The sequence below is a fragment of the Rhineura floridana genome, chromosome 8 (assembly GCF_030035675.1).
Source record: "Rhineura floridana isolate rRhiFlo1 chromosome 8, rRhiFlo1.hap2, whole genome shotgun sequence".
In the NCBI taxonomy this organism is placed as follows: Eukaryota; Metazoa; Chordata; class Lepidosauria; order Squamata; family Rhineuridae; genus Rhineura; species Rhineura floridana.
Genome location: NC_084487.1, coordinates 54590174 through 54662262, shown reverse-complemented (window position 1 = coordinate 54662262; position 72089 = coordinate 54590174). Strand labels below are relative to the sequence as shown.

The 72089-nt window shown below is 43.1% G+C and overlaps 1 long non-coding RNA gene across 2 annotated transcripts; it reads left to right on the top strand.

Moving 5' to 3' along the window:
• Positions 1-25031: 25031 nt before the first annotated feature.
• Positions 25032-40275, top strand: LOC133389941 (uncharacterized). Of its 2 annotated transcripts, XR_009764227.1 has the most exons (6): positions 25032-25140; positions 27950-28005; positions 29613-29703; positions 30629-30730; positions 38805-38863; positions 39187-40275. It is a non-coding gene; the product is annotated as an uncharacterized LOC133389941 (long non-coding RNA). The 2 variants fall into 2 exon arrangements; XR_009764226.1 differs by having other exon boundaries at positions 38805-40275.
• The last annotated feature ends 31814 nt before the right edge of the window (positions 40276-72089 follow it).

The window sequence follows — 72089 nt, the reverse complement described above, 5'->3', positions numbered from 1 at the left end:
AAGCAGAAACTAGGAAGCATATTTCACTGTGCAATTCTTCCTGCAGGTTAGCAGATCCCTCCAGGGGACCACAATGAAGCCTGCACAGGTTATACATCCTACTACTTTCAAGTTGAGGTGGGCTGCCCAGGTTGAAGCATCCTGCATGTTAGTACTTACAGCTCAATAGCAGAACACATGCTTTGCCTGCAAAAAGCCCCAGGTTCAATTCATGACATCTAGAGTTTAAAAGGATCAGGCAGCAGATAATAAGAAAATCCTTTGCCCAAGAAGCTGGAGAACTGCTGCCAAAGGAGAGACAATACTGGAATAATCTGACCTGGTGTAAGGCAACTTTCTATGTTCCTTTCACATAAATCAAATTCATCTAGAAGTGGCCTGAGGCATCTGCAGGATTTTTTCTAGGGGACGGGGGAGGAGCAGGCTAATTTCTCGCCAAAAAAATTATGAATAGTGTCTATATATTTCATCTCCTATTTCATCAACAAATGCTAGAAATTTATCCTTTCTTAAAATGAAAGCTGGGAAACTGAGGATTATGGTTCATTGGGAGCAACTGTCCCCCGCCCCCTTGTTCCCACTGTGGAAGGCCATGGTCTGAGCAAGTCTCAGTTTAAACCAGAGATCTGCTTTAGAATATATTGAATGCTAGCATTTAATGCTGCAGTATATAAAGCTGTGACAGAGATCTGCTGACATACTATTCAGTATTTCACTGATAAAGCTAGGGATACTATTTTTACCCCAAGAAGCACTGCCACTCCATTTCATTCCACCCCTTCACCACCACACAATTGCCTTTCTCTGTGGGTGCCATAACCACTTTCTTTAAAACGACAACAACAAAACTTTAGACCAGGGGTGGCTAACCTTTGGCTGACTATCCAGAATCTGCATGCAAATAGTATGCATGGCCAAAAGTGAGTCGGCAATTGCAAGCATGCCCAGAAGACACACAAACAGATCTCCTCAGCTAATCCATACAGATTAGTCAAGTAGGGTGTTACTGCACCTTCTCTGCACATCAAGTGATCTATTTGATGACCAAAGAAAGGATGATTTGAGTCCCCACCCACCCACCACAGCGCTGTCTACGTGAATTGTTTTTTCCCACTACCACCCAAACTGGTAGGGTCTAGGTGGGAGGGGGCAAAAACTGCTTGTTGGCCCCTGAACATAAGAACATAAGAAGAGCCTGCTGGATCAGGCCAGTGGCCCATCTAGTCCAGCATCCTGTTCTCACAGTGGCCCACCAGGCACCTGGGGGAAGCCCGCAAGCAGGACCTGAGTGCAAGAACACTCTCCCCTCCTGAGGCTTCCGGCAACTGGTTTTCAGAAACATACTGCCTCTGACTAGGGTGGCAGAGCACAGCCATCATGGCTAGTAGCCATTGATAGCCCTGTCCTCCATGAATTTGTCTAATCTTCTTTTAAAGCCATCCAAGCTGCGTCTTGTGGGAGCAAATTCCATAGTTTAACTATGCGCTGAGTAAAGTACTTCCTTTTGTCTGTTCTGAATCTTCCAACATTCAGCTTCTTTGAATGTCCACGAGTTCTAGTATTATGAGAGAGGGAGAAGAACTTTTCTCTATCCACTTTCTCAATGCCATGCATAATTTTATACACTTCTATCATGTCTCCTCTGACCCGCCTTTTCTCTAAACTAAAAAGCCCCAAATGCTGCAACCTTTCCTCGTAAGGGAGTCGCTCCATCCCCTTGATCATTCTGGTTGCCCTCTTCTGAACCTTTTCCAAGTCTATAATATCCTTTTTGAAATGAGGCGACCAAAACTGTACACAGTATTCCAAATGCTGCCGCACCATAGATTTATACAATGGCATTATGATATCGGCTGTTTTATTTTCAATACCTTTCCTAATTATCCCTAGCATGGAATTTGCCTTTTTCACAGCTGCCGCACTAATACCAACTAATGGGTTTGCCACGGTGCGCCCCTTCGGCTGCACTTAGGCTAGAAGCTGGCCTACCATCTTTAACATGCCAAGCATGGCAGCTGGCCCTAAATTACTGGGCCAAAATATCATACAATCCTCCAACTAGCTATTTAATCCACATGTGGGGAGATTCTTATCCCTCATCCTGGAATAATAAAATTAGGAGACACCTTTTGCCAGAGCTTGGAAAAGTTACTTTTTTGAACTACAACTCCCATCAGCCCTAGGCAACATGGCCACTGGATTAGGCTGATGGGAGCTGTAGTTCAAAAAAGTAACTTTTCCAAGCTCTGCTTTTGACAATTGGCCTATCTTCTGATTATCTAGCAACCCCAAACTTTGTCTTCGGCTAGATTAGCTATTCATACACGGCTCAATGATATTGACTTCCAAATGGCAATCATGAAGGCTACAACAGTTTGTTCGCCCACATATTTCAAATTTCAATTTAAGCCTTTAATTCAGGCCCCTTATTTAGATTATCTTGTTAACCCTAATTTACGTTTGACTTTTACTAGGGCAAGATTTAACTCATTACAATCTGCCTTATTGTTGGGTAGGTATAAGGCAATCCCCTACGAACAACGTTTTTGCCCTTGTGGAAGTGGAAAAATTGAAACTCTTGCGCATACTATTCTCGACTGTTCTCTCTATGACTTTCTACGATCTAAATTCATAGCCAATATAATAGAAAACTGCTCTCTGATGCCGACTGATAAATTGATCTACCATCTTATCTCAGGTTCTAACAGAGAAATAACTATGAATGTGGCCAAATTCTTATACGCTGCTCAACGTTTACGCTCAAATGCCTTTGATATGTAATTTTCCGATCTTCTCCTGATCAGATGTATATGTTGTTCTTATTTGATAATTTCTGTACATATTTATTTTACTATACTCTCAGTATACGGGTCTCCGACCGCAAATAAATAAATGAATGAAGCTGCCGCACACTGGGTTGACATTTTCATCGTGTTGTCCACTACAAACCCGAGGTCTCTCTCCTGGTCGGTCACTGCCAGTTCAGACCCTATGAGCGTATATGTGAAATTCAGATTTTTTGTTCCAATATGCATACTTTTACACTTGTTTATATTGAATTGCATTTGCCATTTTTCTGCCCATTCACTCAGCTTGGAGAGGTCTTTTTGGAGCTCTTCACAATCCCTTTTTGTTTTAACAACCCTGAACAATTTAGTATGGTCAGCAAACTTGGCCACTTGACTGCTCACTCCTAATTCTAGGTCATTAATGAACAAGTTGAAAAGTACAGGTCCCAATACCGATCCTTGAGGGACTCTACTTTCTACAGCCCTCCACTGGGAGAACTGTCCATTTATTCCTACTCTCTGCTTTCTGCTTCTTAACCTTCAATTCCTTATCCACAAGAGGACCTCTCCTCTTATTCCATGACTGCTAAGCTTCCTCAGAAGTCTTTGGTGAGGTACCTTGTCAAACGCTTTTTGAAAGTCTAAGTACACTATGTCCACTGGATCACCTCTATCTATATGCTTGTTGACACTCTCAAAGAATTCTAATAGGTTACTGAGACAGGACTTTCCCTTGCAGAAGCCATGCTGGCTCTGCTTCAGCAAGGCTTGTTCTTCTATGTGCTTAGTTAATCTAGCTTTAATCATACTTTCTACCAGTTTTCCAGGGACAGAAGTTAAGCTAACTGGCCTGTAATTTCCGGGATCCCCCCTGGATCCCTTTTTGAAGATTGGCGTTATATTTGCCACTTTCCAGTCCTCAGGCACAGAGGAGGACCTGAGGGACAAGTTGCATATTTTAGTTAGCAGATCAGCAATCCCCTCATCTTTGTGAAGTTTCCTCTTTTGAAGTTGAATGTGACCATGTTGGATTTTCTTGGCAATTGGCCATTTACATGTATGTTTAATTTAATAGCACTATGGTCACTGCTCCCAATCGGTTCGACAACACTTACATCTCGCACCCGGTCCTGGTCCCCACTGAGGATTAAGTCCAGGATTGCCATCCCTCTCGTCGGTTCCATGACCAACTGGTCTAGGGCACAGTCATTTAGAATATCTAGAAATTTTGGTTCTTTGTTGTGACTGGAACACATATGATGCGGCCAGTCTATGTCTGGGTAGTTGAAGTCACCCATTACTACCACATTTCCTAGTTTGGATGCTTCCTCAATTTCATATCTCATCTCAAGGTCTCCCTGAGCATTTTGATCAGGGGAACGATAGATCGTTCACAGTATTAAATCCCTCCTGGGGCATGGTATCACCACCCACAACGATTCTGTGGAGGAGTCCGCCTCTTTTGGGGTTTCGAGCTTGCTGGATTCAATGCCTTCTTTCACATATAGAGCGACACCGCCACCAATATGTCCTTCCCTGTCCTTCCGATATAGTTTATATACAGGGATAACTGTATCCCATTGGTTTTCTCAATTCCACCAGGTCTCTGTTACGCTCACTATATCAATGCTCTCCTCTAAGACCAAGCACTCCAGTTCTCCCATCTTGGTTCAGAGGCTCCTAGCATTAGCGTAGACCCTTGTAAGCAGTGTCTCTCTTCAAGTGTCTTTGGCACTTGTGGTTAGGCCTGTGGTAATTTTGCCCTTCTGAATTGATATCCTGTGCCCCTGCCAGAGCTTGGAAAAGTTACTTTTTTGAACTACAACTCCCATCAGCCCCAGCCACCATGGCCACTGGATTGGGCTGATGGGAGTTGTAGTTCAAAAAAGTAACTTTTCCAAGCTCTGGCCCCTGCCTACTTCTAGGCCTACCCCTTTTAAAATTTCATCATTTCCTTGGTCTTTATCCCAGGGGGGAGGTTTGTTCCGAACCGGACCTTCCTCAGCTCTTGTCGGGTTTTCCCCCTCAGTCAGTTTAAAAGCTGCTCTGCCACCTTTTTAATTTTAAGTGCCAGCAGTCTGGTTCCATTCTGGTTCAAGTGGAGCCCGTCCCTTGGTTCAAGTGGAGCCCGGCTTGTCCCAGAATGTTCCCCAGTGCCTAACAAATCCAAACCCTACCTCCCGACACCATTGTCTTATCCAAGCATTGAGACTGCAAAGCTGTGCCTGTCTGGCTGGTCCTGCGTGTGGAACTGGTAGCATTTCAGAGAAAGCCACCTTGGAGGTCATGGCTTTGAGCTTCCTACCTAGCAACCTAAATTTTGCTTCCAGGACCTCAAGGCTGCATTTCCCCATGTCATTGGTGCCAACGTGCACCACGACCACTGACTCCTTCCCAACACTGTCTACCAAACTATCTAAACGACGGGCGATATCCACAATCTTCGCACCAGGCAGGCAAATCACCTTGCGGTCTACACACCCATCACACACCCCACTGTCTATGTTCCTAATGATCAAATCGCCCACTACAAGGATCCCTCCACCCCCCGGAGATATATCCTCAGCACGAGAGGATAGCTGCTCATCCCCCAAGGAATGGGTCCCTTCTAAGGGATCGTTTCCCTCTTCCTCGGCTGGATGCACTCCTTCCCCGAGACCATCGTTGTCCATGATAGCAGGAGAGCTATCATCCTTGGAGTGGGACACAGCTATAATGTCCCTGAAGGCCTCATCCACACACCTCTCTGCCTCTCTCAGCTTTTCCAGGTCAGCCACCTTGGCCTCAAGGAAATGAAGTCGTTCCCAGAGCTCATTGCTCTGAGAGCACACCCACGACTTCTGTCCAAGAGGCAGATAGTTGTACATGATGCAGGCAGTGCAAAACACTGGAAAGCCCCCACACTCCTGCTGGCTTCTTACCTGCATAGTTTTGTTTAAGGTTTATTATGTTAATGGACTGAGGACTGTGGTTTAGTTGAGGTCAGGGAACAGATGGGCAGATTGGGGGGCCCTGGCCTCCTTGCCCTGCTGCCAAACTCGCTCTGCTGCTTGACTCGCCTTGACGCTTTGTCAGCTGGGGGCTCCCTCTAGCTCGTGGAGCAGGCTCCCTTGCTAGGGTGCTCTGAATTTATATGTGTGGCTGGTCCCTCCCAGCTACTGCTGCAGGCAATGATGTGTTAATTGAGGCTGATGGCTCAACTGTCAACTGGGGCTTAACTCTTTAGGATTATCTCAGGCTTCCTTCCTTTGAAGGCAGGAAGGCAGGCTTCCTTCCTTAGAGAGGGGGGGGCTGTTTAAAGACTTTGACTAGTGGTACTAAGAAAGGTTAACTAGCTTGTACTCTATTTTTATTTTATTTGCTGACAACAACCACTTTTATCAGTGCAAGTTCCCCTGTAGTTTTAAGTGGTGCTTTGCACTCTGGCCTGGACAAACTAGACTAGCTTTTGGCTGCTTTTAATCTAAGTGGGGGGCTGGGACTTCCAGGTGAGTCTTTTTTAGTTATAAGTATGAATGGTTTTAATATTGGAATTGGTTTAATTTTATTTTAATCTAGACTCTGTATGTTTTAATTATATGTGTTTTTATCTGGAAGCTGCCGCGAGTTCCAGTTTTGGAAGAATGGTGGGGTATAAATAAAGACAATAATAATAATAATTTTTGTTTTTGTTTTCCCACCTAGAACAGCCTGACCTTTTTTTAACCTAGGGAAACAGAGCTTGTGGTTGTGTTTAAGGAAGGCTAAAGCTGCCCTTTTTAGCAAAAACTGAGCTGACTCTCTCCCTGTATGTATTGGTGGAGTTTCCTTTTTCCCCTTCTCTCAAACTGGAATTTAGCCTTGTTTAGCTTTCCTGCTAGGGTGGTGTTGAAAACTAGCTTTCTATAGGCTTCCTACCCCTAGGATCTGTCTCCTAAGATATAGGTTCTTTTGGGATTTGGCTCCCAGCTCACGGTGACCCTAGGCTGCCCTTATTAGTTATTACTCTGAGCTGTTTTAATTCCATTAAATAATGAAATAAATGGGTGCTACTTACCCTCTTCTCACTCTGCTGCTTAACTCGCCTTGACGCTTCGTCAGCTGGGGGCTCCCTCTAGCTCGTGGAGCAGCTCTTGAACCGTGTGTGTGTGTAGCAATCCTTCCCTCTAGCATGTGAACCGGGTGTGTGTGTAGCAATCCTTCCAATAGGCTGTTTAATTGCCAATGGATTTGGTTGTGGTTACCACATAATAACTTCAAAACTGGTTCAGACACATTTATCCCCCACTTCAATGAATTTACCCACTGGCGATTAATTAATGGAAGGTCTGGAGCTAAGTGGTAGAGCCCATGCACTACATGTAGAAGGTCCTAGGTTCAGTTTCTCGCGTCTACAGGTAGGACTGAGAAAGACTCCCATCTGAGACCCTGGGGATCTGCTGCCAGTCAGTGTAGAGCAGATAGAGCCAATGTCTGGCCTGCCAGATGTTGGACTACAACTCCAATCATCCCTGAACATTGATCATGCTGGCAGGGTGCCCTATTGGCTATCACTAATATAGACAATGCTGAGATAGGTTGGCCAATGGCCTGACTCTGCATAAGGCAGTTATGGGTGAGAGGGCTAAAATCTTCCGAATGACAAGTCTAATATACATACAAGAGTAGCTTTAAAAAAAAATCATCACACAGAATCTGCTCAAAAAGCAAATCAGGTTTACCAGGATCAGGAGCCAGAAAATAGGAACTAAATTTGAGCATAAGCTCTGAGCTCATAAACAATGCTGTCCCATTCCTACCTTTCTGCTGTGTAGTCACGGTGAAAATACATACACTTATGGATTACTAGAGCTGTGCACCAATACCTTCTCCCTCCTTATTTGTGGGCAGACAAATTGTGGGAACCATTTCACCCAATTTCTCTGAGGGGAGAAGAGGTTCTCCAATAGTTTCTTGGGAGTGAAGCTACCAATTTGCCATTGTCATTAGCAATGGCAGTAACATAGCTTCTTTCTTTTTTTTCTGAATGGTGGTTTATTTTTTTGTGTTCACTCTTTGTAAGCAGCAGCAGCAGCAACAACAACAACTTTACTGCCTCCTGACCACAATTTTGCATCCCCCACAGTGCCATGGGCCTAGCATTGCTCAGGGAGATTGTAAGGGGAAAATGCTGGCACTGCCACAAAAAAAAATGGTGGACAAAATTCTACAAAGGGACCTTCTTTTTGGAGGGGGATCTCAAAAAATTTCTCAGAGAAATGACTTCTGAGAAATGTCGGTTCAGTACCAAGGATAAGAGCATTCAGGCCACAGGGTATGACTCCTGGCATCTCTCTTTTTCAGAAGTTAAGCACTAACCTTGCAGAGGGAAAGGCAGCACAGTTGTGTCCATGCTGATGGATGCCTTATTTATGTGTGACATTGTCTTATGTAAATCTAGTTACAACCCTTAATGGTATGGTGCCAGTTTGATTTACACTGCGAAAGGGAATATGTGGGAGTATGGCAGTGTTAAAAACTTTCTGGTAACGAACAGCAGGCTGCCTTATGTTACCAGCATTAGCATTTGAGTTCACTGCGGCTGAACTCAATTTGTATCAGTGGAGATTTATATCAAGCAGTGGGAAGGCAGGTCATATCCTACTGCTGTCTAGCAGAATTAGCATCAAGAATCTAGACCATTACAGCAACAAATAAAAGGCAGTTAGAGGAATAATTCATGTTCTATCAACCTTTGTAATGGTCATTCTAATGCTATGGTGTCTCCTAGATCTATTACTTTAGTTTTCAGAGAAAAATCAATCTCTCCAGATTATTTCATTATAACTTTTCTTTCTTTCTTTTCTTCTTTTTCTTTAAAGAGTTTGAGTCAAGAAACTTCTTCACAGCTTATAGAAAGATACCCTTAGGTTTAATAATCATGAATGAAGAGCATCTTTCTTATACTTTATTTTATACTAGTAGGAGTTACTGTTTAATATTCCTTTTCTATGTTGGGCAGCTAATCAGCTGAGGGTTTATTCACAAAACATCTCATGATTCCATACTATATTGTATATGTATTTGTTACATTTGCATCCTACCTTTCATCCACGATGTTCAGAGTACCATACATGAAAAAAAGACTAAATAAATCTCAATTTTTAGTTTCAGATATAGAACCACATCAACCACCTACAGAGTATTTTCTGGTCACCCAGTATAGTTACTCTGGATAGTAGTGCCTAGCCACAAGTTCATACACCCTATTTACCAGTTATAAATGTGAATAAATAAATAAGTAAGTTTAGCAGTACAATCCTATATATGTTTACTCAAAAGTACCCCATTGAGTGGGATTTGTTCCCACGGGTAATTGTATACAGGATCACAGTTTTACAGTGCAAGCCTATGCATGTCTCGAGACTTATCAGAGACGTACAACTTAAAATTTCACATCAGGCATTCTTCAGAATACAATATCCACTCAATGAAGCGAAGAAACAGATCAGCAAGCCAAAGTGGCACCCAGGAATAATCTTCTACAGGGCAGACCTAGAGGAGAAAATGAAGATCACCACTTGTCACTTACAGCTTTCAGTTAAAACAACTCAAAAATATCATTAATATTCCTGCAGTGCCTGCAGGAAGAAGGGGACTACCCTCACCCAGGGAAGAGGGAGAGCCATCTGCTGCGGCTGCCTGCCTGCCTGCCTGCCTGCTTGCTGCTGCTGCTGCTTGGTTACCACCACCGCCCTCTCCCTATAGGACTTCTGCTCTGCAGGTTGTCATGCCTTGCAGGACCAGGCCCCCAGGCACTCAGCCAGCTGTTGCTGATTTTGTCCATCTGTCCCTTCCCTGGAGGGGATACATAAGCTGGCTGGCTGAGGTGGCTCCTGCTTTGTAGATTTCCTGGCTTTTTGTGGGACTTGCAGGTCTTGAGTTATGTGCCTGGGAGAGAGGACTCAGAGCCAAGCGGGGAAACTTGAGGGGGTCCCAATTAGTGTAGTGATGGGTAGGGGGTGATATGGCATTGTGAGGAGGACTTGCCAGGTAAGGGGAACACGGCCCAGGCAGTTAACGACTGTGCCTTGTTCCGGTCTTCCCCACACCCACAGGTTTGTTGGTTGCCCCATCAGCCAGCTCTCAGACTTCTGGATGCTGCTCCTAAACATCAGATCGGTGCATAAGAAGATCTCCCTCATTCATGATTTCATTTTGGATGAGGCAGCCCATCTGGCATGTATAACCAAGACCTGGGTGGATGAGCAGGGAGGAGTCAGTCTCTCCCAGCTATGTCTGCCAGGGTACCTGGTTCAGCATCAGGGTAGGCCTGAGGGTCGAGGAGGGGGGGTTGCTGTCATCTATAGGAGCTCCATCTCCCTCTGCAAGCACCCTGTCCATGTGACTACTGGTCTGGAGTGTTTGCACCTTGTGTTGGGTCAGCGGGACAGACCATGGATTCTGTTGGTGTACCGCCCACCTCACTGCCCAACAGACTCCCTAGCTGAGCTGACGGAGGTGGTCTCGGGTGTACTGTTGAGATCCCCCTAGACTGTTGGTTCTAGGGGATGTCAACATCCATGCTGAGGCTACCTTATCCGTGGTGGCTCAGAATTTCATGGTCTCCATGACAACCATGGGACTGTCCCAACATGCCATTGGCCTAACAAGGAGTAGGGCACACTCTAGACTTGGTTTTTGCAACTGGACATGGAGATGGTGATCTGAAGGGATGGCTTACATCAGTCCATCATGGACAGATCACTGCTTGCTGAAGTTTAGACTTACAGCAGCTTTTCCCCTCTGCAAGGGTGGGGGACCTATTAAGCTGGTCCGCCCCCAGAGACTAATGGATCCAGATGGTTTCCAAAGGGCTTTGGGGAGTTTTCCGGCTAACAGGGCTGGTGCTCCTGTCAAAACCCTGGTTGAACTGTGGAATACAGAAATGACCCGGGCGGTTGACATGATTGCTCCTGAGCGCCCTCTCCTGTGTAGAGCTCGTACAGCTCCATGGTATACCCCAGAGCTGACAGCAATGAAACAATATAGGAGATGGCTTGAGTGCAGATGGAGACAAACTCCTGGTGGATGCAGTTACACACTGGTAAGTGCCTATGGTAAGCTGTATTTAGGGGTAGTGAGGGCAGCAAAAAATAATAATTTGCTGCCACTATCAAATCATCAATCTGCCGCCCAGCGGAACTCTTCAGAATTGTCTGGGGGCTATTACACTCTGGCCCCAGGGACATGGTAGAACCATCTGAGGCCCACTGTAATGAATTTGCTAGGCACTTCCAGGATAAAATCTTTAGCATCCGCCAGGACCAGACTCCAGTGTTATAGCAGGTGAATCTAGTGGGGTATTCAGAGCACAGCCTTGTCCTGATTTCTTGGATGAGTTTCAGTTTGTACAGCTTGAGGACATTGACAAGGTGCTTGGACAGGTTCATGCAACCACTTCTGTGCTGGATCCTTGCCCTTCCTGGGTAATAAAAGCTAGCAGGGATGGAACAGCCGGCTGGGCCAGGGAAGTGATTAATGCCTCTCTGCGAGAGGGGGTGGTCCCTGGCTGCCTGAAAGAGGCAGTAGTGAGACCACTCATGAAGAGACACTCCCTGGACCCAGAAAATCTTAATAACTATAGGCTGGTGGCAAATGTTCCATTCCTGGGCAACGTCCTTGAACGAGTGGTGGCAGGCCAGCTCTAGACACTCTTGGATGTGACCAATTATCTGGATCCATTTCAGTTGGGTTTCAGGCCTGGTTTTGGCAGGAAACAGCCTTGGTCACCCTGTATGATGACCTCTGTCGGGAGAGAGACGGGGAATGTGACTCCGTTGATTCTCCTTGATCTTTAAGTGGCTTTCGACACCATTGACCATGGTATTCTTCTGGGAAGACTGGCTGAGTTGGAAGTGGGAGGGACTGCATGGTGGTGGTTCCACTCCTAGTTGGCGGATCAGCTCCAGAAGATGGTGCTTGGGGAACATTGCTCGGTACCCTGGACTCTCCAGTATGGGGTTCCGCAGGGGTCAGTTCTGTCCCCCATGCTGTTCAACATCTACATGAAACCGTTGGGTGCAGTCATCCGGAGGGTTGGAGTGTGTTGCCATCAGTATGCTGATGACATGCAGCTCTATTTCTCCTTTTCATCTTCTTCAGGTGAGGCTGTCAATGTGCTGAACCAGTGCCTGGCTGCGACAATGGACTGGATGAGGGCTAATAAACTGAGGCTCAATCCAGACAAGACTGAGATGCTGCTTGTGGATAATTCTGACTGGATGGTGGATGTCCAACCTGTCTTGGATGGGGTTGCACTCCCCTGAAGGAGCAGGTTTGTAGCTTGGGGGGTTCTCCTGGAACCATCTCTGTCACTTGAGACTTCTGTTGGTGGCCCAGCTACGCCCCTATCTGGACATGGCTTCAGTTGCCCATGCTCTGGTAATCTCCAGGTTAGATTACTGCAATGCACTCTACGTGGGGCTGCCTTTGAAGATGGTTCGGAAGCTGCAGCTTGTGCAAAATGCAGTGGCCAGATTGGTAACAGGGACCAGACGGTTCGAACATATAAAACCAATTCTGGCCCACTTGCATTGGCTGCCTGTATGTTTCTGGGCTCGATTCAAGGTGCTGGTTTTAACCTATAAAGCCTGACATGGCTTAGGACCACAATACCTGATGGAACGCTTCTCCCGGCATGAACCCACCCATATACTACGCTCAACATCTAAGGCACTGCTCTGGGTGCCTACTGTGAGGGAAGCTGGGAGTCTGGCAACAATGGAGAGGGCCTTCTCAGTGGTGGCCCCCAAATTATGGAATTATCTGTTTGACGAGGTGTGCCTGGCACCAATACTGTTATCTTTACGGCATCAGGTCAAGACTTTCCTCTTCTCCCAGGCATTTTTAGCATGCATTTTTAAACTGTTTTTAATTTTTTTAATTGTGTTTTTAAATTGTTTTTTGTGTTTTAAAATTTGTATATTTGTTTTTAATTGCTGTAAACCGCCCAGAGAGCTTCGGCTTTGGGGCGGTATATAAATGTAATAAATAATAATAATAATTAATGACCTACAGCTCATCATGGACAATGACATTTCTCTCACACAGGCTTGGCGTAGCAGGTCAGTACACACTTTCACACAGATCCCCAACCCAAAATAGCAACTCACCAGTAAAAACAGGCAGTGTAACAGAGATAAGGACACACAGACTGGGCCCTGCAACAGATCCAGATGCTGACTCTGTCCCTATGTTCTACTCTGGCAACACTAGTACAGAATCTAATAATGTCACCTACAACACCTAGGGTTCATTCACCTACTCGTCTTCTGTGCCTTTATTTGCCAACAAAGCTCTTCAGCATTCTACATAGCACAAAGAAGCCAGTATCTACACAAAAGAATAAATGGAAACTAATCTGGCATCAGAAATGGCAATCCATTTGAAGGAGTATTGAATGAACTGGTTCAAGAACTCTCAGAACCAATGTCTTTGCAAAATCGTGGAGTGAAAGCACTGTGGGGGATGCAAAATTGTGGTCAGGAGGCAGTAAAGTTGTTGCTGCTGCTTCTGCTGCTGCTTGCAAAGAATGTAAAGTGAAGTGTTGGATGATTGGAAGAGGGTTAATGTTGTCCCTATTTCAAAAAGAGCAGTCAGCCTGACATCAATCCCTGGGAAAATTCTGGATCAGATTTAAAGTAGTCAGTCTGTAAGCACCTTGAAAACAATGCAGTGATTACTAGAAGTCAACATGGATTTAGCAAGAACAAATCCTGCCAGATTAATTATACAGCCACGAGAATGGCTGTATACTATAGCCAACGTGGATTTTTCACATTCCGCAATACTAAATTGAAAATACCCCCCATGCCATTCTGATGCTTCCCATAAGCTCATTTCAAAACAAAACCTTACAAAACTTATAGTCCTGAACTCAGAACCGATTGCTTAACAACCCTCTCAATTTTCATGGCGATACACAAAACATCAGAGAGAATCGAGAGTTCAAAGTCTAAAAAGAGAGGGGGAAAACCCAGAGCCCTTTTGGACTTTTTTCTGTCAGAGTTCTCATAATCTGTTGAAATTTATTAAAAATCAGCCATGCTCACAGAGTACTTGTAATCCTATTACTGACCTTGCCCCATACTCTGAAATTTAAAAAATGCCTGGCTGATTTTTAATTAATTTAAGAAATTTTGGCTTGAACTGAATGATAGTGTCGGGCATGCTCAGTAAGAACCAACTGTCAGTGTTCTAAAAGCCAGACTCCCCCTCTTTGTCCCCTCCCTGCCTCTCTCCCAGGTCAATGTTGGACTATGACGTGGGAGACCAGTGTTCGAACCCCCACACAGCCATGAAGCTCACTGGGTGACCTTGGGCCAGTCACTGCCTCTCAGCCTCAGAGGAAGGCAATGGTAAAACCACCTCTGAATACCATTTACCATGAAAACCCTATTCATAGGGTTGCCATAAGTCGGGATCAACCTGAAGGCAATCCATTTCCGTTTTTGAACATGATTGCACAGAAATAAATCCCATTGAACTCAAAAAGTGTGCAAATGATCAAACCCACCGTCCCTTCTCCCCCTCCTATCCCCTTCCTTTGACCCTCCCTCCCCATTCGCATCCCCTCCCCCTCCCCTTCCTCCTCCAGATGGTCAGTTTTACCTATCTTAAGCATGAATGCATGGGAGTAAATACCACTGAACTCTGTAAGCATGCAAATGATGAAACCTTCCCTCCCCTCCCCTTCCCCTTCCTTTGCCCCATCCAATCCGCTCCTTCCCCTTCCCCTTCCCCTTCCCCCTCCCACTCTTCCTCCCCCATGATTGAATAAGAGTAAATCCCATTGAACTCAAGCATGCAAATGATCAGACCTGCCTTTCCCTCCTTCCCCTCTCCATTTTCTTCCTCCTCCCCTCCCCTCTTCCTTCTTCCTCCTCCCCTGCCCACTCCAGCCCTCCCTCCCTCTCCCCGGTCAGTTTTACCTATTCTAAGCATGATTGCATGGGAGTAAATCCCACTGAACTCAATAAACATGCAAATTACCAAACCTGTCGTCCTTCCCTTCTCCTCCTGCCTGCTCCCATCGCCCTCCTCCCCTCTGCCCTTCCTCCCCTCCCTCCTCCTCCTCCTCCTCCCCTCTCCATCCCCTGTGGTCAATTTCACCTATCCTAAGAATGATTGCAGGGGAGTAAATCCCACTGAACTCAATAACCTTGCCCACCTTGCCTTAAACGAAGTGGTTTAAACAGCAGGCTGAAAACATGCATCCTCTTTTCCCCCCCTGGTGCATTCACTATAGCTGCCCATTTTCCCTGCTTTTTAAAATTTGATAAAAATATCTGTGGGCTATAGGTACATTCTTAAACTGTAAGGGTTGTTTGCCTATTAGTCAATCTTATCTCATTTTTTGATCGGCTAATCTCTCTGGCAGACTATGAGAATGCTGTGGACATAATATATCTCGACTTCAGCAAAGCTTTTGACAAAGTGCCCCACGATATTCTGATTAGCAAGATAGCTAAATGTGGGCTGAATGCAACAACTATCAGGTGGATCCACAGTTGGCTACAGAATTGTACTCAAAGAGTGCTTACTAATGGTTCCTTTTCAAACTGGGGGGAGGTAACGAGCGGGGTACCACAGGGCTCAGTCCTGGGCCCAGTGCTCATCAAAAGTTTTATTAATGACTTGGATGGGGAGGTGCAGGAAATGCTTATCAGATTTGCAGATGATACAAAATTGGGAGGGATAGCTAGTACCCTGGAATACAGAAAAAAAATCAAAGGGATCTTGATAGGCTGGAGCATTGGGATGAAAACAACAGAATGAAATTTAACAGGGATAAATGCAAAGTTCTATACCTAGGAAAAATAAACCAAGTGCACAGTTATAAGATGATGATGATGATGAAATTTATTTATACCCCGCCTTTTGGCCAGAGGCCCTCAAGGCGGCTTACAAAGAAAAATAAACACAAGTATAAAAATACATCAATAAAAGCAATACAATTTACAAAAATTGAACTAAATAACAAATAACATTATTAAGAAAAGCAAATGTCCAAAAATGTTTTGAACAAGTGAATTTAAAATGGATCACTCTCTGTCTTTGCCAGCTCACAATATTCCATGCTTAGAGTCTCTCTCAGACACAATATACCTCCCTCATTGAACCCTGTACCCACCTCAAAGCCCAGCCTTTCCAATCCCCAAAGTCCTTTGAACCCCAATAACCAATAAGATGGAGGATACTTGGCTCAGCAATACTAAAAGTGAGAAGGAACTTCAATTTGTTGTTGTTCTCGAGCTGAATATGATCCAACAGTGCTGGCAGTGTGGCTGCAAAAAGGGCAAATGTGATTTTAGGCTGCATTAACAGAAGTATAGTTTCCAAATTGTGAGAAATATTGGTTCCCCTCTATGTGGCACTGGTCAGGTATCATCTTGAGTACTGTGTTCAGTTCTGGACACCACACTTTAAGAAGGATGCAGACCAACTCGAACAGGTTCAGAAGAGGGCAACAAGGATGATCAGGGGACTAGAAACAAAGCCTATGAAAAGAGACTGAAAGAACTGGGCATGGTGAGCCTTGAGAAGAGAAGACTGAGGGGACATATGATAACACTCTTCAAGTACTTGAAAAGTTGCCACAGAGAGGAGGGTCAGGATCTCTTCCCGATCATCCCAGAATACAGGACACAGAATAAGAAGCTCAAGTTGCAGGAAGCCAGATTTCAACTGAACATCAGCAAAAAGTTCCTAACGTTAGAGCTGTATAACAATAGAACCAATTACCCAGGGCAGCCTTTTCCAACCAGTGTGCCTCCAGATGTTGTTGGACCACAATTCCCATCTTTCCTGACTATTGGCAATGCTGGCTGAGGCTGATGGGAGTTGTGGTCCAACAACATCTGGAGGCACACTGGTTGGGAAAGGCTGACCTAGGGTGGTGGCATTCAAACACTGGAGGCATTCAAGAGGCAGCTGGACAGCCACCTGTCAGGTATGCTTTAATTTGGATTCCTGCATTGAGCAGGGGATTGGACCTGTTGGCCTTGTAGGCCCCTTCCAACTCTATGATTGTATGTTTCAATGAATCCCCCCAAACTGGTGGGGGAACATTTCAGCCTTCCAGGACAATCTGTAATTGACCTTAAGGTAGCCATACTGGAACAAAGGAACTTTAAAAGGAGATTGCAATGTGAACCTCCTAAATTACAGTTCATCAAGGGGTTCATTGCTATCACTTCTAGATTGACGTGTGTTAATTGACTTACCAATGCCAAGATGTCTGTGTTAGCAGCAGCAACAGGCTTTTTTTTGTAAGTGGCCACTGTTAATTATCACCATTTGTGCTTTTATGCATTTCATTTCCTTATGACTTCTCACTTATAATCTCACACCACCACCATGTCTACCCACTGCTCAGGGTAATGGTTCATGCACCTGATGAAATAGACTGCAGTCCATGAAAGCGTATGCCATAATAAATTGTTTTATCTTTCGACTTCCGGGAAGGGTGACTTCGCTTGTGCCTGCTTTTGAGACGGGCTCCCGCCGCAGAAGAAACTTATTCAGATATAAATCAGTCAGAACATTTTTTTTTTGACTGATGAAATTTCTCCCGGGCAGGGAGAAACGTAGAGATCAACCTCAAAAGCCTGTTTTTGTTGGGAGGACTGGATTTCATTAATTTATGAGAAAAGGTCCAGCCAGCAATGCCGGACGGACTTCCGAACAAGCTCTATCTGATTAATGCGATACGTTTATCTTTTCTTCAAAGAGAAAACGGACTAACAGGCAAGCACCCTTCTTTCTATTATTTTTTTTACTTGGTTTAAATTGTTGCAGCAAAAAGAGATTTGTCAAATGAATCAGCTTTAAAGAACTTCTGGGTGAGCTATAACTCTTCTCTGTTATTCACGAAATTAACAGCTTATCTCTGTTTCTATTGCAAAAAGCTGTCCTGGAAGTGCATTCTAAAGATATAAACAGAAGAGGGATTTCTATTCCGAGGAACATTATATTGTCTGGGACTATTCTCTTTTTGGTCTATTTTATTTTGACGAATCTGCTTCTTCACGACGCCACTAACTGTTTTGATGCTGGGAACTAAATTTGTTTTGTGTTCTTGAACATAGAGAGATAAGGCAGGCTGCTCTGTTTATACTGTGATGTCATCAAGCCTGGAATATTAACCCAATTGTTGCTGAAATAAGAAGTGGTTCTTCTTTATTTTTGTTTTGTTTTGTTTTCGTGGTTTTAAAAATGGCAATCAAGAAAGTGGCTGAGAATCTGGAAGTAATTATGTTTCAGAAAATAATGGATGAGATTGAGATAACGAAACAAACCCTGCGACAGGGTAGTAAGGAGCTGAAAATTGAACTGAGCAAAATGACGCAGGAGCTTAAAGAAATAGGGGATCCTGTGAGAGAGGAGAATGAGATCAGAGATGAGAAAAGAAAAAATGAAGGGAAGATACAAGCCCTGGAGATTGGAACAAATGTGGAATTGGAAAAAGATCTGGAGTTTATGGATATTAGAAATAAAATCTACTGTTTGGAATTTAACGTTATCTCTGAAGAAATTAATGAAGATATTAGAGATAAAGTTATCAATGGCTTGGATAATCTTCTGGACTGGAATGATGTGATGGAGCTTGATATAGAGAAAATCTATGGAATTAACTGCAGCCATGTGACAATGGAAAAACTCTCAAGAGATGAGCCAGTGCATTCTGTAAAAAAGAAGAACAGAGATATGACTTTACAACAATATTTCAGCAACTTATTCAGAATGGATGGCAAGAAAATATTTGGGATAGAGGAAATTCCCATAAGACTCTTATTATATGACTATGGCTCTGACAGCAAGATTATTATGGAATACTGATAATGGAAGATTGGACACTGAAATTACTGGACTTAACAGGACTATTGAAGATGGAAGATGGAATTAATATGCATAATGGAATAATGGCTATTGAAATTATTGGACCTAACAGATTTTGATGAGATGGATTAATCGATATGTTTATTTGGACTATGGTTATGACAATAAGATTATTATTATTATTAACGAGATGGATTAATCGACATGTTTATTTGGAGAAAAATTGATAGATATATTTCTTAAAGAATTGAAACCTCTCTTTGACTTTTTGTGGAAAGAATAAAGTAATGTTTATGAGATTTGATGATTAATTAAGATAACTACTGGAGGAAAGTGATTTTATAATATAATTTAAGAGACAGGATTGTTATATATTGTAGACCTATAACTGATTTGATCTGTGACAAATGGGAAGTCAACATTTTATTTTTTTGTTTAATCATTTTTGTTTTGTTTTGTTTTTTGTCTTTGAATGTTTTATGATTTTGTTTTGTATGTTTTATGAAAATTTGAATAAAAATTATTGTAAAAAAATAAATAAATTGTTTTATCTTTCAGATGCCACAAAACTCTGTTGTTTTTGCTGCAACAGACAAACATGATTACACTCCTGGAAACTGTAACTCAGAAGTAAGTAATCAATTGGCTTTACTCTTAGGAAAGTGTGCATAGGCTTGCACCTTTAGTCTGGTTTAGCTTGAAATGTATTACAAACACTCTTGAATGTAACACTACAGGGAAATTATGTGGGAATAGAGGAGACATGGAGAGAATCCTATTTCTCTCGATCACATATGCAAATTACAAAGAAGGTGGGGATCTTATTCCAATTATGAGAATAGGAAACTTTTTTTCTTGGCTGTGGGGGATGATTGAAAAACAAGTCAAAATAGGTATAGTGTTTATTATAAAGCCACAAGAGTGGCTGCATACTATAGCCAGCATGGATTTTTCGCATTCCGCAATGTTAAATTGAAAATACCCAGAGCTTGGAAAAGTTACTTTTTTGAACTACAACTCCCATCAGCCCCAGACAGCATGGCCACTGGATTCGGCTGTTGGGAGCTGTAGTTGAAAAAAGTAACTTTTCCAAGCTCTGAAAATACCCCTATGCCATTCTGATGCTTCCCATAAGCTCATTTCAAAACAAAACCTTACAAACCTATAGTCTTGAACTCAGAAATGCTTGCTTAACAACCTTCTATGTTTTCATGGTGATACACAAAACAGTCAGAGAGAATCGAGAGTCCAAAGTGTAAAACAAGAGGGGGGGAAATCCAGACCGCTGTTGGACTTTTTTGTCAGTGGTCTCATAATTTGTTGAAATTAATTAAAAAACAGCTATGTTCACAGAGTACCTGTAATCCTATTACTGACCTTGCCCCATACTCTTGTTATAAACAATATGCCCTAGTCCCTTTTAGGGTCCTAGTGGCTGAGGATTCGCTCCCAAATACTCACCCAATAGAGTTCAAGAACAAACGAAACAAGATGGAGGATAGAGTATATTTATTTCTAACACGTGCACGTGGAGAAGGGCCAAGCCAGTTCTGACAAACTCTGCTGTGCTGGCCTTTTTATAAGCTTTATTTTACTAATTATTCATGCATCAATTTCATCACATCTACATCATAACTACATCATTAATCCATGCCCATTTCCTCCTGGTAACCATATTAGGAGATTGTTTTTCACACTTGTTATGTTCATATTGACCTTGTACATGTGCAACATAGTTTGCAACATAGTCTGATACTTTCTTCGACACAGGTGCATTTGCAACTATAAGCCTGTGAGAATACAGTTATCTATTCTGCAAACACAGCTTTTAACAAACAATGATTCTACAATTCAGCAAATTAGCATTTCTCTTTACACACACACAAGTAACTTAACTGTCAGCAAATTATCACACAAGCAAGTGGATTGTCAGTTTACTGTGTTACAATTCCAAACAGGCCTAGCACTTTTTACTTTAATCATTCAAAGCTAATTAAACAAAATATATTATTAACTGTTAATTCAAATAAGTAAAGTTCAGTATCAGTGTCACACTCTGACCTTCATCTTCTACAGTTTAAAAGTTGAAAAAATGCCTGGCTGATTTTTAATTAATTTAAGAAATCTAACATTGAAGTCTATTATGGCATTGAGCATGCTCAGTAAGAACCATCAGTGTTCTAATTGCCAGACTCACAGATGTTTGGCTTTGCTAATTAGGGACCACACCTACACCAGACATTTATTCTATGGTAAGCAGTCATGGCTTCCCCCAAAGAACCATGGGAAGTGTAGTTTGTGAAGGGGGCTGAGAGTTGTTTGGAGACTCCTATTCCCCTGACTGTCGAGCCCCAGCTCTCTCAGGAGGATCAAGGAGAGGGGCTGGATGAGCATCAGTGCTGGCTGCTAGAGCAAGGTGAAGGATCAGAGGGTGTGTTTGACACTGTGCCAGTTGAGACTTTCAAGGACGAGGTGGGAGGGTGTATGTATGACACTGTGCCAGTTCCCACGGACAGTTCTCCCGCCGAAGAAGACTGCACTCAGCTTCCAGACACCCCCATAGAGCCGTTGAGGGATGTTTTGGCTCACACACCAACTCCACCCCCATTGAGCTCCCCCCTTGGTGCTTCCCAACCTCCTGAAGCCGAGTCAGCACCTATTGAGGCTGTGTTGTCAGATGAGCCAGTGGAGGCACGCCCCCTTTCACCCCGTGCCAGATGCCAGGAGAAGCACTTCGGTCAGAGAGAGGTTCTTCGGAGGAGTCAGAGATTACGGGTGAAGACCTTTCCTACTTAAGCCTGCTCCCCCCCTGACAGGGGTGCTGACTCAACTTCCTTCACATGCTGCAGAGTTTACTTAGGGAGCCTAGTTAGGGATTGCAGTGAGCTAGCATAGAGTGCCTATGAAACGTATTGCCTTCGATGTTACTTTAATAAAACAGGAATTGATTTCATCCTCGTCTCCGTCTCGTGAGTCTCGCTCTGGGCAGGACACTCACAGAGCTCCAGGGGCCAGAGTTGTTTAACAGTCAGCCCCTCATCTGGGGATTGTAGCTCTGTGAGGGGAATAGGGCCTCTCCTAGCAGCTCTCAGAAACCTTCACAAACTATACTTCCCAGGATTCTTTGGGGGAAGCCATGACTGTCTAAAGTGAAATAAAGGCCTGGTGTGTATGAGGCCAGGGCCAGCTTTGGTTTAAATTTAGGTGAGAGCCTACATGTGTCTGCTGTAGAATAAAAAGGTGGGGAATATCCTGAAAAAGAATGCTACTGTTCACAATGTTTTCCTTTTGGAAAGGAAAGGGGTTTCCCCTCTCCCCAGTGCCCATCCACCCAATCTCCTCCCCTTCTCTTCCCCTTCCCCTCCTCCTCCCCTCCCTGCCACTTCCCCAGGTCAGTTCCACCTTTCTTAAGCACAATTGTACAGGAATATATCACACTGAACTCCAAAAGCATGCAAATGATCAAACTTGCAGTTGCCTCCTCCTCCCTCCTATCCCCTCCCTTTTGCCCCTTCCCTCCCCTTCGTTCGCCCTCCCTATCTCCTTCCTTCCAATCCTGTCCCCCCTCCTTCCCCTCCCTCTTTCCCTCTCATGTCCCCTCCTCCTCCTCCTCCATGGTCAATTTTACCTATCCTAAACATGATTGCATGGGAATAAATCCCATTGAACTTAATAAGCATGCAAATGATCAGAACTGTGTTTCCCCTTGCCCTCTCTCCTCTCCTTCCCCCTCTCTCCTTCCCCTCTTCTCTCCCTTCCTCCTCCCTTGTTCCCCCCTTCCCCTCTTCTTCTTCCTTCCCTGCCCACTTCAGCCCTCCCTCCCCTTAGTCAGTTTCACCTATCCTAAGCATGATTACACTGGAATAAATCCCACTGAACTCAATAAGCATGCAAATGATCAAACATGCCCTCCTGCTCCCCTCCCCCTCCCACCTGCTCCCATCCCCCTTCTTCCCTCTGCCCTTCCTCCTCCCCTCCATCCTCCTCCCCTCCATCCTCCTCCCCTCCCCCTCCTCCGTGGTCAGTTTCACCTATCTTAAGCATGATTGTAAATCCCACCGAACTTAAATAAGCATACAAATGATCAATCCATTCTCAGCAAACTTGCACAGGATCCCATTTCTTACCTCCCGGATTAAAAAGCAGAGAAATTCACTAATAGGCAAAAAAAAAAAAAAACCCTTGCAGTTTAAGAACATATCTATAGCCCACAGATATTTCTATCAAACTTTAAAAAGCAGGGAAATTGGGCAGCTATAGTGAATGCACCAGGGGAGCAGGAAACCTGATGTCTCTGACATATTGTATTGCCCTACAGATTTGTAAAAATGTGAACACAATTTGGGTTTGTTTTTCACAGTCCAATCCACTTCCTGTGTAGCTTGGAAGAATTTGGTAACATGTGTCTCTGAGCATATGGTGAGTGGTGGCAACACCTGCAATCAGCCCAAATAACAGAAACAAGACGTGCTGTGCTGATCTTGTTTTAGCAGGGAGGAATATTAAGACAGTTGATAGAGTTCAGATAGTCACTTTAAATATGTTTGATTTACTCTGCAATTTTAGTGAAGTTTTCCCATAGTAAATCATATTCTTTTGCTTCTGTTTCTGTGAATATGTGAAGTACAGCAACATTTTGCAAAATGTACACTAAAAAAACTCCAAAAACAATTGTGGAATAATAGCACTGACAGTTCTCTAGAATAGCCTCCAATGGACATGAGGAATCTCAGTTTGCACAAGATAAAACAGTGAAAGGTGAAATATATTCTAGCAAAATTCTAGGTGTGCTCTATGTTTCTAATTGACCATGCCCACCTTTCCTTTAGTGAAGTGGTTTAACATAGCAGACTGAAAACATGCATCTTGGGCAGGCCAAGTTTGTTTTTTCCAACAGCTAGAGTCATTGCTGAAGTAGCAACATATTGTAATCAGTCTGATTTTACATCAAACTGCAGTTTCAGATTCAACTGTTAATGTACCTGAAATAGAAATAGAGCATAACCTCCAGTTTGAAACACAAAAGGCAGTCTTCACCGTCATATGACATTGACAAATACAAAGGGTTTGAAAATAATTAAAATAAATTTGACATAGATTTCTACGATGAATGAGAGAAATATAATTTTCTGGGTTAGATTCTCTGTAGAAACAGTAGTAACACAGGAAAGAAGCAAAGTAAGAAGAACACCAACAACATAAAAAATGTAATTCTCCATCTTTGGAGATGGCAGGTGTTGCCTCCACTCACCATATGCTCAGAGGCACATGTTCCAAGCTACACAGGAAGTGGATTGGACTGTGAAAGATCAACTCAAATTGTGTTTGTATTTTTACAACTTTGTAGGGCAATCCGATATCTCAGAGAAGAGGTCAGGTCTCCTGCTCCCCGGGTGCATTCACTATAGCTGCCCAATTCCCCTGTTTTTCAAAGTTTAATAGAAATATCTGTTGGGTATTGGTATGTTCTTAAACTGCAAGGGTTTTTTTGGCCTATTGGTGAAATGTCGATCAACATATTCCTATTCCTGTCTACTTTACTGTGCCAATTATTACATTCTCTGACACTTCTAAGGGTCACCACAAAATCACTCCATCTATACTTCCTTTGCTGTTCTTCAGCAGTACATCTACCCAAGCTGGTACTGGGAAGAAAGTCTCATTTACTGGAGGGAAAGTTCTGCTTCCTTCAAAAAGATTATCCTAGAGAAATGTCTAGGAGGTATGTGCATGTATGCACACATGCACACACATACTTTTAAAGTTGGAAATATTTTCTCCACATCCTCCTGGTTATATGGATAGAAGGACAGGTCCTTGCTCTGAGCAGCTTTCAATCTATAATTCAAGACAGGGAAGGCAACAGAGAAAGTGGGGAAATGGAGGCGGGGTAAAGAGGGGAAGAATATGCATCTATTTCAGCTGCACATAAGTTTAGTTACATGGAGAATGGGGACTAAGAGTGTCATGAACCTGGATAATTTTCTGAAATGTTAAAATTAGATGTAACATCATGTAACATCATGGTTCAGTGCAAAGAACTCTGGGAGTGTCATCTTGTTAGAGAAACAGGCCTCGGAAAGGGAAAAATGTTAAGTTTCGATTCCCAGCTGAAGACAGTTAAGGGAGGCCTAAACAGGGGCACCTGGTTATCTGTGCTAATCAGTCAGAGCCTGGCACTCAAGGCCATTCGAGTCTGAGAAGATTGAAACCCTGTTGGGAGGGGGGCCTGGAAGGCGTGAAAAGGAGGAGAAACATCTAGAAAGGGATTACATCAGAAAACTTCTGATTGGTTAATTAATCTTGGACCGTTGGGTTTCTTTCCCTTAAGTATAGGGCTTGAGACCCATAGCCTTTGTTCCCTTAGGAAAGTTCTGAAAGGTTCTTTCTGACTGGTGCCTATGGGAGGTTACCTAAGCAGCGTTCCATTGCTTGTAACTGATGCTATTCTCTCTGAGGAGAGACGAAACTTCAACCAGCTACCTCCTATGTAAGTAGTTAGGTTAGCTAGGTTGTTATTTTCTTGTTGTGTGAATGAATTCTCTTAGGTGTACCTAAACCCTTGTTTGGGTGTATGGTTTTGAATAATTGTTTGCTGCTATATTTTAACGTGCACTTATATTTTTTTGAATAAAGCTACTTCTATTTAACCTGGTGTGTTCATTGAAGGTAAGGGTGGTTCTGAATTCAGCATCTTGACCATTCAGCTACACAACTACCAAAAAGGGAAAAGGAGTTAAGCCTAATTCTGTTTTGTGGGGTTTTACCAGAGGTTTCTTGACAAGGAGTGTAAATTTGGCTCTTGTCTTATAGGACCTTGGTTTACCTATTTTCTGGGCTCAGAGTTCCCCTAGCTCTGAGTGGAACCAGTGACAGGGGTGGTGGCAGCCTACTTTCTACCTTACAAAGGTGGTGTTAGTTTACATAGCTTTGGTAAGGAAGAATTTAGTATTTGGGGATTCCAGAACAATTACCCTAAGGGTGGGAATTGGGTCTGAAGCATGATTCTCACGCCTTGAGGGGCAGGGGAGCATGACAAAGAGGTTATGCCAAAGGCTTCATGGATTTTGAAGGTAATGAAAGAAGTGGCATCATGCAGGTAGCCCAGGCATCAGGGTGGCGACGGATAAAGGGCAGAATGGTTTGCTGGAACTTCTGAGGGTGGTGGGCTTAAGCAAGTGATTGTCTCAGATAGTGGTGTGCCAGGATGTAAGAGCAGAAAGATGAAGTAGGACGAGGCCAAGGACGAGGACTCTGTGTTCGATCCAGTAGCAGGAGAAGTCAGTACAAGGCTTGAAGGAGATGCACAATGTGGTCAAAGCAATAAGAGAAGGGAATGAAGGAACCCTGCATCAATCAACCCAGTCTGTTAGATCTGAAGATGAGACACTTCTCATGGTTCCACTGCTGAGGGAGCTACATTGGGTGGTGACATGGAAGAGGGCCTTCTCTATAGTGGTACCCCAGCTATGGAATGCCCTACCTTGGAAAGTGGGACTGGCACTGCCCCACTGATATTTTGTTGCCAGGTAAAGACCCACCTGTTTTCTTGGATCCTTTCAGGATGTATTTCGTTGTGTTGCTGCGAGGAGTCATTTTGGCTCCATGGGATGTTTTATGGTTGATTTTAGAGATATATTTACCTGCTCTGTCCATTCTGATGGATTGTCTTTATTTTAACTGAACCCTGAGATTATAAAATGAAAGGTGAGATAAAACTAAACTAAATAAAATAAATGATTCTGACAGCATTGCTATAGATAGAGGAGAGGGTGCCAAGGCGTGACAATGAAAGATCAGGGAAGATTGGAGCAGTCAGAGCAAGAGATGGCCAAGGTATGAGCCAGCATTAACCAGTTTCTGTCAACACAACCCTCTTTAAACCTTTATCAATGGCTTAAATCAATCAAGCTGCTGTCGTTCACACTGTTATTTCTTACAAGCCAATCCTATTCCACGCTGTTTGCTTTGCAGCCACACCATGAGCAAAGGCAATAGCTCCATGACACCCTGGACAACGTAAGTTGGCCACAGCAGGTAGTTCTTAAGAACATCAGAAGAGCCTGCTGGATCAGGCAATGGCCCATCTAGTCAAGCATCCTGTTTTCACAGTAGCCAACTAGCTGCCTATGGGAAGCCTGCAAGTAAGACTTGAGTGCAAGAGCAGTTTCCAGCAACTAGTATTTGGAAGCATATTTCTTCTGACTATGGAGGCAGAGCACAGCCATCATGGCTAGTAGACACCAATAGCCTATTTCTCCTTCTGCTTGCCTCTAAAGGCAAGAGGAATTTCTTTACCACATCTCCTTGTTTCTGCCTCGCTTATACGTGGAAGGAGTTGTGGCCATCTTGGAGGGCCTTAGGGTGAAGGTTGTGACAGTAACCCTGCTCCATCTACTGTCCTAAAAACCTTCTTGCAAGCTCTGTCATCTAAGCTGAAGCAGCTGCAGCATTAGAGGAACACAGGGAGGTGCCTAACACTGAGTCAGACCATGCTACTGAGGTATGATCCTTGCCATTGGCTGCTGCTGCTGCCTTATCACAGAGGAGAGGCTACAGTTCCTAATTTTGGAACAGGTGGGGAGTTGAGGCTATAGACGGAAGCCAAATCCATTTCTCTATGTAGCTTCTTTGTGTGAATAGGATTGGAATTTTAAGCAAATATAGGACTTTATAGGCACTTCCTGCTTTTGAGCAAAGTGGTGTTTTTATCTTTTATTTTCAGGTGTTCTTTTAATATTTAGTAATGGGTATTATTTTAGGGGCTATTTTCCCTAGGCCAGTGTTTCCCAACTAGTGGGCCACCAGATGTTGTTGGACCACAATTCCCATCTTTCCTGACCATTGGCAATGCTGGCTGAGGCTGATGGGAGTTGTGGTCCAACAACATCTGGTGGCCCACTAGTTTGGAAAGGCTGCCCTAGGCCATGTCCCCTCTCTCCAGACCACACTGCTCACGGGCCTCCTCTGTGCCCTCCCTGAGTGCTTTTGCCTGGCTGGAATATGTCCTTGAACAGTGATAATGCCTCTTGCTTGCTTGAATGGAGGATAGAGATGTTAGGATTTATGGATTATAATGGCAGTCTGCAGAATTATGACATGCACTAAACGCTAAGCAATAGGTACACTGTAACTTGGTAAAAAATCACACTGTGACTCTGGTATAGGAAAAACGACAAAAGCTAAGTTTATTGTAGGGAGCTCACTGTAGATAGACTTACAACTGACTAGCTAGATAGGAGATTCTGCAGAAGCCATGTCTGCTACATCTATACATAGTAAACATGTTTCCTTTACAGGTAGCCATGCTGGCAAAGACAAAGGAAGACAGTTTGGAGCAGGCGCAGGAAAAGAGGTCGGTTTCCCCTAAGAATATCAGTTTACAGGCTTATCCACATGGGTGCATAACTTGATTTTTACCTGTTTTTCTGTTTGTACCCTCCAGAGTAAGGGCTCAATGCCAGCTGCAAACATGGTGTTTTCTATTCACACTTGAGGGGAAGCATCAATCATGCAGTTTCCTAAAGACCACACCTCTAATTTAACATTTCCACTCCCTCTGGTTACCTGGCAACCTAGCATGCTCAGTTTGTTCTACCAAAAGTTTCATTTTTTAAAAAAAACAACCCGGAAATGCAATTATTTGTATTTTCACTGGTACAATACAGCTGAAATACAAATCTTTGTTTAAGCAGTGTTATGCTTTTGTGCACAAGTTAGGGGGGAAAATAAAATAAAGGCACCATTTGTAGCAACATAAAAAAAGGCTTGCAGAACGGGAGAGAGAAGTGGAATTTTCTCTTCAACCTACAGGAAATATAATGAATGAAGGGAGGAGAAGAGAGTGGGCATGGAGAGGGGGACAATTGACACACCTACCTAAAAGCATCAGAACAAAGCATCTGCAAGTCCTAGAGGTAGGGAGTGAAGACATTTTTTCATTTCCTTTTTGTATTATCAGAGGATTGGGTTAGTACGGATTTACAGGGGGAAAACTGTGTGATAGCTTCTGTTTGCCAGTAACATCATGTGAACCATGAGAATTAAAAGGGTATGCAAGTAGCAGCAGACACAAAGTAAACCCCTGTGTAGATGAGTCCTATGCCTGAGAAGAAAGGCCAGCTTAGGTTAGAGGGGACAGGACAATCTAGGAATCTAGGGAGACTTCTTTCTATCTATCCACTCCTCATGCAGCATGCAATACCCTCCCAGATTTCAAGCTGAGTTGCACTGTCACATTTCTAACAGGAGACAGGTGTGTGTAGAAACCTTTAACTCTTCGTGGCTGGAATGTACCCTACTGTACAAAAGTAAGAGTCATAGTTGTTGTACTGCCCCCTTTTGCCTCTGGCCCCACCCACCACAGGCATGTGGTCTCTAGAAGGCTGCTGACAAGGGAATGTGGCTGTTGGCCTGAAAGGTGCTATAAAACGTTTGAGCAAATTTGTGGATGTCATTGATTCTGGTATACTGTGTCAAGAACAGCCAGTGTGGTGAAGTGGTTAGATTGTTGGACTATGACCTGGGAGACCAGAATTCAAACCCCCATTCAGTCATAAAGCTGAATGGGTGACCTTGAGCAAGTCCATAGCTTGGAAAAGTTACTTTTTTAAACTACAACTCCCATCAGTCCCAGCCAGCATGGCCACTGGATTGGGCTGATGGGAGTTGTAGTTCAAAAAAGTAACTTTTCCAAGCTCTGACCCTACCAACCCAACCTCACAGGGTTGTTGTGAGGATAAAATGGAGAGGGGGAGAAACATGTACACCACCTTGAGCTCCTTGGAGGAAAGGTGGGATATAAATGCAATAATGAAATAAATGTTAAGTACTGCAATTAATTTTAGTACAGAAACATGTTACCAAAAAAGTGCTGCACAAAAAGATTATTGTACTGTGCCCACCCTCTTTAACCACCCCCACTCCTCACACCTTTTTGCTTGTAATTTTTCTGTCTTCTAGTGTATGGGTATCAACTGCAATGCTGAGCAAGAAGATTCAATAAAATGTCACACTTTGTTAATTAAACACCAAAGAGAAAATATATAATTAGGTATGTTCTCTTCCTTGGCTAATTACGAATGATCCAGGATGCAAAATAATGATTTTAAACAACTGATGAACAGGGATGGGATTAATTTAGTTCAAATAGCAACCCATGTGTCAGCCTTTCACAGTAAGTGAAATATTCAAGCCAGGCTGACTTGACTTTGTCTGGTTTGACATTTCTCATGTTGACAGTGCAAGGGCTCTGTAGCTTTTATTTCTTAAATAACAGTTAAAAAGAAGCAGGGTTACTTGAAGTGGAGTGTTCCATGAAGAATCTCTAGCATGTTGTATTTGTGCTTGCTTTCACATCTCAGCAACAACATAATGATGCAGAATTACCATGGCCACGGCCATGGCATGCACCAGTGTATGGGGCAGGAGAAGAGATCACAGCCACTTTGCTGCTCCCCAGGTTGTTCTGCTGCTGTGTTGCACTAAGCCACAGCTTAGTGTGTTTTCTGAATACGGGCTTGTAGTTAGTCCTTCCAGTCTAACCATGAGCTGAAAGCAAGGCTTGGCCTATGGCTTATGGCTCGTAGTTTGTCCTGGAGGGCTGAACCACTAGCCTGGATCCAGAAGTCATGCTAAGCCAAACCGTGGCTGAGAGCAACAGCAGAAAGACTGGGGAGGAGCAAAGTGGCCACAATAGCCTCTCCCGGAACCTGAATGCTTAAAGTTATGTGTTTTTGCTGAGATATTAAGCATACCTAACTTATTTATTAACCATAATCAGGCAATGCCACCATTATATACTGAAAAGGTTTAAACCAGAAAGGAAATAACCAACAGGTGCATCTTCTAATTTCTCTTTGGCTCCGCTTTGATGTATATTGATCAATTACCTTTGCAAATGTAGCCTAATTATTCAGAGTCACACAGGCCTACCTGAATGTTAAGACTGATTTTCTTTACTGACAAAATGTCTACAGATCACCAGGAGGTGCAACAACAACAAAAAATCTATTGTTCTACTGTGTTCCAATCCTGTTAAATCAACTCGCTGTTCGTGATAAATTAAGTCTGCACTGCAGGTCAGTGAATTTCTATTAACTGCTTATTATGGGAGAAAGTAAACCAGCACCGTCAAGAACTTTACACATCAACCAAAGCCAGCTGTCACTCTGTTTAACTTTTACAATAAATGTCCCTCAGACTCTCACATATGAGGCAAGAAACACTATTTGGCATTTAAACTTTTAGTTGCCAGCACACATTAAAACAAAGGATTGACTACCCCTTCTGACATAAAAGGTCAGATATTGCTAAGGTGTATATGTGTGTGTGTGTGTGTTTTAAAGTGATATTCAGTTGGTTTACAAACTAATTGCTTTAAAGTATAAATTCCTCAGTTGTACATTTTATATAATGAACAGCCTTCTAAGATAAGAAGAAAGTGGCATTGCAAATTGCAGCTACTCTTTTGATTCATTTCTCCTTCGTGTTAAAGTCCTAGCCGCTTCTGCAGTTATATACACAATAATGAAATGTAAGAATAATGAAAATTCTATAGAAAAAACAAAATAATTAGGTTATCCCTTCCGACAAGGCTTTGTCTTCTCTTTCAAGTATGGGGAATGAAAATAATGTAAAAAATGATACAACTGAGCCAGTGATGTTCAGTAGAACAAAAAGCTATGTAATCCTATATATGTCAACTCAAGTAAGATCCAGTGAGTTCAATAGACCTTACTCCCAGGTAACATAGGAGTGCAACCTGAATATACGTTACTGATGATAGATGCTCCTCAGATGGAACATTACCAAAGGAAGCCTGAGATTCTATGAAAATAAAAACACACATTTTTATCCAATGTTTTGACCATTATTTGAATTCCCCTGTCAAGTTATACAATGTATATAAATAATCAGACACAACTTCAGATTCACTCCTGGGTACTATTTGTGGATAAATTTGGTGTCAATCCAAATATTATTTTTAATACAGGTGTGCTTGAACTTGAATATGGGACGAGGACAGATGTTCTAAGCCGGCAGTACTATGCACCCTTTACCTGGGAATAAACTGTACTGGACACAGTGAGGCTCCTGGGCAGCACCACAGTGAGGCTCTCTGGTGGCAACCACCTGACAATCAAGAGGGAAGGGACAGTCTACACTTTCTGGTAGCCACTGGCAACAGTGTAGACAGGGACTGTCTCAGTCAATGCAATGCAATATGTGGTCACTGACTGGCTAGCAGCTTCCAGTATGAATGTGGGCTGCTAGCCAATCAGCAACAGACTGCAAGCTTATCGGTAACTGTCAGCCACTATTGCGGGGCATCAATATCCACCCTCATCAGTAATCTCCATTCCTGCCTCCTCATGGCTACTGATATGGATAAATTCCGCTCCCCGCCCCTTGATTACACTACTGTGATGGCTAGCAGTTCCAACCCATGAACTAGCTCATCAGTGATAACTGCTTGCTTCTGAGTAAATGCACCTTGGATCAAGCTGTTAAATGTGATTTGAGTAGACCTTCTGTCCCGCAAAAACAAATGCCTCAAAATGGGAATCTATGTCTATCTTCACCTTTAGTTAGGGACCCACATATTTTGCAGTATCAGTTGACCTCTCAAAGAACAAATGCTTGTGTGTACGTGTGCGTGCGTGCATGCGTGTGCATTCTGATGTACTGAATCTGATTGAAACAGTGGGTTCTGGCTGTCACATTTAATCAGACTTCTGTAGATTACTGAATATGGGTAGAATCTATATTATTAGTATTTCCAGAATATTATTGTATCTGCATTCTGATGTTAAAGTTTGCCCATTATTTCATCAAAAATACATATGGATTTTCTTTCCTTTTTTTTTAATGGGAAAAGCATTTCTTTTATTTTGTAATGTAACTCCCCTGCTTACACAGTATCTGATTTCTCTCACTGCTGACCATGGGGCATGATGAGCCTGCTGTGTCAAAGACAAGATTTTGGTGGCCTATAAAAAAGTGAAAGCAGATAGATTAGCAAAGGAAGGTGAGCCAGTTCAGCTCAGTAATAATAGATGAAGAAAGAGAGCCCATCATCTCTGTCCCCTCTAAAAGTCTTTTTTGCCTTAAGAATGCCAGGATTTGGGTAATAAAATCATAGAATAGTAGAATTGGAAGAGGCCTATAAGGCCATTGAGTCCAACCCCTTGCTCAGAGCAGGAATCAAAATTAAAGCATACCCAACAAGTGGCTGCCCAGCTGCCTCTTGAACGCCTCCAGGGTTGGAGAGCTCACCACCTCTCTAGATGATTGGTTCCACTGTCATACCGCTCTAACAGTTAGGACGTTTTTCCTGATGTTCAGTTGAAATCTGGCTTCCTGTAACTTGAGCTCATTATTCTGTGTCCTGTGTTCTGGGACAATCAAGAAGAGATCCTGGTCCTCCTCTGTGTGGCAACCTTTCAGGTACTTGAAGAGTGCTATCATATTTCCCCTCAGTCTTCTCCAGGCTAACCATGCCCAGTTCTTTCAGTCTTTCCTCATAGGGCTTTGTTTCTAGTCCCCTCATAATCCTTGTTGCCCTCCTCTGAACCTGTTTCAGTTTGTTTCAATCCGTTTTACAGTGCGGTGTCCAGAATTGGATTCAGTACTCAAGATGAGGCCTAACCAGTGCTGAATAGAGGGGAACTAATACTTCATGCTGTTTGGAGACTATACTTCTGTGAATGCAGCCTAAAATAACATTTGCTTCTTTGCAGTCACATCACACTGTTGGCTCACATTCAGCTTGTGATCAACAACAATCCTTCTTGCATGTAGTATTACTGAGCCGAGTATCCCTCATCTTATAACTATGCATTTGGTATCTTTTTCCTAGCTGTAGAATTTTGCACTTATCCCTGTTAAATTTCATTCTGTTGTTTTCATCCCAGTACTCCAGCCTATTCAGATCCCTTTGAATTTTGTTTCTGTCTTCAAGGTATTAACTATCCCTCCCAATTTTGTATCATCTGCAAATTTGATAAACATTCCCTGCACCTCCTCATCCAAGTCATTAATAAAAATGTTGAAGAGCACTAGGCCCAGGACTGAGCCCTATGGTACCCAACTTGTTACCTCCCCCCAGTTTGAGGAAGGAATAATTGATAAGCACTCTTTTAGTATGATTCTGTAGCCAACTGTGGATCCACCTGATTTTTGTTCCATCCAGCCCACATTTAGCTAGCTTGCTAATCAGAATATCATGGAGCACTTTGTCAAAATCTTTGCTGAAGTCAAGATATATTCTGTTCACAGCATTCCCACAGTCTACCAGGGAGGTTACCTGACCAAAAAATGAGATAAGGTTAGTCTGGCAGGATTTGTTCTTGATAAATCTATTTTGACTTCTAGCAATTGCTGCATTGTTTTCAAGGTGCTTACAGATAGACCGATTTATAATCTGCTCCAGAATTTTCCCAGCGATTGATGTCAGGCTGACTGGTCTGTTTTTCCCAGGTTCCTCCTTTTTGCCCTTCTTGAAGACAGGGACAACATTAGCCCTCCTCCAGTCATCTGGCACTTCACCCATCCTCCATGATTTCTGACAGATAATAGACAGCGGTTCTAAGAGTTCTTCAGCCAGTTCCTTCAATAGTGTAAGATGCAGTTCATCAGGCCCTGGACATATGAACTCAGTCAAAGTGATTAGGTTTTCCTTGACCATTTGTCTATCAATCTCAATCTGCAATCCTGCTCCTTCAACTTCACGTTTCCCAGGGCAGTCATAGACCTTTTTTTTGGAGAAGATGGAGCCAAAGTAGGAATTGAGCACTGCTGCCTTTTATTTGTTATCTGTTACCATGTTGCCATCCTCCTTGAGTAGCTGTACCTCCATTTCTTTTCTGTGTCCTTTACTATGGATGTACCTGAAGAAAGCCTTTTTGTTGCATTTGACATCTCTCACTAAACACAGCTCATTCTCAGCTTTAGCCTTTCTGATGCCATCACTGAAATTCCATGCTACCTGGCTGTACTCTTCCTTTATGGTCTGGCCTTCTTTCCACTTCCTGTATGTATCCTTTTTTTTCCAGGTCATATCTAAGCTTTCTGTGAAGCCACATTGGCTTCTTCTGCTGTCTTCCACCTTTTTTCCTTGATGAAATTGTTTTATTTATTTATTATTTAATTTGTTTCCCACCCTTCCTTCCAGCAGGAGCCCAGGGTGGGAAACAAAGAGCTACAAACACATTAAAACATAATAAAAACAGATCTTAAAATACATTCGAACAAAACAGCGTTAAAAACATTTAAAAAAACAACTTTAAAAAAGGGTTAAAATATTATTTAAAAACATATTAAGCAATTCTAACACAGATGTAGACTGGGATAGGTCTCAACCTAAAAGTCTTGTTGAAAGAGGAAAGTCTTCAAAAGGTGCCGAAAAGCTAGCAGAGATGGCGCCTGCCTAATATTCAAAGGGAGGGAATTCCACAGGGTAGGTGCCGCCACACTAAAGGTCCATTTCCCATATTGTGTAGAACGAACCTCCTGATAAGATGGTATCTGCAGGACGCCCTCACCTGCAGAGCGCAGTGATTGACTGGGTATATAAGGGGTAAGACGGTCTTTCAGGTATCCTAGTCCCGAGCTGTATAGGGCTTTGTACACCAAAACTAGAACCTTGAACTTGGCCCAGTAGCAAATGGGCAGCCATTGCATTTGTAGAATTTTCTTTTTTAGAAACTCCCACCCATCTTGGAGTCCTTTTCTCTTTAGGGTTGCTTGCTACAGAACCTTACTTACCATTGTTCTGAGTTTATTAAAATTGGCTTTCCTGAAGTCCAGGGTACACATATGGCTACTCAGCTTTTGCTTCCTTTAAAATCAAGAACTCAAGTATAGCATGGTCACTTTCCCCCAGAGTTCCCTTAACTGAACTTCATCCACCAAGTCATCTCTATTGGTTAGAATCAAGTCAAGGATAGCTGATCCTCTAGTTCCTTCCTCTGCTTTCTATAGGAGAAAGTTATCTCCAAGTCTTCTTGGAGGAGCTGTGTTTGGCAGAATTTGTCTCCCAACAGAGATTGGGGTAATTGAAGTCCCCATTACTACTACATCATGCTTTCTTGAAACATTGACAATTTGCTTTTCAAAAGTTTCATCCTTGTATTTTCCTTGATTGAGTGGTCAGTGGTAGACTCCAACTACCATGTTCCTTTTATTCCTCGCCCTATTTATTTTAATCCAGATACTCTAGGTGGAACTACCAAGCTCATCCTCCTGTATTTCTGTGCAGGAATATATATTTTTAACATATAGTGCAACTCCACCTCCCTTTCTATTCCTTCTGTTCTTTTTGAACAAATTATATCCTTAATTGCTGTATTCCAGTCATGAGTGTCATCCCACCAAGTTTCAGTTATATCTATCAAGTCGTATTTACTCTCCTGTGTTAAGATTTCAGGTTCATCCTGTTTGTTTCCCATAATCTGGGCATTAGTGTACAGACATTGAAAACCATGAGATTTACAGCCTGGCTTCCTTCCTACATTTTTATTAAGACTATTACTGGGCCGCATTAGAGCCATTCCTTTAGTTCCTCGTACTGTGCACAAGCCTTTGTTAGTTGTTACTGCCAAGTTTACATCTGCCTCCCCCTTAGGATTCAGTTTAAAGCTCGCCTGAATAATTTCTCCATGCTGTGGTCAAACACATTCTTCCTTGTCCATCACTTGCCAGCAGTCCATCTTCCAGGAAGCATAGCCCATGGTTCCAGAATCCAAATCTCTCATGTCAGCACCACCTTCATAGCCAGTCATTCATCCAGAGTATTTTTCTTTCCCTTTCCACTCCTCTTCTAAGTACTGAAAGGATGGACAAGAAAACTATCTGGGCCCCAAAGTCCTTGAGCTTTCTTCCCAGAGCTTCAAAGTCTGATGTGATTTCTTTGTAGCTCCACTTGGCAGTATCGTTCATTCCACATGGATGAGAAGAAAGGGATATCTGTCAGTGGGCTTTATGAGTGATGGCAACCTTTCCGTAACATCTCTAATCCATCCTCCAGGGAGGCAGCATACCTGGTAAGTCCATGGATCTTCCTAGCATACTTGGGTTTCAATCCCACACAGTAGGGAGTCTCCCACCACTACTACTCTTCTCTTCTTCTTGTCGTGGGGCATGGTTTCATTGCCTCTGCTTGACTGAGGCATGACTTCAGCCTCTCGCTTGATATCTTGTGGGGTCTCCTGTAATTCTTCCCTTGCAGATTGTCCTCTAGTCTCATCCTCAAGTACCTAGAAGTGGATCCATAGTTCCACCAGTGAAGAGTGTCTTCTAGCTCTTGTGCTCCTCCCACCATTTTCCATGGAGTTTCCTCCACTTCCTTGTCATTCTCCACAACAGTCTCCTCTTGTGCTTCAACATGCTGTTGTTCTTCCACCTCCTGTACTTCTCTTTGCTGTTCTTGTTCCAGCATTCTATCTAAGAACTCTTCATCTTCTCTTATACTCTTCAGAATGGTCACCTGCCATTCCAGACCCCTCACTTTTTCTTCCAACAGTGCCACCAGCTTGCATTTGTTGCATGTGTATGCCATGTTCAGGGCTGGCCCCAGGCATGCCAGGGCCCTTGGGTACCAGCCTGCCCTGGGCCCCTCCGCTTCCACTCCATGATCCGTGGAACGTAAGCATCTGCAGACCACAACACAGGAGCTTCCGCACCGCCCTCCATCCCCCCACGATCCCCACGCTTCACCTACCTTTCCATTGTTTTTTGCGGGGCGTGCAGGTTTGCTATCAATCAAGATGGCGGCCGAGGTTTCCCTAAGGGGCTGAAGCCTCTGCCGCCATCTTTGTTGATGGCAGCAACATGCGTGTGTAGCACGCATACATGCCATCATCCAAGATGGCGGCAGGGGCTTCAGCCCCTTAAGGAAACCTCAGCTGCCATCTTGATTGATGGCAAATCTGTGTGCCGCAGAAAACACCGGAAAGGTAGGTAAAGCAGGGAATAGCGGGGGGATGGTGGTCTGCGGATGCTTCCGCTGATCGTGGAGGAGAGCAGAGGGCCCTCTGTAGCTCCAGGGGCCCTTGGGCCAGTGCCCCACCTGCCCACCCTTTAGAACCAGCCCTGGCCATGTTGTTCTCAGGCAAGAAAACAAACATTGCACAGACCTTGCAGGTCACCACCACTGGAGTGTCCTTCCTGTTCATAGTCTCTACTGCCTTTTGTTTCTTTCTTTCTACTTATATTGAAATGGCCTGTGCTTTGTCCTGTCCTCCAAGGTAAACAGGAGAGTCCCACTGGTATGAGATACGCCTTACAGGGGATTTTTTTGGGGGGGGGACCTCCCCTTTGACCTCCCCCGCCAAACTCCTCTGCCAAACTCCTGATAGCTCTCCCTGTACACTTGCTCTGTTTGCTCTCTGTCTGAGAGCTGGCTCCCTTGTGTCTCCTCTGACACAGCTCCTTTGGCTCGGCTCAGTTAGGAGCCAGGAAACAGAATGAGAGGTGACAACAAAGTTACATTTTTAAAAAGAAAGAAAATAGAGTGACAACCCGATTGAATGAACTATAAATGTATGTGCAGTTGCTTGAGTGGCAGAACAGTGATGTCATAATCCAATCACCCAATAATGGGATGATTTCAGTTTATTTCCAGGTCTGGTTTTCAGCTAACTGTAAGGGGATTTTTTTTTAATGAAAACTAAAACAGGCAGAGTGGTGTTTTTTTTCTATAGCTATTGACTGAGTAACTGTTGACAATACACTTGCTGCATTCAGACATGGGGTTCATTGTGTTAGTTTTACTGATTATAATGGTAGTATTTCTGTCCAATTTCTAACATTCCTTTCACACTACGGTAGCTCTTGCATCATGGAACTGTGGCTTTTTGACTGATATACTGCTATGTTGTGCTAAATTTCATTCACACCAGTCTGTGTGGTGTGACACAATGGTGAATGTCACTGGACATATCGCTACTTCACCACACTTTCTGCACATCCACACGTTTGTTCCCGCACGATTCTCTCATGAAAATGGTAGGAAAGAACTGTATGCCAGTATACCACCCCAGATCTCGTCACTTCACTTCCACCGTTTTCTGGCTTAATGAGGTTGTAAATGGATTTTTTTCTGGAAGCAAATAACATGGAAATGAGCACTAAACTTCCACTATATTCTGCTAGATTTCCAGAAGTGGCTTTTACATCGTGTGAAGGATGAAATAAGATGCGGAAATTATCAGGTGAGGAAATGTTGGAAAAATGGAATAAACTGCTGTCTGAATGAAGCCACTGGATCCTGAAATTCAGGAAAAAATCCAGTTCTTTTACATCTTGATGCATAATAATTTGAATATGCCAGACAAAAGGATTGCGAATACACTTTTGAAAAGAGTTGCAAATATGAATGCTGATGTTTATCTTTACTTCGGTATAACAAAAATAAGGAGGAAAAAACCCTCCCCTGGGTGCAGGAAGAATTTGGGGACTGGGATCTTGGAAAGGACAACAGGAGGGCTAAATTGCTATATAGGAACTGTACATTGACCTCTCTTTGTTCTTAAAGGCTGACATGCTGCAATCTGTTTATAGCAATCTGTTTATAGCCAGGAAGGAGGGAAGATGGCTCATTGACAACCCCTACAGGAGGACAGATTATGTCCTTAGTTATTTGAACACCTGCACTTTGTTGCTGGAAGTTGTTCCATAAAGAGAAGGACAAACAAGGTGATTCCATTTTAACAAATGAACTTGTTTAGAGCTAAACAGTCAGGCAAACCTAATTTGCTAGCTAAGACATTTTGAGCCGTAGGCTAAAAACACTAAGCGAGTTTCAAGGTACTTTCCTTCTGAGAGTAAACCTCAATGCATGCCTTTTAATAATATGTACAGCACATTTCCACTTTCGTTCACAAGAGTGGTTTCTTGATGAAGTACAAAAAGTTCATACCTATAGATCATTATAAGAGAACATACTGAGTTTTAGCACTTGTTTAAGGCCAGCATTTACTAATGGTCCACAACAACCAACATGTTACTTATTTTGAATAGGGTATATGTAATTGGATGTGCTTGTTGTGGGTAATAATATATGTGAGGGCAATGCAACTTGTTTTTCTGTCCAAATAACTTTTCTTTTTGTTCTTGTGGTACTTTTCTTACAACTGGTAGAAATTAGATAAGACTTCCTTTACTTTAAACTTATCTATTTGTCTTTGGAAAAGTAATAAAACCGCATTTCCTTCTTAACTTGGTTTATGAAAGCACAGCTGTCACAATCACCTAGTATTAATAGTAGACTTTAATAAAAGAAGGAAGAGAGATGTTTGCTGGAAGTGAGCAATAGGCCGTGTAATTTGATTGTTACCTTTTTTGTATCTTTAATTTTTGGGTATTTTTTAATGCATAGTAAATTATGCATAACAACTTTGATTGAATGTATATGCAATTATGTTTAAACAATTAACGTGTGGTAAGAGGGTGGGGAGAAAGATGTAAGCTAATCCATATTTAATAGGGAGTCAGTAAATATTTTAAATGAAGCTACACTTGAATTATGTGCCTTTGTTTTCCCCCCATTTCTGCAGCATTATGAAATATTGTTATAATTGCAGATACAGTTTTGTTGCAATATTTTTCATGATAATATTCAGTTCCTGACAATTTTATAATAACCTATTTCCAATTTTTGATGGCATTAAATATATGATGTGAAATTCAAGCAAACTGACACAGAATGTAGTTTTTTAAAAAAAAAACATTTTTATTCCACCCTTTCTTCCAAGGAGCACAGTGTGGCTTACAAGGACCTCCCCCTCCCCTCTATTCTATTCTCACAACAATCTTGTGAGGCATGTTAGGCAGAGAGTGAGTGAGAAAGAGAGAGAAAGAGAGAGAGAGAAAGAGAGAGAGAGAGAGAGAGAGAGAGAGAGAAAGAGAGAGAGAGAAAGAGAGAGAGAGGCTGTTCCTTGGTCACTCAGTGACCTCTATTGCTGAGTGAAGATTTAAACCTGTATCTCTTTTGTTTGAAGTCTGGTACTCTAACAACTCTGACACACTGACTGGCTGTGGATACAAAACCAAAGCAAGCACACCACATTTGTAGAGAAGCAGTGTTATGGGCATAGCAGAGAGCTAAACAATCAATTGAAACACAGAGATTTATTTAAGATGAATGAATCCCAGTGTGGTTCTTCTTTGGAACAGTTTCAAAATATAGCTGATCATATTGGTAGATTTGTCATTTGCAATACAACTGTATACACTCAAAGCATCATAGGCACTGTATTCAAATTAGAGGGGGGCAGAGGGGACCTGACCCCTTACCATTGTGATAGCTCCTTCAGATACTGTTTCAAGGAAGCTAAGGGGACATTTTGTCCAAAACTAGGAAATTAAAGGGCAGGAGCTTGTGGATTTCATTAAGAGCCTCCTACTTTCCCCCTAATTTTAGTCCTGCATGCCAGAAGATAATACATCTTTCCTAATGGAATCTTTTGCCTTTGTCTCAAATTCTGAAAGCATTTTATACACAAATATTCAGCAGGATTAGAGCCATAATTTATTTATTTGTTTAGAATATCCCATTTTCCCAGGTAAATCTCCTCTGCAAAGTAGCTTACCAACCTAGCATTTAAAACAACCCCAATAGAACAATTTAAAATAAAAAACACAAATGAAATACATTACATTTTTACTTCCTCTGTCCCTCCTGACCCAGTTTCCTTTTGTGTTGCATCTTTTAAATTATAAGCAGGGACTTTCCTTTTTAAATGTTTTGTAAACTACTGCCTTACATTTACCTTATGCTGCTGCTGCCTTACATTTTATGTATTTCTTCCTTTATTTCAATCATTTTATACAGCTCTTCAAAGAAATACATAAAATGTGAGGCAGCAGCATTCAAAACATCCTAGACCTACAGGTATAAAACATGGAGCAGTTACAAAGTTAAAACTCCAGAACAGCACCATCCATTAAAATGAGAGCCCATTTAAAAGCAACTAAAGAAGGAGACAAATGGGAGTAAATTCCACAGATAATTGACTACCACTGAAAATGTCCTGTCTCTTGTGCCCACCAAACTAATTGATCTTGATGAGGGAGCCTGTGAGTTGGCCTTTTGTGGCCAAATCTACAGCATGGGCAGGTTCATACAGGTGCAGGCAGTCCTGGTCCCAAACTGTTGAGGGCTTTAAAAATAACCATACCAGCATTTTAAACTGGGTCTGGAAAGGTACTGACAAACAGTAAAATGACATCACAGTGTCTGGATTTCTTAATGGCAGAACTCTATATTCACCCTCCCCCTGCTTGCCAAGCAATTATTGCCTCTAGTTATTTGTCTAGAAAAAATATTCTGGTGAGATTCAGCAGTGGCAATGGAGAATGGGTAGTGTTATTGGTTGGCATGAGATTTTTCACAAAGAGAAATGATCGTGGGATTGAAGAATGAACAAGAAAAAAGACAAAGCACAGAAGAAATTAACAACTAAATAAAAAGAAGACTAGAACCTTAGGAACAAACTGAGTTCAAAAGAAGATACTACAATTGATATATATATAGATGTTAAGAAATATACTTAGAAAACCCTAAAGCTTAGCATTTAATTCAGACCTGTGAGCAGAAGTAGGCAACGGTCACAGGGACCTTCTGTTTCTGTGCCAAGACTCGGCCGATGCATGACTGACATATATTAATTGGTTTATTGTTCTAATTCAAACAAGCATTTAACCTGTGTAGTTGTGATTGATATATTATTCTGTTTTAATCCATAGAAATGATTTCTTGTGTAGAGCAATAGCCCCATCTAAGGGAAAAAGCTTTACAGCATAATCAAAGGGTTTTATGAAGAGAAACAGTGAGATTTTACAATGATTTTCAGATAACCCAGTGTGTTATATTATATTTACAACTTTATAAGTGTGTTTTCATTAAGAAAAAGGTACTCTGGGGTGGCCTGCCTCCTCTATATCTCTGAGGCTGAAAGGTACTAGTTAGTCAGAGTCACCCAGTCTTTTTCTGAGTCTGTGTGGTTTTAAAATGAAGCTCAGTGTGTTTAAATATAATCCCCTCTCTTGAGCTATGTATTTTATAAGTAAGGAAATGGGATTTCTGAGAACGTATAAGGACATACGAACCCCTTTGGCAAAGGAATGGAACTGGGGGTGCTCATACATTCCCAAACACCCTAAGTTGAGGCAAACTTAACTCAAGGAACCTGTTCAAATATCTCCAGGTGTACCTGGGTCAGCATGGCCAATCAGAACAATCAGAACAATGAAAGTACAGCGATGCTTGAAAGCACATTCACAATGGTACTGGCCTGAAAGAGCATTAGTCTTGAGGGACAGCAGAACAATGGTGACATTAATGAGATGGACAGAATCTTGGAATCAGCACTGGAGTTACCTAATGCTTTCTGATTGGTTGGGAACGATTGTAGAGAGGAGGAACTGTTATGTTATGTGGGCAGGAACTTGTGCGATTGGTGAATCACTGTCACATACTCTGTACACTGTAAAAGAGGTTGCACACAGTGCCTCAGTGCAGTCCTCTCCAGATTTTCTGGGAGGCTGACCCTGCATATGCTTGTAAAGAATAAAGGCCTACCTTTTTGCTTTAAGCCTGTGTCCTCAAATATTTTTTAAGGACCCCCAGCGAAAGATCCCATGGAGAAAAATTCTCCTTCAATCCTTGACTTTATTCTAACCAATACAGATGACTTGGTGGATGAAGTGACAGTTATGGGAACTCTGGGGGAAAGATTTACTTGAGTTTTTCTATTTTAAAGAAAGCAAAAGCTGAGAGTAGCCGTATTTGTACCCTGGACTTCAGGAAAGCCAATTTTAATAAACTAAGAACAATGGTAAGTAAGGTTCCATGGCAATGTGTTTTTAAATTTGTATATTTGTTTTTAATTGTCGTAAACTACCCAGAGAGCTTCAGCTATGGGGCAGTATACAAATGCAATAAACAAACAAACAAACAAACAAATAAAAGTGACCCTTATGAGTCCAAGATGGGTGGTAGTTTCCAAAAGAGGAAATTCTAAAGATACAATGGCAAACAATTTCATCAATGAAAAAAGGTGGAAGACAGCAGAAGAAGCCAATGTAGCTTCACAGAAAGGTTAGAGGTGACCTAAAAACAAAAAAGGACCATATAGAAAGTGGAAGGAAGGCCAGGACAAAAAGGAAGAGTACAGACAGGGAGCACTGAATTGCAGTGATGGTGTCAAAAAGGCTAAAGCTGAAAATGAGCTGAAGTTAGTGAGAGATGCCAAAAGCAACAAAAAAGCTTTCATCAGGTACATCCATAGTAAAAGACAGAGAAAGGAAATGGTGGTTCAGCTACTCAATGAGGATGGATAACAGATGACAAAGAAAAGGCAGAAGTGCTCAATTCCTCCTTTGGCTCAGTCTTCTCCCAAAAAAGGGTTTATGACCACCCTGGGAAATGTGAAGTTGAAGGAGCAGGATTGCAGCTTCAGATTGATAGACAAATGGTCAAGGGATACCTAATCACTTTGACCAAGTTCAAATCTCCAGGACCTGATGAACTGCATCCTAGACTATTGAAGATACTGGCTGAAGAACTCTTGGAACCACTGCCTATTATCTTTGAGAAATTGTGGAGAATGGGAGCACCTTGAAAACAATGCAGCGATTACATGGATTTATCAAGAACATATCCTGCCAGACTAATCTTATCTCATTTTTGATTGGGTAACCTCCTTGGTAGAATTGTGTGAATGCTGTGGACATAATATATCTCAACTTCAGTAAAGCTTTTGACAAAGTGCCCCATGATTAGCAAGCTAGCTAAATGTGGGCTGGAGGGAACAACTATCAGGTGGATCCACAGTTGGTTACAGAATCATACTAAAAGAATGCTTATCAATGATTTCTTCTCAAACTGGGGGAAGGTAACGAGTGGAGTACTTCAGGCTCAGTCCTGTCCCCAGTGCTCTTCAACAGTTTTATTAATGACTTGGATGAGGAGGTGCAGGGTATGCTTACAAAATTTGCAGATGAAACAAAATTGGGAGGAATAACTAATACCCTTGAGGACAGAAACAAAATTCAAAGGGATCTTGATAGGCTGGAGCATTGGGATGAAAACAACAGAATGAAATTTAAAAGGTTAAGTGCAAAGTTCTATACCTAGGGAACAGAAACCAATTGTTGTTCACAAGCTGAATATGAGCCAACAGTGCAATGTAGCTGTGAAAAAGGCAAATGCTATTTTAGGCTGTATTAACAGAAGTATAGTTTCCAAATGATGTGAAGTACTTGTTTCCCTCTATTTGGCACTGGTTAGGCCTCATCTTGAGTACTGCTCCAAGTTCTGGACACTGCACTTTAAGAAGGATGCAGGCAAACTGGAACAGGTTCTGAGGAGGGCAGCAAAGATGACCAGGGAACAAGAAACAAAGCCCTATGAGGAGAGACTGAAATAACTGAGCATGTTTAGAAGATGCAAGAGAAGAGTTAGGTGAGATTGGATTGCACTCTTCAATAATGTACAGTAGGGCCCCGCTTTACAGCACTTTGCTTTATGGCTCTTCGCTAATGTGGTGGTCTCAATTAGACGCATTAGACTAAAGCCCCACTGATACGGCGCTTGTTCTGCTTTTACGGCGGTTTTCAGGCGTCGCATGCCATTCTATTCAATGAGTTCTGCTTTTTGGCAGTTTTCGCTTTTCAGCGGGGGTCTGGAATGTAACCCGCCGTATGAGTGGGGCCCTACTGTACTTGAAAGGTTGTTACACAGAGGAAGGCCAGGATCTCTTCTTGATCATCCCAGAGTGCAGGACATGGAATAATGGTCTCAAATTACAGGAAGCCAGATTTTGGCTGAACATCAGGAAAAATGTCCTAACTTTTAGAGTGGTATGGCAATGGAACCAATTATCTAGAGAGGTGGTGGGCTCTCCAACACTACAGCAATTCAAGATGCAGCTGGACAGCCACCTGTCGAATATCCTTTAATTTGGATTCCTACATTGAGCAGGGGGTTGGACTCAATGGCCTTATAGGTCCCTTCTATATCTACTATTCTATGATTCTACGATTCTATCATTTCAAAAGAAGAAACTTCCCCAAAATGAGATGACTAGTAAAAAGGAAGTTGAAGAGCGAAGTCAGTAGGGTCAGATCACTACAAAATGGGAAGTGTTTAAAAACACAATATTAGATGCACAACTGTATACTGCAGATCAGGAAAGGTATCACCAGGACCAAGAAGATGCCGGCGTGGTTAACAAGCAGAGTCAAAGAAACTATTAGAAGCAAGAATGCTTCCTTCCAAAAAATGGAAGTCTTGTCCAAATTAGGAAAATAAAAAGGAACACAAGCTCTGGCAAAAGAAATGCGAGCAGTCAATAAGGGATGCTAAAACAATTTGAGGAGCACATTGCTAAAAACATCAAAACTAATAACATTCAAAACAGGAGACCATCTAGGGAGGCATTTGGACCCTTGAAGAACAAGGGAATCAAAGGTGTGCTAAAGCAGGATAAGGAGATTGCAGAGAAGCTGAATGAATTCTTTGTATCTGTATTCACAGTGGATGATAGGGCATATATCCCTGTGCTCCAACTAACTTTTGCTGGAAGGAAATCTGAGGAACTGAAGCAATTAGTGGTGATGAGAGATGAGTTTCTAGGCTTAATAAAATAAAAACTGTCAAATTGCCAGGGTCTGGATGGCATCCACCCAAGAATTCTCAAAGAACAAAAATGTGAAATTGCTGATCTTCTAACAAAAATATGTAACGTGTCCCTCAGATCTGCCTTCATACCTAAGGACCGGAAATTGACCAATGTAACACCGATCTTTAAGAAGGATCCGGGGGGATCCCAGAAATTACAGACTGGTTAGCTTAATGTCTGTCCCAGGAAAACTGTTGAAGATATAATAACCAAGCATATAGAAGTGTGAGCCTTGCTGAAGCAGAACCAGCATGGCTTCTGCAAGGATAAGTCCTGTCTCACTAATATATTAGAGTTCTTTGTGAGTGTTAACAAGCATATAGATAGAGAATCTGGTTGACATAGTGTACTTGGACTTGCAAAAACTTTTGACAAGGTATCTCACCAAAGACTCCTGAGTGAGCTTAGCAGTCGTGGAATAAGAGAAGAGATCCTCTTGTGGATCAGGAATTGGTTAAGTACCAGGAAGCAGAGAGAAGGAATAAATGGAACAGTTCTCCCAATGGAAGGCAGTAGAAAGCGGAGTCTCCCAGGACTGGTTTTGGAGCTTGTGCTTTTTAACTTGTTCATAAATTATGTAGAGTTAGGGGTGAGCAGTGAGGTAGCCAAATTTGCTAATAATACTAAATTGTTCAGAGTTGTTCAAGAAAAAGGTATTGCCAAGAGCTCTGAAAGGACCTCTCCAAACTGAGTGTATGGATGGTGAAATGGCAAATGCAATTCACTGTGAACAAGTGTAGTTATGCAAACTGGAGCAAAACATTTTAATTTCACAGATACACTCATGGGCTCTGAACTGGTGGTGACTGACCAGGAATGAGACCTTGGGGTCGTACTGGATAGCTTGATGTAGATACTGACCCAGTGTGCTGCAGTTGTGAAAAAGGGAAATTCTATGCAAGGGACCGTTAGGAAAGGTACTGAAAATAAAATGGCCGATATTATGTCATTATGTATATCAATGGTATGGCCACATTTGGAATGCTGTGTACAAATGCTGTGTACATTTGGAATGCTGGTCACCTCACTTCTAAAAAGTTATTGTAGAGTTGGAAAAGGTTCAGAAAAGGGCAACCAAAATTATAAAAGGGGTGGAGCGACTCCTCTAAGAGGAAAAGTTGCAGCATTTGGGGGCTTTTTAGTTTAGAGAAAGGGTAAGAGGCGACATGATAGAAGTGTATAAAATTATGCATGGCATGGAGAAAGTGGATAGACAAATATTTTTCTCCCTCTCTCATAACACTAGAACTCATGGATATCCAATGAAGCTGAATGTTGGACTACTAAGCACAGACAAAAGAAAGTACTTCTTCATACAGCACTTAGTTAAACTATGGAATTCACTCCCTCAAGAGGCAGTGATGGCTAGCAGTGTAGATGGATTTAAAAACAATTATACAACTTCATGGAGGATAAGGCATCAATGGGTACTATTATTTATTATTATTTATTTAATTTATTAGTCACCCATCTGGCTGGTTGTCCAGCCACTCTGGGCGACGTACAAGATAAAACAATACATTAAAACATTAAAATTTAAAACCATAACAGTAAGAAACCTAACCCACCCCAAAAGCCTGCCTGAAGAGCCAGGTCTTCAAGGCCCGGCGGAAGCTTATCATAGAAGGGGCATGGCGGAGATCATTTGGGAGAGAGTTCCACAGGGTGGGGGCCACTATTGAAAAAGCCCTCTCTCTAGTCCTCACCAGTCTAGCTGTTTTAACTGGTGGGATCGAGAGAAGGTCTTCTGAGGCTGATCTTGTTGAGCGGCATCCCTGACGATGCTGGAGGCGCTCCTTCAGATAGACTGGGCTAAAACCGTATAGGGTTTTAAAGGTCAAAACCAACACCTTGAATTGGGCCCGGTAAACAACCGGTAGCCAGTGCAACTCCTTCAGCACTGGAGTGATGTGATCTTGCCGGCGGCTGCCTTTAATCAGACGAGCCGCCGCATTCTGTACCAGTTGCAGCTTCCGGACCGTTTTCAAGGGTAACCCCACGTAGAGCACATTACAGTAGTCTAGGCGAGAGGTGACCAGGGCATGTACTACCGGTGGGAGCAGATGGTTGGGAAGGTAGGGGCGCAGCCTCCGTATCAGATGGAGTTGATACAGCGCCGCCCGGCTCACAGCCGAGACTTGAGCCTCCATGGTCAGCTGGGAGTCAAGAATGACCCCCAGGCTGCGGACCTGGTCTTTCAGGGGCAAACGTACCCCATTGAGCACCAGGTCCACATCCCCCAGCCTTCCCTTGTCTCCCACAAACAGTACCTCGGTTTTGTCAGGGTTCAGCTTCAGCTTATTCCTTCCCATCCAGCCACTCACCGACTCCAGGCACTTGGACAGGGTTTCTACAGCCAACCTCGGTGAAGATTTAAATGAGAGATAGAGCTACGTGTCATCCGCATACTGATGACATTGCAGCCCAAATCTCCTGATGATTGCCCCCAGCGGCTTTATATAGATGTTGAACAGCATTGGGGAGAGGATGGAACCCTGTGGCACCCCACAAGTGAGAGGCCAAGGATCCGAAACCTCATCCTCCAATGCCACTGTTTGGTACCTACCAGAGAGGAAGGAATGGAACCACTGCAATACAGTGCCCCCCATGCCTAACCTCTTCAGGCGGTCCAGGAGGATAACGTGGTCAACGGTATCGAAAGCTGCTGAGAGGTCAAGGAGGACAAGGAAGGTGCATTCGCCCCTATCCCACGCCCTCCTCATATCATCTACCAAGGCGACCAAGGCTGTTTCAGTCCCATGTCCAGGCCTGAAGCCCGATTGAAATGGATCCAGATAATCCGCTTCCTCCAAGTGCACTTGCAACTGTTTTGCCACCACCTGCTCAATTGCCTTGCCTAAGAATGGCAAATTTGAGACTGGGCGAAAGTTGTTCAGATCTTGGGGATCCAAGGAGGGCTTCTTTAAGATTGGTTTTATTACTGCCTCCTTGAGTGATGATGGCATTACTCTCTCTTCGAGAGATGTATTTACCACCATCTTGATCCCCTCACCCAGTCTATCTTTGCAGCTCATAATGAGCCACGATGGGCAAGGATCGAGTAAGCAAGTGGTTGGCTTTAAGGTTGAAAGCACCTTGTCCACTTCATCAGATGGAAGAAGCTGGAACCGATCCCACACCACCAGAGCACCACTGGTCACCTCTGGCTCGTTCACTGTGTCCACAGCGCACGGAATAGCACTCTTAATACGATCGATTTTCTCCGCAAAGTGTTTAGCAAACTCGTCACAGGAGGCCTTAGCATGTTCCATTGGTTCCGGAGCAACTGGACTGACCAGGCTCCGGACCACTTGGAACAGTCTCCTGGGACAGCACTCTGCAGATGCAATAGAGGCAGCATAAAAATCTTTTTTTGCTGCCCTTATTGCCACATGATAGGCTGCCACAGCCGCTCTAACATGTGTCCGATCGTCGTCAGAGTGAGATTTCCGCCACCGGTGCTCTAGCCGTCTCACCTCCCGCCTCAGAGTTCGCAACCGTGGGGTGAACCACGGTGCCGTCTGAGTTCTATTCAGGGGGAGAGGGCGTTTCGGAGCCACCCGGTCTAATGCCCTGGCGATTGCGGCATTCCACCCCTCCACCAGGGTCTCAGCCGAGTGGCTGTGTGCATGCTCCAGAGAATCCCCAAGTGCAGGAATCCATCAGGATCCATCAGACGCCTGGGGCGGACCATTTTAATAGGTCCTCCACCCCCATGGAGGGTTTGTGGCACCGAAAGGTCCAACCTCACCAAGTAGTGGTCTGACCATGACAAGAGGGTGATGGATGTACCCCCAATTTTCAGATCACTCCCCTCCTATCCCGAGACAAACACAAGGTCGAGTGCATGACCGGCTACATGGGTGGGCACCATTGTAATAAGGTGCAGCTCCCAGGAAGCCATGGTTTCCATGAAGTCCCGAGGCGCCCCAGTAAGGATGGCCTCTGAATGTACATTGAAGTCCCCCAATACCAGCAGGTTTGGGGACTGTACACGCACAGCCGAGACCACCTCCAGCACCTCGGCCAAGGAGTCCGTCGTGCAGCAGGGTGGGCGGTACACGAGCAGAATCCCTAGACTGCCCTTTGGGCCCAACCTCCAGTACATGCAATCTGCCACCTTGGTCTCACAGAGAGGAGGTCTATGCTCTGCCTCCATTGTCAGAGGTAGTATGCCTCAAAATACCAGTTGCTGGAAACCACAGGAGGGGAGAGTGCTGTTTGCACTCAGGACCTGTTTGTAAGTTTCCCATGGGCAACTGGCTGACCACTGTGAGAACAGGATGCTAGATTAGATGGGTCATCGGCCTGATCCAGCAGGCTCTTCTTATGTGGTTATGATCATGTAACAACTGAGATTTTCCAGTATTTAGTTATCTTTGTTTTAGTAATAAGAATATTATTAACTCCTTGTTAGGATGGGCAAGAATCTTGATCCAGTTCACATTTGAAGCCGAATCTATCAAATTTGCACTTTCTGAAACAATATGAGAACCAAAACATCCATCCTTTGAGATTCACATTTTTTTGAAGTTTGCAATGAAGTTCACCAACCAAACAATATTTACAAACCTGTATATATTAGGGTAAAGTGTGCATAAGAATGAATACATATGAATGAAAATAACATGCAAAAATGCATCATATGAGAGGAATGGCTTGCAAAAATGTGTACGCTCATCAAAACTTCCTACAAAAATATGTGTTAGGAGAAATTTGCACTAAAGTGCTGGAGAATTTTCATGAGTTTTTTTTTTAATTGCAAATTGTTGCAGAAACATGGAGAACTGAATTTAAGACTGGAAAAAATGAGAAATTGACAACCAAAATTAAGAGATATTTCCATCTCTACTCCTTGTACAGGGACTGTTTTGATTTAGAATCTAATAAGTGCCCTTTTATGTCAGCTTGATCACCTCTGTTTCCTTCTTTCTAGAGTGACCTGTTGATCTGACCCTTGTTGTTAGATTTGCACATTCTTGTCACTGATCTTTCCAGGGCCAGATGCACACATCTCAAACTTTTCTGAACCCCTTTCTAAAGTTACTCTACCTTCTGGGGCTTCACAGTTCTGCATCAATTGGCTTTGCCACCTATGCAAACTCCTCCACATGTCAGGAGCTTGTACAGAGGGAGTTATGGGTTGTGGAGTCTAGCAACCCACCTCCACACTCCTCTGATGTTGTGCTGCCCAATTAGGGTCCTGCCTCATGTGAAGGGTTTTTACTTGAATGCATCTGTATGTCTGTAGACCTCCTTCTGATGTCCATTTTATACCCAGTCAAGGGAGCTTAATGGTGGGGTGCAACAGAGGTGGATGAGGCTTCCTCTCATGGTGACAGCAGGCAGGGTTAGACTGCAGGACTCCAGGACCCCATCTGTGCTTTCTTTCAAGGTTTGGAGGGATTTGCAGGAACTCCCTATAGTTGGTTCTGAATTGTGGAGCTCCAGAATGTAAAGCAATTTCAGAAAGGGGTTAAAAATCTTTGAGAAAGACAGCTTTCGCTGATGGTGTATATCTGTCCCTAGAACCAACAATAACAAAGTTTTGCGAAGGGGCGAGACTGACACTAGAACTGCACTTCAAAGGTTTAGGGAAAGAATGAGCAAATTCATTTTAAAATAAAAATAAAAGGAGCATTAGAAGAGTGGAAAAACATGCCATAGACATGATTAATAGTTTGAACACGTTTTGTTGTCATTTATAAACATCTTGTGTTCAGAAGATGCACTTTTCTTTTTGTGAAGTGTCATCATTGTTTTGCTCTTTCAAAAAAATGTTTTTTGGGAAACACGGCATTTTCATGCAAGGGAATGAATGTCATGCATTTCATTGTAAGTTTCATTCAATCTATGGACACATTTGTCGTCTGTGGAATGTAATTGCTCCATCTATAGTTTGTTCTTCGTCAGTTTCTTGTTGTATGCCCTTTATGTTTTCCAGTACACAAAATAAATCTCCCCATGCACATTAAGACGTCAGGGACATCCTCCCACTCCCACCCCACCCTGCTTTCTTCCTTGTACTAAGCTGTTGGTATGATGTGGCATTTGTTCCTGGCCCAGTAAAAAGGTGCTCTGAACAGAGAGCAGAATAACTTGCACGTTCATAGGAGATGATAATATTTTAAGGATGAAACCCTATATTCAACAGTTTAATAGCTTAGGGGTATTAGGATGAAGTGGAGGCTTTCCAACATCTGTTTTCCTGCCCCAAATTCCTCCAAAATATTTTTGACATGGGGCAGATAGCAGTTTTGATGGGATTTTTGACAGGAAAATGACATCACGTAAAGGGTTAAGCGCCCCCTTCCCCTCTGCCAAGTCTCCATGGCTCCTTTTTGTAAAGAAAGAGGCATGGCCAATCTAAGCATGGTTTTGAGTCATGTGTTAAGAGTCATGTCTGGATTGGCATTGTAGTTGTCTACTACATTGGGGACTTGTAATAAACTACACCCAGCTTAGAGGAATGTAAAGGCATTGTTATACTACAGAGGAAAGTGAGGGGTGTCCCCTTCCTCTGCAGTTGAAATGTGATGGGAAAATAGAGGTGCTGCACACACTGGGGCAATGGGCAACCCTCTGTCCTGTATCCCTACACACATACACACACAGAGAGAGAGAGAGAGAGAGAGAGACAGAGAGACAGAGAGACAGAGACAGACAGAGAGACAGAGACAGAGACAGAGACAGACAGACACTGACTTACAAGAAGGGCTATGAAGTAAGTACAGGGAAGAAAGTACCCAGAAAAGTATTAATTTCCCCTTGCTACAATACCCTGTGATGCTTTGCCCTAACAGTTCTTTCCCCGGCTCATAATCCTCCTGTTCAGTCAGAGGCAGGAAGGGAGAACAAGCTATACACTGCTATTGAAGCGAGTTCCATAACCTTTGTAATGATTGCTGCTGACCCAGAACACATATTTTTTAATAATGTAATCTACCCAAATGTCTAATATTAAGCTATTTAAAGATTAATTCAGAGTGGCCTCACTTTATCTTAATTAAGACTAGGAAATAAGTCGAGCAGGGCACTTGGTGATTCATCTTGCTGTTGACTTTGGTTGCTTTGAAAAATTTGGCATACCTGAGAATTTTTTATGTTGATAAGAAGCAATCCATGGAGTACTGGTCTCTTGGAAGTCACAAAATAAGGATCCTCTCAGCACACACAAAATCTGGGATTTTCAATGGTAAAGCCTAAGTGAAAGGGAAGAAGTGCCTCTGAAAACATAGATCAGCACTTGCCAGCTTTCTCCCTATTAGTCTTGGGCTAATGGGAGTTGTAGTCCAAAACATCTGGAAAAGGCTGATCTAAACTTATATAATGTTAGTAACACTGAAGAATGACTGGTAAGGGTGAGGTGAATTGCTTGTTGAAATCCTGGAAACCTGTCGGCAGTACTGTTGACAAACAGATTTTCATTCAGACAATAACGGATATGTTAACAGGTTTTGAGCAGTTACTTGTTTCAGTCTACTGACATGATGTACAAATTGGTATTTAAAAATTGGCTCCTGAAGGAATGAAATCCATTTGGGAAACTGGCATCAGTTAATAATATAAAGAAGAGCCTAATGGGATGAATGTTTCTGTATAAGCTCTGAAATCCATTACTGCAAGAACACGAGTTGGACATTTAACTAGCTGGCATCATTACTCCTATCAAAACTTGCAAAAACTTAATGGAGAGGATGTGATGAATTTGGGACCAGTATTTACATGTGATGCTTATGTTCAGTGATGCTCAACAAATGTTGAGGCCAAAAGTACCACTACAGAATAATTAATCCACACAGGACACTTTTCCAGAAGACCAGCAGAGGTATCATACAAGGAACTAGGTTGTCCTCTCCTGACAGCTACCAGAGAAGAAATTGCTGGACATTGGAAAGACCGAACACATGACAGGTGTTCAATCTTGGTACAGATGAATATTGGACCATTTTGTTATGGAAAAACTAAATAATCAACAAGAATTTCTAAGATACTAATTCAGGAGGGGGAAACCTGTGGCATGCCAGATGTTGGTCTTCAACCCCCATCAGTCCTAGGCAGCATGGCTAATGGTTAGGTATGATGAGTTGTAGCCTGCTGTTGCTGTGCTATTTGGATGTATGAATGGTTGTATGAGTGATTGTGTGATTGTGTATAGAGTATGAGTTTTTTTATTTATTTTATTTTTATTATGTGCCTGGATGAGAGGATAGGGCGTTGGGAGGGAGGACCAGAGGGGGCCCCAATTAGTGCAGTGACGGGTAATGGGAGGTATGGCGTTGTGAGGAGGACATGCCAGTTAAGGGGAACTCGGCCCAGACAATTGGTGGCTGTGCCGTGTTCCGGTCCTCCTCACATCCACAGGATTGCTGGTAGTTCTATCAGCCAACTCTCGGATCTCCAGTTGCTGCTCTTTAATGCCAGATCGGTAAATAATAAAACCTCCCTCATCTATGATTTAATCGTGGATGAGGCGGCCGATCTGGCATGTATTACCGAAACCTGGGTGAGCGATCTGGGAGGTATTAATCTCTCCCAGTTGTGCCCACCTGGGTATTCGGTTCAGCATCTAGGTAGATCCGAGAGTCGGGGAGGGGGAATCGCTGTGGTCTATAGAAGTTCCATCCCTCTTGTTAGGCACCCCATCCAGGTGACTAACGGCCTGGAGTGTCTGCACATTACGTTGGGTCAGCGAGACAGACTGGGAATACTGTTGGTGTACCGTCCACCCTGCTGCCCAACAGCTTCCCTAACTGAGCTGACAGAGGTGGTCTCGGACTTGGTGTTGCGATCTCCCAAACTTTTGGTATTGGGGGATCTCAACATTCATGCCGAGGCCGCCTTGTCTGGAGCGGCTCAGGACTTCATGACCTCCATGACAGCCATGGGGCTGTCTCAATTTGTTACTGGCCCGACGCATGTGTCAGGACATACTCTAGACTGGATTTTTGCCACTGGAATGGGGGAAGGTGATCTGGGAGTGAGGAATTTTACATCTATTCCTTTGTCATGGACAGATCATCGCCTCTTGAGATTTAGACTCACATTGTCTTCTCCCCTCTGCAAGGGTGGAGGACCAATTAAGATGGTCCGTCCCCGGAGACTAATGAATCCTGAAGGATTTTAGAGGGCTCTGGGGGATTTTCCGGCTGATAAAACTGACGATTCTGTCGAAACCCTGGTCACTCTATGGAATACGGAAATGACCCGGGAAGTTGACACAATCGCCCCGGTGCGCCCTCTCCACTGCAGAGCTCAATTGGCTCCTTGGTTTACCGAGGAGCTAAGAGTGATGAAGCAAGAAAGGAGACGGTTGGAGGGCAAATGGAGACGAACTCCCGACGGCTGTAATTATGCACTTGTGAAGGCCTCCACTAAACGTTATGTGAGGGCGGTGAGGACGGCGAAGAAGCAATACTTTGCTACCTCTATTCAGTCATCTTGTAACCGCCCAGCGGAACTTTACAAAGTTGTCCGGAGACTTTTACACTCTGGTTCTCCGGACGCAATATTACCATCAATGGCCCGCTGTAATGAGTTTGCGAGGCACTTCCAAGACAAGATCATAAACATCCGTCGGGACCTTGACTCCAATATTGCAACAGTTGAATCTAATGAGGTGTCCAGAACACAGTCTTGTCCTGTTTTATTGGATGAGTTTCAGTTGGTACAGCTCGAGGATGTGGACAAGGTGCTTGGACAGGTACGGGTGACCACTTCCGCTCTGGACCCTTGCACCTCGTGGCTAATAAAAGCTAGCAGAAATGGAACGGCCGGCTGGGCCAAGGAGGTGATTAATGCCTCCTTACGAGAGGGAGTGGTCCCACTTTGCCTGAAACAGGCGGTAGTGAGACCGCTCCTAAAAAAGCCCTCCTTGGACCCTGACAATTTTAACAACTATAGGCCGGTAGCAAATGCTCCATTTCTGGGCAAGGTTCTAGAGTGCGTGGTCGCTCGCCAACTCCAGGCCCTTTTGGATGAAACTGATTATCTGGATCCATTTCAATCCGGCTTTTGGCCGGGGTTTGGTACAGAAACAGCCTTGGTCGCACTGTATGATGACCTCTGTCGGGAGAAAGACAGAGGGAGTGTAACTCTGTTGGTTCTCCTTGATCTCTCAGCGGCTTTTGATACCATCGACCATGGTATCCTTCTGGGGCGACTCATGGATTTAGGAGTTGGAGGCACTGCTTGGCGGTGGCTGTGCTCCTATCTTGGGAATCGTCTCCAGAGGGTGATGCTTGGGGAACATTACTCGAGCCCCTGGGTGCTACAATATGGGGTCCCGCAGGGCTCAGTTCTGTCCCCCATGCTTTTTAATATCTATATGAAGCCGCTGGGCGAGGTCATCAGGAGTTTTGGAGTGCGTTTCCAGCAATATGCTGATGATACACAGCTCTATTTCTCCTTCTCATCTTCTTCAGGTGAGGCTGTTGCTGTACTGAACCGCTGCCTGGCCGCGATAATGGACTGGATGAGAGCTAACAAACTGAAACTCAATCCTGACAAGACTGAGATGCTGCTGGTCGGGGGGCCCTCTGCTCAGATGGTTGATGTCAGACCTGCCCTAGATGGGGTTACACTCCCCCTAAAGGAACAGGTCCGTAGTTTGGGGATCTTATTAGATCCACTTCTGTCACTCGAGGCCCAAGTAGCCTCGGTGGCACGAAATGCGTTCTACCAGCTTCGGCTGGTAGCCCAACTACGACCCTATCTGGACAGGGAGAACCTAGCCTCAGTTATTCATGCTCTGGTAACCTCTAGATTGGATTACTGCAATGCTCTCTACGTAGGGTTACCTTTGAAAACGATTCGGAAACTTCAGCTAGTGCAGAATGCTGCGGCCAGAGTTCTTACTGGGACGAAGAAATTCGACCACATAACACCTATTCTGGCCCAACTGCACTAGCTTCCAATACGTTTCCGGGCCAGATTCAAAGTGTTGGTCCTTACCTATAAAGCCCTTAACGGCACTGGACAGCAATATCTGATGGAACGCCTCTCTCGCTATGTTCCTACCCATTCACTCCGCTCGACGTCTAAGGCCCTTCTCCGGGTCCCAACTCATACAGAGGCCCGGAGAACAGTAACAAGATCTAGGGCCTTTTCGGTGGTGGCCCCTGAATTATGGAATACCCTCCCAGATGAGATACGCCTGGCACCTTCTCTGTCATCTTTTCGGCGCCAGGTAAAAACCTACCTCTTCACCCAGGCATTTTAAGCTTTTTATTTTAATTTAATCTTATGTTTATTTTTTTTACTCTGTTTTTAAATATGTTTTATAATTGTATGCGCAATACACACTTGCTTGTATTTTAAATATTGTGGTTTTATCGTGTTGTACACCGCCCTGGGAGCTGTTAGCTATAGGGCGGTTTAGAAATGTAATTAAATAATAAATAAATAAATAATATCTGAAGGGCATCAGGTTCACCACCCCTAGTAGACTGGGCACTTCCACCCCCCCCTACTTGGCTTCTCTTTTTGGCATAAGCATCCGTTGTGGTGGCAGTGCTCTGAACAGCACTGGACAGTTGAGTTTAGCCATCCTTTAAATTTCCCACAATTCCGCAGAGCAGTGCAAATTTGGGTGTATTGTGGAAATTAAAATGTTGGCTAGATCCATCTGCCTGGTGCTGCTTGGAGAGCCAGACCAGAAAACAAAGCTAAAGGGTGGGTTGGGCAGGGCATGCATCAGCAGTGCGCCTTACCAGTTCCCAAGGATGTCATGTGCTGATGCATTACTATTTTCCTGGCAGAACAGCAAGACATAAGGCAGGCCTATGCAATCTTTCCTTTCCCAGATGGGAATGGAGGCTAGACAGCTAGTATAACATTAGAGCTGTGCACAGGCGCTTTCATTCACATGTGGTACTGATCTGTGGCACCTGGATCAGGCTGAGCCACCCTGTGCCACCCTGGGGACCACCTACCTTGCCCTGGATCTACCTGTGAAGCATTTGGGAGGTGGGTCTAAGGGTCTTTTAAAGCCTGTTTGAAAGATATGGTCGAGAGGGGGGCAGGAGAAGGAAACGATGCTGTGTCTCCTGCTCCCCCCTCTCAACCACGAGCAGGCAGGTTCTCTGCTCACAAAGGAGCAGCAACTGGCAATGTGCAGGATTGGATCCTCTTGCTTACCAGCTGGTAAGCTAGAGGCTTTGATCCTGCATGGTGCTGCTCAGGGGGCAGGAAGAAGGAGAGGTCTGGTGGGAAGAAGGAGGAAAGGCATCTATCTACCCCTGCTTACCCCTACCTTTTCCCACAAAGATGCAGCCGTCTGGGAGGTCCCTCCTTTTTGCAGTTTCTTCTCCTTCCTGCCTATGCCTCTCCTTCCTTCCTAGTGCCTCACCCCCGAAAGCCAGCAGATCCATGGTGATTTGGTGCTGTCTAAACCCAGCCAATGCCTGGGAACCCCTGAATCAGCCCAGTTTGGTTCAGGACTTGGCTGAAGCTGGTGTGCTGCCCTATATAGTGTTGAGGGTTAAAGGGAGTAGAATGCAGGATGATGGGTCTGGGGAAGCCAGCTTTTCCAGCCTTTGTATGATCCCAATGAATCACAAGGGATCATGCTGCTTCCTTCATATACCCAAATATATAGATAATATCTGTATTTTCCTTTGGCTGTTTGAACATGCTTATTAGCATTCTTTATCCTTTTGACTTTTCTTTTCTCTCTGACTCATGCACCTTTCAGAATTAAAGTATCTGAAAATTTGATATGGACTTATGCAAGATAATTAGCTCCCATTGAGGTTAAGAGCAAGAAATTATTATAATTAAAACAAACAAAAAAAGCTTATAATGTACTTTGAAGGGGATGAGGTAGTTATTTTCTTATTTAAAACAAGGTGATTCAGGAATGCTTCTGTCAGTTTGGAAACAAAGGCTACTAGGAAATTGTATGTTGCATTAGCTTTTCCTTATGAGCTGAAAGATTCCGACACATTTTCTGGATTTGCAATGACATATGGTATAACAACTAGAGGAACACCCACACAGGGACATCCTTTGGAGTTTTGCACCTTGAGTAAAAATTTGTTGTTGTTATGTGCCTTCAAGTTGATTACGATTTTAATTTTTTTTTTAATTGTGTTTTTAATTTTTTTGTGTGTTTTAAAATTTGTGTATTTCTTTTTATTGTTTTTAATTGCGGTAAACCGCCCAGAGAGCTTCGGCTATGGGGCAGTATGTAAATGAACAAACAAACAAACAAACAAACAAACAAATCAGTGACCTCCAAAAGCATCTGTCATAAACCACCCTGTTCAGATGGAATCAATCCATCTCTTGTTTGGCCTTCCTCTTTTTCTACTCCCTTCTGTTTTTCCCAGCATTATTGTCTTTTCTAGTGAATCATGTCTTCTCATGATGTGTCCAAAGTATGATAACCTCAGTTTCATCATTTTGGCTTCTAGTGACAGTTCTGGTTAAATTTGTTCTAACACCCAATTATTTGTCTTTTTCGCAGTCCATGGTATCCGCAAAGCTCTCCTCCAACACCACATTTCACTGTCCAACTTTCACATCCATACATAGAGATTGGGAATACCATGGTCTGAACGATCCTGACTTTAGTGTTTAGTGATACATCTTTGCATTTGAGAACCTTTTCTAGTTCTCTCATAGCTGCCCTCCCCAGTCCTAGCCTTCTTCTGATTTCTTGACTATTGTCTCCATTTTGGTTAATGACTGTGCCAAGGTATTGATAATCCTTGACAAGTTCAGTGTCCTCACTGTCAACTGTACAGTTACACAAATCTTTTGTTGTCATTACTTTAGTCTTTTTGATGTTCAGCTGTAGTCCTGCTTTTGTGCTTTCCTCTTTAACTTTCATCAGCATTCAGTTCAAATCATTACTGGTTTCTGCTAGTAGTATGGTATCGTCTGCATATCTTAAATTATTGATATTTCTCCCTCCAATTTTCACACCTTCATCTTGGTCCAATCCTGCTTTCTGTATGATATGTTCTGTGTACAGATTAAACAACTAGGGTGATAAAATACACCCCTGTCTCACACCCTTTCCGATTGGGAACCAGTCAGTTTCTCCATATTCTGCCCTTACAGTAGCCTCTTGTGCAGAGTATAGGTTGCGCATCAGAACAATCGGATGCTATGACACCCCCATTTCTTTTAAGGCATTCCATAGTTTTTCATGATCTACACAATTAAAGGCTTTGCTGTACTCTGTAAAGCACAGGGTGATTTTCTTCTGAAATTCTTTGCTCCGTTCCATTCTCCAACGTATGTTTGCGATATGATCTCTGGTGCCTCTTCCCTTTCTAAATCCAGCTTGGACGTCTGGCATTTCTCGCTCCATCTATGGTAAGAGCCTTTGTTGTAGAATCTTGAGCATTACTTTACTTGCATGGGATATTAAGGCAATAGTTCGATAATTACTGCATTCCCTAGGATCCCCTTTCTTTGGAATTGGGATGTATATGGAACGCTTCCAGTCTGTGGACCATTGTTTAGTTTTCCATATTTCTTGACAGATTTTTGTCAAAATTTGGATAGATTCAGTCTCAGTAGCTTGTAGCAGCTCTATTGGTATGCCACCTATACCTGGTGATTTGTTTCTTCCAAGTATTTTAAGAGCAGCTTTCACCTCACATTCTAAAACTTCTGGTTCTTCATCATACTGTTCCTCCGTGAATGAATCTGTCATCCTGTCATCTCTTTTATAGAGTTCTTCAGTGTATTGCTTCCATCTTCCTTTTATTTCATCTTGGTCAGTCAGTGTGGTTCCTTGTTGATTATTCAACAACCCTACTCTTGGTTTAAATTTAATTTCTCTCATCTTTTGGAATCTTGTTCTTCCCTTTTTGTTGTCCTCTTCTATTTGTAAACAATGACTATTGTAATTGTTCTCTTTGTCCCTACGTCACTGTATTGTTGAATTTAGCATTCTGACTATGTTTCTATCTCTTCTTGCTTTTGCTTTCCTTCTCTCTTTAACCATTTTAAGAGTTTCTTCAGTCATCCATTGAGGTCTTTCTCTCTTTCTAACTAGAGGTATTATTGTCTTATTGCATTCTTCCCTGATAATGTCTCTGACTTCACTTCATAGTTCTTCTGGTTCTCTGTCAACTAAGTTGAAAGCCAAAAAAGCCTCTCTAAGGCTGATGATCCTGGCCTGAAAGCTCCTGCTCAATCATTTGGCCAGAATCATATCGTTGATATCTGTCCACCCATTCTTGCAAATCTACCAATCAGGTGGTCTCTGGGTGACTTACACTAACTCTTGCCCATTCCTCCTGATGTGTACCAGAGAAAAATATACATTGTTGCACAAATTCAAATTTAAATAGTAAGACGGTTCCGGGCAGCTGATCAGCATGCTAGTGTGGTTCCATCTTTTGCCACAAATGATGAAAAATTATTTGATTTAAGGTTTAGTTCTTCCATTTTATATGCATTGCAATACATGTACTTTGTATTTTGAAAAACATTTTAGCAAAGGAAAAGAAATTAAGTGAGTTATGAATGGTCTGCTGTTTTATGCACTGTGAGGTTGTTTTGGTCTTTAAAATTCATATTTCTTAACTAAAGCTGCTTTGCAGTTTCTCATATTTATTCCATGCTGCTGTTTATGATGCTGTGAAAAGGAAGAAGGAAATAAATAACAACAACAAATAATTTGGGCTTGAAAGAACTCTTAGTTTTAAAAGCTACCTACAATGCAGCATGGAGATGGAGGACTGGAAAACTAAAGGGAGGAGTCCTTTTGTTCCAAGGGACGCAGGTAATAAAGGTCAATGCTTGAAGAATTTGAAAAGAAATTCTCACAAACTTAACACAAATGCTGAAGAGTTGAGGATTTGTAAAACTCATTTGGCCAGCATTTCATTTGAATGTCCCCTCATGTGATGATAGCTGGAATAATGTCAGGGAGAATTTGAAAGGGCCACCTACCAGCCCTGTAGCCAGCCTTCCTTGTTAGGTGGGGCAGCCACATTTCTAGATGGGGCATTGGGGGGGGAAGAGATGTGCATAGCACCAGTCAATCCCCTCTCACTGGTGGAGAGGATGTGAGGGCCAGGCCAGGGTAATGGAAAGGCAGTGATTTCCCCCCTCATTTCTCCTCCATGCTGAGAGTGTGTTAACTTACATGAATGAAGTTTGATCTGTTGAATTGTCTCATCCTTTTTTGAGATATCCCCAGGAATATCAGAATCAAAAGCTTGACTTTGCCTATTGCTACAGTCCTCTTTCACCTGTGGTCTGTCCCTGTGTTCTGATTTGTCATGAAGTGAAGTACTTTGGTAATGACAGTGAGCTCCTGTGCTTGGCTTTGAAGCTGCATTATGTATCTCAGTTTTAGATTCCACCTGAAAAACAAACTTGTCTATACTACACGTTTAGGGAAGGGCAGAGAGAAAATAAATACTTTAGGATGTGTTTGTTGATTCCTCCTTGAAGATCCCTCCTTGTTCCTGACCTTTAGATTTTACTTCCTGTTGGACAATGAAGAGAAAACGTTTTAACTGGTTGCTATACAAACAAACAACTTCGTTATTAGAAACCAATTGTGGAAAGCAACTGGGATTTTTTTACTTGTTGGGTTGATTTTTCTAAAAAGGCCTGAAATCCTGAAAAGGCCTCATGCTGAGTTGCACGCATTGGGATAATCAGAAATTATGCCTGAGTTACAGCCTAGGTAGCCAGTTAGCTAACTGTAGTCTTTCTATTCTTCTAGCATTGTTCTCATCCTTTGCCATCAAGTCCTCGAGAAAAAGAAGATGATTGTGAGAATAGTGAGTGCTTTAAAAGAGTAAATGGTAACAGAGTAGATATTTTTTCCAGATCACTTTGTTATCTCTTTATTCCACCCTTTAGCAATAAGCACCCAATCCTGCTTTACTCATCATAATAAACTGCAGAATAAATAAACTCTTACTTCTTACTGCAGGAAAACAAACATGCTTCTTTATTGCTGGCTGTGTAAAGAACACAACTAAAACTTAAACAGAAAAGTAGAGCAAGGGAAAGTCCAAGGGATGGAGTCTAGAGTTCTAATATTTACCTCTTCAGGGGTCATATTACTATACAAGCTAATTTTTTTTCAGGATCTCTTAAGTAATTGTAGGGTGATTGTGATAATGAAAAATCCACTGTCAGTCAGATAAAGTCTTGAGTGAGCAGACGCCTGAAGCTCTTCCACATGAGGCTTTTGTTGTGTACTCACTAGGGTTACCAGGTGTCCAGTTTTTGGCCAGAGTTTCTGGCTTTTGGGGGTCACCTCTAAGTCTCTGGTAACGCACCTTAATCTCCGGACTGTCAGCTTCAATTTTTAAAAAAATTAAGTTTCTAGGTGGTCTGGTTCCTGAGATATACACCAAATTGTCAGCCGCTCCCCGCGACTGTTAAATCTGTTTAATGGATCTGTTATAGCAGCTCCTAGCTCTAACCCAGTGCTTGGAAAAGCTATGTTTTTAAACTACAACTCCCATCAGCCCCAGCCAGCATGGCCACTGGATTGGGCTGATGGGAGTTGTAGTTCAAAAAAGTAACTTTTCCAAGCTCTCTAACCCTGCCCTTTCAGGATTGTAGCCAATAAGTGAAACCAGGGTTGTGATTTGTTGACCCAGGCAGTGCCTAGACTTAATTGCAATGTCAGGAAATGGTGCCTTTGAGATCTTCAGTTTGAGTAAGTAAGAATATGGCTTAAAGTTTTTTTTCTCTTGTGTGCAAGAGCCAGACCCTGGGCTGTTGGAGAGGGCAGTGCTTTGAAAACCTTGGCAATATGAAAGTATTTAATCCAATACTTGCTTTTCTGGGAGTAAAGCAATGCTAATCCCATGTATCTGGAGTAAATCCTATTGAATTCAATAGGACTTACTTTTGAGTAGACATGGTTAGGATTGTGCTGTAAATTAATGGGACTTTTGAGTAAACATAGCAAAGATTCTTTTATTCCTAAAAGTGGGAAGAGACTTAAGGGCCACAGTGACTCCAGAATTTATTTATGTATTTTATTTACAACAGTTATACACTGCTTTATTGTAAAAAATCTCAAAGCAGTTTACAGAAAGAACTAAAACAATAAAATTATTGGCAAAAACAGTTAGACATGTATTTAAAAACATTCAAAATAATAAAACCAACAATGAATTAAAAACAGATTTAAAAACACAATAGCTTCTACATGCCTGGATAGGTTTGCCTAAACAAAAATGATTTTAGCAGGTGCTGAAAAGAGGCGCCTGCCTAATGTCAATAGGCAAGGAGTTCCAAAGCGTAGGTGCTGCCACTTCGTTGTTGTTGTTATGTGCCTTCAAGTCGATTTTGACTTATGGTGACCCTATGAATCAGTGACCTCCAATAGCATCTGTCATGAACCACCCTGCTCAGATCTTGTAAGTTCAGGTCTGTGGCTTCCTTTATGGAATCAATCCATCTCTTGTTTGGTCTTCCTCTTTTTCTTCTCCCTTCTGTTTTTCTGTATTGTCTTTTATAGTGAATCATGTCTTCTCATTATGTGTCCAAAGTATAATATGTGTCCAAAGTCAGAGGAAGGCAATGGTAAACCACCTCTGAATACCTGTTACCACAAAAACCCTATGAACAGAGTATCCAAAATGCTGCCACTTTACAGGACTGATTACTTACAAGAGCAGAACAAGTACTATGTGGCACCCATAACATGGAAAGCACAGCTTGAACTTGGCCTGGTAGCAAATCAGAAACCAATGCAGATTTCAGAGCAGAGGTATTATGTGCTGATAGGATCTCACTCATGTCAGCAATCATGCCCCAGCATTCTGCATTAACTGACTGGATGCCAAGATTTTTTTAGTTTTGGTTATGAATCCTGACTGGTTGTGGGATGCTAAGTTGTCTGACTTACTCATAGGAATCTTGTTGTGTTTGGTATGGTATTGCATTTAGGAAAGCACCACTGTATTTTGTTTTTCATTTTCTGTTTGCATTTTATTTACCTTTAACCTCACTCCCTTACATCCATAGAAGCAACAGCAGTGGTTGCATGTGCTCAGCTCAATCCCCTAAAACCCATTGAGGATGCACCTTGTTGGTTGCATGGCAGTTTGTTTCTTGCCCAATAGTGGTAAAAGAGAATTCACATATTTGAAAGTGTGGCTGTAGTTGATGTTCCCAAGCTGCTGCCTGTGAAGGTAGACCAAACCATGTGTGTTTTCTCTGTCAATTATTACTCACTGGAATTGGGTTGGCTGTCAAAGTGAGCTTATAGCAGCCCACATGGTAGGCAGCAAAGGGTAGAGAATCTTCTTACCCTTACTCATTTCTCAGACCTCTTTCTGAAGTGAAGGGTCAAATCTGTAAAGAAGTTTGGAGTAGCCACATTAAAAGATAAGGGCAAGGCATTCCAGGCAGGGGTGGCATGTATAACCGAGACCTGGGTGGGTGATCAGGAGGAGTTGCTCTTTCCCAGCTTTGCCCACCCGGGTATGCGGTGCAGCACTGTGGTAGATCCGAGGGCCGGGGAGGGGCAGTTGCTGTGGTCTCTAGGAGTTCTTTCTCTCTCACTAAGCACCCTGTCCAGGTGACGACTGGTCTGGAGTGTCTCCACCTTGTATTGGGCCAGGGAGACAGACTAGGAATACTGTTGGTGTACCGGCCACCTTGCTGTCCAACAGCTTCCTTAGCTGAGCTGACGGAGATAGTCTCGGGGGCCATATTGAGATCTCCCAGACTTTTGGTATTGGGGGATTTCAATGTTCACGCCGAGGCTGTCTTGTCTGGTGCAGCTCAGGACTTCATTGCCTCCATGACAACAATGGGGCTGTCTCAATTTTCTACTGGCCCAACGCATGTGTCGGGACACACTCTTGATTTGATCTTCGCCACTGGTCATGGAGATGGTGATCTGGAGGTGGGATGTTTTTCATCTACCCCATTGTCATGGACAGATCACCGCTTGCTGAGATTTAGGCTTACAGTAGCTCTTCCCCTCTGCAAAGGTGGCGGACCTATTAGGTTGGTCCGCTCCCGGAGTCTGATGAATCCTTCTGGTTTTCAGAGGGCTCTGGGAGATTTTCCGGCTGATAAGACTGGTGCTCCTGTCGAGGCCCTGGTCACTCTGTGGAATACGGAGATGACTCGGGCTGTTGACACGATCGCTCCTGCGTGCCCCCTCTGATGTAGAGCTCATACAGCTCCGTGGTATACCCCGGAGCTGAGAGTGATGAAGCAAGAGAGGAGGAGGCTGGAGAGCAGATGGAGGTGAACTCCCAACGAATGTAACCATGTTTTGGTAAGTGCCACCAATAAGTTGTATATGAAAGCGGTGAGGGAAGTGAAAAAATCTTATTTCGCTGCCTCTATTAGGTCATCTTTATGCCGCCCAGCGGAGCTTTTTAAAGTTGTGAGGGGGCTTTTACACTCTGGTCCTCACGATATTAGAGAAACATCTGAAGCCCGCTTCAACGAAATTGCTGGACACTTTCAAGATAAGATTGCTTGCATTCGTAGGGACTTAGACTCCGATGTTGTGACAGATGAATCCAGTGAATTGTCCGGAGCGCGGTCTTGTCCTATATTATTGGATGAGTTTCAGTTGGTGCAGCTCGAGGAAGTGGACAAGGTGCTTGGAATGGTTCGGGCAACCACGTCTGCTCTGGACCCTTGCCCATCTTGGCTGGTGAAAGCTAGCAGGGCTGGAACTACCGGCTGGGCCAGCGAAGTGATTAATGCCTCCTTGAGAGAGGGAGTAGTCCCTAGTAGCCTCAAGGAGGCAATAGTGCAACCTCTTTTAAATAAACCTTCCCTGGACCCAGATAATTTGAACAACTACAGACCGGTGGCGAATGTCCCTTTTTTGGGCAAGGTTTTGGAGCGGGTGGTTGCTAGCCAGCTCCAGGTACTCTTGGATGAAACCAATTATCTGGATCCGTTTCAATCCGGTTTTAGGCCCGGTTTCAGCACTGAAACAGCTTTGGTCGCCCTGTATGATGACCTTTGTCGGGAGAGGGACAGGGGGAGTGTGACTCTGTTGATTCTCCTTGATCTTTCAGCGGCGTTTGATACCATCGACCATGGTATCCTTCTGGGGAGACTCGCGGAGTTGGGAGTTGGGGGCACTGCTTGGCGGTGGTTCCGCTCCTACTTCGCGGATCGTCGCCAGAAGGTAGTGCTTGGGGAACATTACTCGACACCCTGGACTCTCCATTGTGGAGTCCCTCAGGGGTCGGTTTCATCCCCCATGCTTTTTAACATCTACATGAAGCCTCTGGGTGCAGTCATCAGGAGCTTTGGAGTGCGCTGTCATCAGTATGCTGATGACACGCAACTCTATTTCTCCTTTTCATCCTCTTCAGGTGAATCTGTTGATGTGCTGAACCGTTGCCTGACCGCGATAATGGACTGGATGAGAGCTAATAAACTGAGACTTAATCCAGACAAGACTGAGACACTGTTGGTGAACGCCTTCCCTGCTCAGATAGTGGATGTATATCCTGTTCTGGATGGGGTCACACTCCTCCTGAAAGAACAGGTTCGTAGTTTGGGGGTTCTTTTTGACCCTTCCTTGTCTCTTGAGGCCCAAGTGGCCTCAGTGGCACGGAATGCATTTTACCATCTTCGTTTGGTAGCCCAGCTACGCCCCTATCTGGACGGCGACGACCTCGCCTCAGTTGTCCATGCTCTGGTAACTTCAAGATTGGATTACTATAATGCGCTCTACATTGGGCTGCCCTTGAAGACAGTTTGGAAGCTTCAGCTAGTGCAGAATGCGGCAGCCAGATTATTGACGCGGACCAGTCGGTCTTCGCATATAACTCCTGTTCTGGCTCGCCTGCACTGGCTACCTATTTGCTTCTGGGCGAGATTCAAGGTGCTGGTTATGACCTATAAAGCCTTACATGGCGTGGGACCGCAATACCTGGTGGAACGCCTCTCCCGCTATGAACCTACCCGCTCACTTCGTTCGCAATCTAAGGCCCTCCTCTGGGTGCCAACTTACTGTGAAGCCCGGAGGGTGGTTACTAGATCTAGGGCCTTTTTGGTGATGGCCCCCGAGTTGTGGAAGAGCCTCCCCGAAGAGGTACTCCTCGCACCTACCGTATTATCTTTCCGGCGCCAGGTAAAGACCTTTTTATGCTCCCAGGCATTTTAATCATTTTAATCATTTTAAACATTTTAATCATTTTAATCTATTTGTCTGATTAACTTCTGTAACATTGATTTTTTATTTTATATTTGTCTAATTGTATTGTGTTTGTTTATATATGTTTTGTGATGTTATCGTTACGATGTATGTATTTTATCTTATGCTGTTCACCGCCCTGAGAGCTATTTGCTAAGGGCGGTATGTAAATGTAACTAATAATAAATAAATAAATGTTCCCTACCCAGGCTCCATCTTTTAGCTAAGATTTCTAGCTTAATTTCCAATCAGATATTTTTTTAAATTGTATGCTCCAAGCAACTGTGATTGATGTTTAATGTATCATGCTTAATGACATCACTCGGGCCTCACTTGCGCCCACCCCCATGACATCACTCAGGCCTGCCCCTAAAATCTCAGGTTTTGGGATGCTTCTGACCTGGCAACGCTAGTACTCACCCTGCCTTATTCACTGGATTTCTCAGAGGTTCCTATTCTTAAATTGCTCCTGTTCTTAAAACAAGCTGTAAGTTTCACAGTTGTAAACAGCACGGGAAATCACTTTATGTTCATTTTTACACCTCAAACATTCATGGGGAAATTTGACCTAAGTAATTTAATGTTCTGAATGCTGACCTTTGTACTCAAAGGAAGTGCTTCACCATCCATATTTTAAGTTAGCCCTTCTTATTTTAGTTAATGAACATTAATACTTTTTCCTTCTCATAGTACTTTAGTGACATTTGTGTTCCAGGCCAGGGTCAGCATCTGACATCTTTGGGCAGTTATAGGGGATCACTAGCAAGTTCCATCACTAATAATTACCCTAGTCCCCCTCCCATAAACTTTCTGGAGCTCCGATCAGCAGCAGACAAACGAGATTCACTCCTGTTTAAATTTCTCACAATGCCCCAGAACAACAATAAACTGGGGGCATTGGGAAAAACATAATATGGCATCTAGACTAGGAAGTCCAGTGCTGCTTGGAATACTCATTATTTTTATGAATATTTAATACATGTTTGGTTAGCTATTAGAGTAAGAAAACCTTTCCCAAAATTTAAACATAAGTTCCACACTTTTTTCTGTGGCTAGATAGTAAAAAGTCCTGCAGGCTTTTCAATTGCCAAGAGGGCTTTCATCTCAGTGCCCAAATATTTGAGGCTGCAACTCATGTAAATGAGATTTGGCTGCAATTGGCATGCCCTCTAATTGTGACAGCTGAGTCAATTTATTATAAATGGTCTTGGCCTCAAATCCAATGAATCACTTTTGGATTTCTGAACATCTGTAAATATAGATGGAGCATTGCCTAGCAGTGTTTGTGTTAAACAATAAATCAGATCAGCTTTAACACTCTAGGCCAGGATAGTCAACATGGTGCCCTCCAGATGTTGGACTACATGCTGTTAATAGAATTGTCCCAAGCTCTGTTTGACTTGTGCCTTCTGCCAGCATTCTTTCAGGTCATTACCCCCACTCTTCCTCCTTTATTTTTGGAGCCCTCTTGCTTCAGAAAAAAACAACTGAATTTCAACAGAGATTGCTGCAGATGCTAGATGTGGCAAATTTATGGTCCCAGAACATGACTCCTCTCAATCCCATTTTAAGACTCTCCTTGAACTGATGCGATAAGCTCCATCAAATTTACTGGGAAGTGTCCAGGGGTATGTGTGCACAGATGCAATGATGCAAATGTTTTTAGTGTCTTCCAGTTACAGATGTAGGCTCTGCATTTGCACAAGAAATACCTAAAGTTTAAATGATAATACTTTTATCAGGGGTAAAAGCAATTTGCAATGCAATACAAAGAGTGTGGGTATTGACTGGACACATCCCTAAAGTGTGGCGGTTAAATGACAGTTAAATAGCAACAATCTGGGGTATTCTTGTTAAATTAGGCTCTGTTTTTTTGGATAAATGGTTTTATATGGAAAAATCTTTTACCCATACAAAAAGGTGTTTCACCTTTAAGAAATGGTGGCAAGCTGCACCAGGGGAGTGATAACCTTTTACCTGCTTGTCACCCTCCTCCATGGTCAACATAATTTCAGTTTTCTGGCACTTTCATAGAGCGGGGAGGGCAGCTTACAGGCTTCCCTTGGTGAAATCTGACTTTTATACTGTGTTTATGTATATGTTTATGTATATAGATATTGTTTTTGTATTTTGCTTTGTCAATTTGATATGTTTTTTATTGCACTTGTATTCTACCTCTTTGAAATCTTTTAGATAGTAAGTGGTCTATAAATGGAAATAATAATAATAATAATAATAATAATATGATGTCTAAAGGTAAAGGTAAAAGTGTCCCCGCACTTGTAGTGCGAGTCGTTTCCGACTCTTAGGGTGACGTCTTGCGACGTTTACTAGGCAGGTGGGATTGCCAGTTCCTTCCCTGGCCTTTCTTTACCCCCCAGCATATGCCGGGTACTCATTTTACCGACCACGGGGATGGAAGGCTGAGTGGACCTCGACACCTTTTACTGGAGATTCGACTTCCTCCTTCCGTTGGAATCGAACTCCGGCCATGAGCAGAGCTTTTGGCTGCGTTACCGCCACTTACCACTCTGCGCCACGGAGGATCTTAATATGATGTCTATATGCTCCCTTTTCAGCATTTCTTTTAGGACTTACCATTAGGCAGCACACACCTCACTTGAGTCTCCTAGGCTACTTGGCTAGTCTACTGACTTAAGCTGCAGTCCAAACCCTGGCCAGGCAGTGGTAAAGCTTAACAGAGTAGCCTTGCTGCCCACACCGGCTGGCGCAGAAGTCAAGGAGCTGGCAAATTGCTACACCAACTTGGAGCTGGTACAGCAATTGGGTCCACACCACGCTTGATGCCATCAGTGATTTATTTATTTATTTATTTGTTAAATTTTTATACCGCCCCACTAGCATAGCTCTCTGGGCGATGTACAACAGAAATACAGATATATATACAATACAATCCCATAATATAATACAACAAAAACATATATAAAAGGATAAGAAATCTAAAATCAGTTACAGCAAATTTTAAAACTAAATTAAAATTAGATTAAAATGCCTTAGAAAAGAGGAAGGTGGGGCCAGTGCAGGATCCAGCAGATCCTGGGCTGGCTCAGCCACTCCCTACCCCTGGAACACATTCAGTGGGCAGTACAGGGACCTCTGTGCCAGTGGAGTGATACTGGTGTCATTCTGTGGGCCAAGGTGGCAGCAAGGTTGGATGGAGAGATGCTTCTTCTCAATCTAAGTCCCTCCCCCATAGCCCAGTGCAAAGGGTGGGTTGAATTGCAGCCTTAATACTCTTGATTGTAATTTGTTTTAAACTTATTCAAAATTGCTGTAACTCACTCTTATGGTAAGGAACAAGTAAGAAACCATATTATTATTATTCTCTCAACTCAAACTCAAAACTGGTCTCAGATTGAAACTTCGGCTTCTCACATACAGCTGCTTGTTTCTGTTCTGATTGACTCTCACATGCCAGTAAATCCTTTCCCATTTGTCATTAGGGCTGTGTGTTTATTAAGGAACAAGACCAGCTTGCAAGTGTGGTGGGTTACATGCACACTGGATTACTGCATAATGTGTTGACTAAGAAAAAAAGGTGGTTGGCAAAGGATTAGAGGAATGCAATACATAAAAATTAACAAAGTAGATGAAAACAAGCTATTA